At 36.3% G+C, this 72089-nt stretch overlaps 1 protein-coding gene and 1 long non-coding RNA gene across 2 annotated transcripts; one reads left to right on the top strand and one right to left on the bottom strand.

The window, feature by feature from the left end:
• Positions 1–14822: 14822 nt before the first annotated feature.
• Positions 14823–54713, top strand: LOC110804409 (CEN-like protein 4). Its single transcript, XM_056826338.1, has 4 exons — positions 14823–15148; positions 15330–15391; positions 53916–53956; positions 54422–54713. Exons 1-4 carry the CDS (start codon positions 14951–14953, stop codon positions 54640–54642), a joined length of 522 nt encoding a protein of 173 aa, XP_056682316.1. The 5' UTR covers positions 14823–14950; the 3' UTR covers positions 54643–54713.
• A 736-nt stretch (positions 54714–55449) lies between these two features.
• LOC130459374 (uncharacterized) lies at positions 55450–58454 on the bottom strand. The gene is made up of 2 exons (XR_008918741.1): positions 58241–58454; positions 55450–55831 (listed from the first exon to the last, which is right to left on the bottom strand). It is a non-coding gene; the product is annotated as an uncharacterized lncRNA (long non-coding RNA).
• Between the last annotated feature and the right edge of the window lie 13635 nt (positions 58455–72089).

Genomic DNA, 72089 nt, shown 5'->3' with positions numbered 1-72089 from the left:
TGATTAAAAACCACCATAAAAATTGTAAATTTATGATAAATTTTAAATTTTTATGACCTAGGCTTGAATCCATGATAATCGGAAATCAATTGAATAATAAATTTTCGATTTTTCGCCCTAAAATTATGAAATTAATATTATTTATTAATTTGTCATTAATTTTAAATATAAATTTTAAATTTTTATGCAATTCGTTCACATAACTTGCACGCACAAAGCAATGGACGCTTCGTGTTACCCTTAAGGGGTGTTGTATAGTGCGGGCATGCGACGACGAGCAAGGGAGCTCGTCGCCCGTGCGGCACGAATGCAATGAGCAGGGGCATGGTGCACGAGCACAAGGCAGCAGCCCTGCCTTGTGTCGTGGGCCAGGAGCTATGGATGAATGGGCATGGGCGAAGGCAAGGCATGGCAGTCGCGTGCGGGCAGCAAGCGAGCTGCGCCACAATGCGCACTGCCTCGCGCAAGCGCGCAGCATCGCGCGCAGCGAGCGCAAGCTCGCGTGCCACGAGCGCTGCGCCCAGCGTTGATCGCGCGCAATTGCTCGCGCACAGGGAGCGATGGCTCGCGTGCATCAAGTGCTGGAGCGCGCGCAGCAAGCGCTGGCGAGCGCGCGCAGCAAGCGCTGGCGAGCGCGCACAGCGAGCGATGGCTCGCGTGCGTCGAGCGCTGGCGCGCGCGCAGCGAGCACCACTTGTGCGATGGCTTGCGATGGGAAGATGCAGCAGCTATGCGACGAGCGCATGGGCTGCGCGCACATGGCTAGCGATGGCTGTGTGCGTGTGGCCCATGGGCGTGCGATGCGTAGGGTGTTTGCGTTGCGATTAGATCGTTTTGAATGTTTAATTTGAAATTTTCAGTTTACGTAATTTTAATTAATTTTAAAATTAATAATTTAAATTATTTTCTTGGATTTTAATTTTGAATATTGTAATTATAATAAATTTTATTTATTCTAATTATTTTACTAAAATTAAAATCATGAATTAATTTAAAATTCGACTGAAATCAAATTAAAATTTTTTGGATTCAATTATAAATTTATATGGGCTTTAAATTTTAATTAAATTTGTATGTTTCCGGTTAGACTTGAAATACATTTTTATGTTTAAAATTAGTAAAGCATATGAATTTATTGGTTTAAGTGGGAGCGCTTTTAGTCATAAACTCTTGATTAGGTCTACAAATCCTTAAGGTTAAAACAACTTGATTAGAATTAATAAGGACTGAATAATTGGTAGATTATTGGTGCCCTTGATTAATTGCTGCAAATGTTTACGTGATGCATAATGTGTTTTACTAACCAGCTATGTGGGCCATTCATGATAATGAATGGGTGAATGGTATATATTGTATATGTACTGTTTTGCAGGTTATGAAGTGACTAGTATGGCCCAAATAGGATAGAAAATATGGTCTGCGCACCATTAATTTGAATGTAATTGGTCTAAAGTACCAAAGTTATTTTTCAATTCAAATATGGTCTGCGTACCATCAACTAGTTGTAATTAGTTTTAATTATAGCTTATCCTATTTGAAGAAAATGGTGCCTCCCACGGAGATTTTCAAGACGGACTTTGAAGTCAAAGCTTCAAGATGAAGTCGGGCCATACTAGATCACATTTATCTTATGCATGTTTCAAGTTATTTATTGCTTTTAAATATGTCTTAAAATGCATGAGATCAAAAAGCTTGATTATGTTGCATGATTAAGGATTTTAGTTCACTTAAAATCTAACCAACATAGTAAGAGCCTTAAGTTCCAAACTTAAAAATTGAGTTAAAAGGTGCCATGCCAAAATATACACTTGCTTGGATATCCTTTACATCAATCTAGTAATAGTTTTCGCTCAGCGAGGTGTTACTTATTGGTCCTAAAGGGGCAAGGTACACAAATAATTGTGAGTACATGTTAGTTTTGGTGAAACTCAACGATATAAGTAAGGAGTCCTTTTATGTCGTGGCAAAATCGATAGGTTTACCTAATAAGTTCTTAGACGTACCTATCAACCAAGAATAGTTTCTAGACTATTAGCAAAAGGCTTTTGCTTACCTAAGATGTTTTAGGATTAAGTCGACAAACTGTGCTTAGTTCTTCAATGATTTTAGGATCTCGGAATCATTTTATTCACACCTGCCGGAACACATAATTCGAATAAAATGCTAATAACTTGTTTGAATTGCATGATTGCTTTAATTTCAAGTTATTATTCATGATAAATGTTTAGACTTTGCATGCTTCAATGTATGTTTTAATTATTGTTTATAATTAAATATCTTGCACTGCAATAAATCCTTTTAGAAAGGTAACAGTAAATTTCCTCGATTGGTAGTGAATCCAAGAACGATTCACGGAAATGAGAAAAAATGAGCAATTTAAAATGTACGTTTCTTTTAGCGACTTTTATGGTTGTTTTCGAACATCAAAGTCGAATGGCAAACCAATTGGTGCTTGTGAATTCAAAATACAATGTAGTTTTGAGATCATAAAGCATTGAGTTTAATACGCTCAGCTTTACCAATGGTTAACAACCTAATATCTTTGTCCATTTAATTCTCGAATGAGTCTAGTCCCTAGACATTCGAATAGATCGATGCTTAGAGAACTTTAGAAGCTTCTGGTAAGATCATCTAGTTGAAACAAAATATTCAACATAAATTAAAATGGTAAAGAACCTTGTTGGTGACATTGGACATGTCTAACAAAGTATAAAAGTCAACACTAAAGAATTCAATTCTTAAGACTATAAGAAAGGGTACAAGAAATAGGAAAACGAGGAACAAATGAAAGGAATTTACGATTCCGTTTCTACCTATAAATTTATGTTTAAAGAGAAGTCACCTAGCAATCAAACTTCCTTGGTATCATATACCGCTTGAGGTTCTTACTTCGGTAATAACTCAAACAATGGAAGCTAGGATACACTAATGACCTACAAGTGGGAAAAGAAGCATGGCAATGCTACATTAGTTGTAGGGTCATCTAATTTGTTTTAAGTCCTTTCAAAGGCTGGAACTAAATGGCTATTTTGTTCCATAATCAGCATACCTAAATTTCTGCTTCAAACACAGAAAGACTCACATTCAGAAGAACAAAAACAATGCTTGTTTGTTTGTTTATTTGAATGAAATGGTCATTTACGGAATGAGTCAATATGCTTGATTAAAACAAACAACTTTTTAAAGAACTTTACTAGGTTCAAATCAACCCCTTGATTTGAGTTCCACTAATCTTTGGCATTGTTGCTTAGACCATATCAACAAGTTAACATTCAAAAGCTCTATTTTAATGGACTTTTGAAAGTTGGTTGATTTCTAGATCAACTTAAGACAAGCTAGTCTTACTTGTTGAAAGTAACAAAAGATATGAACTATTGTTAGAACGCCTAGACGATAGAGTTCAAAGCTAAAGAAAGATTTTATGACTTTATTATTTCACATGGATTTGAGTAATATAGGTTTATTGACTCAAATGTGATATAAGTTGAATCTGTTTGGAGATTCAGAAGTATAAAATCCACTTGGCAAGAAATCATAAAGATCTAGGTTAGATCATGATTACTTGAGACCAAATATGATCATCAATGATTGTGTGTTGTAATTTCACAATCTAGGTCCATAAGATATGGCATATCTTAGTTGGAATAATCGGAGTCAATTAGTACTTGATTCGATTAATGATGAATCATAAAGACTTTTTCTAAAACAAAATGCTCAACTACCACCAAACTAAACCAAATTCGTCAAAGCTATTGAAAAGTAATTTCAGAATAACTTTTCATAAAATATATCTAGAGAGTTGCAAAACTCAGTGGGAGCTTAGTGTTTGTTATTCAACAAACTAAGGCCCAAGTATAGATATATGTTTCATTGTGATTTATTCAAATGAGACACAAGAGTATTGTTTCTACCACGAATTTTTGAGAACATAATGTTTGTTTGCTCGAAATAATGTCCTTTTGGAGATTCGTTTCCAAAATGACAAGTGGGAGAAAATAGACCTCGAAAGTCTTCGAGGCGAACAACAAACATAAACGGACATTCCGGAGGCTTTTCGAAGTGCTTCAGAAAATCCGAACTTATTCTGTAAGGACTTTACAAGTGGCTTTAAAGAATAGACATCTCTTAGAAGACTTTACAAGTGCTTCAAGGAGAACAGAATATTCAAAGGACTTTCAAGTGGCTATTGATATTCTATTGTTTGATGTTCTATACCCAAGTAGGCATAGAGTTCAAGTCAATGAAACTATGAGATTCTTCTATTAGATAGTGAAGAAACCTACAACTTGCAGTCAAACTATTAATGAGTTTGTGACCTGTAAGAAAGCTATGACGAAACCCAGATTCCCTAAAATGGTTAGAGGCCATATAAAGACTCAAATGTTTTAGATGGTTAGAGGCCATAAAACATACTCAATGCTTTGATGACAAAATTGAAATTTTGTTGATTTGCAAGAATAGGTTCACACCTATTGGTTGCAAGTTTGTTTTAAGGATAAAAAAACCATCAAACATGAAATTGTGTTCACACACAAAGCGAGATTAGTTGCTAAAGGTTACAAGCAAATTCATGGTGTGAATTGTGTTGAAACCTCATGCATAATCGTAATGCTCAAATCTATAATTCAAGCAATGATTGCATATTGGTACATATAGCAATTGGATGACAAAACGTATTCCTCAATCAAATGTTGGAATAAACTATGTACATGGTATATCATAGGAATTGTGGATCCAAATAAATGCTTGAAAGAAAAAGCTAGCTTATAAAATCTAAGTACAGATTTAAGCAAGCAATTGGGAATTGGAATTATATTTTAATGAAGCTAATAAGTATTTTAGTTTCATAAAATATACATGATTCTTATAGATATATAAGAAGTTTAGTGGGAGTACATAAAAACTTAATTGGTCCTATGTGTATCACACACATATCTCTCTATTGTAAAATAACATTCAAATGCTAATGACTTAGATTTGAGATTATTCATCAATGATGGACCATGGCGAAACTTAGTACATACTGGGTATTAAGATATATTTACAAAGATCTTATGATATTGTTTTGGATTAAGTAATGGCATTTACTAAATCAAACACGAAAGTCTCCATTGGAGATATTCGACCCATGTGAATAAATCTAAGTAAAGGATGTTTGAACTATGTATAAGCATTTACTAAGTTAAACATCAAAGAGTCTAAATGAGATTCTTAACCTATATTATATGTCAAAGAATTTAGCTGAATTTAGTATCTATTGAAACTAGATAAGCTAAAGTTACATGAATAGAATTCAATTGGGAATTATTCTGCAAAAGAATTTATCATGTATGATATAATATGAGGATCGCCAAAAACGTATCGTATGACTTTAGGCATGACGAACATATACCAATCTCTATTGATCTAAGTGAAGATCAACTAGATTGAATCAAGAACACTTATAGTACTTGAAAAGGTACATAGGAATAGTTCTTGATTCAAGGAAATAAAGATATGCTAAATATTGATGCTACACGCATAAACACTGGCAAAGGATCAAGCAAAACCCTTTGGAGTTAACCATTGATAAGGACGAGCTATAGAGCATCGTGTTTTGAAATGGCAACATGGATTGGAGACCATGAGTTGTTGCGTGGGATATTAAAATATTAATTTCTATGTTCTAAGATACAGCTGGAAAGTATTCCACATATCTGTGAACTGCTTGGATAGGTAAATCCAAACAAAGCATCACTAGCAACCTATACAGTTGAAGTAAAAGTAATTATTGCCTAAGAAGCAATAAAACAGGGTTGTTTAAAGTTCTTCACTGAACTTGGGTAGATCACCTATCTGCTGGCTTGATGGTTCTTCATTGAAAAATGCGTAGAACCACTCTTGAAGCAAGAAACACGTTTGCTAACTTGATGGTTCTTCATTGCAAAATGAGTAAAACCACCATCGAAGTAAGAAAGACTAGATCACATAATAAACAAACTTGAAAAGATCTTATCATCATATCTCGAAGAACATTCGATGAAAAGGATATTAAGATTAGCAAAGCATGATAACTAAACCTATGCAACAAGTGAGAAGCAACACTCACGTTGTAGCACTGGAAATCAAGCATAGCTTTGAATTCCATGAATTGTTTTAGAAGATGGGTTTGAGGCCCATGGTTATAAAACATTGGGGTTGAACATTTATCATATATGAAATGTATTTTCATATTCCATTTAATCTTGGTTTAGTATTAAATGATGAGTCCCTTCAAATTTGACGATATATTCAAGATAGACTGTCAGGACCAGTCCTGTGACTAAGAAATGTCTATCAAGTGAACTTGAATGTCAAAGGTTGAAAATGGTCCCTAGTCGGAGTTTTCTATAAAATTGGACGCATAGAAAACGTTAGACGATTAGAATGCAAGATGACTAGTAGTTCTGTTTCTTGAACTATGTGGACATGGCAATGTCATAATCATTTGCATAGATACTTACTTTGGGAAGACTAGTATCGGACGAGACCTATGAAACTTTACTGTAAGAGATGAAAATCTATCATAAGTAAATTTCATTAAAATTATTAGACACTAAATCCTCAATACCTGAGTGATTTGAGATTACTTGTTTGAGAACTGGTTGCTTTGACGTTGACCAACCGTCGCACCGTAAAAGGAGGCTATAAAGGCAACGCTCAGGTAATCACCTATCAAACGAAGTCTAATCTCAAGATCACAAGATTGGGATTGTCCTCCCATAAATCGGGATGAGATGCTTAAAAGTTGTACAAGGCCACTCGGAGAGCTAGAAACTGTGAAATGCATGGCCGTGCTCGGATGAATCATAGGCTATGATTATCTGTTTATTTGATCAGTTGAACTCTGAAACCGAGAAACACCTCTGGACATAATAAGGATGACAACTCTTACCTTATGTTCAAGAGCAAGCATCGAGCGACAAAGGAATTAGGAAATGCACACTTGTCCCTAAGGACAAGTGGGAGACTGAAGGAAATAATGCCCTTGGTCCAAGTATACATTCAATGTTAAGTCTAATAAATGCGGTTCAGTATTAATTAACAAGTTAATAATTCAGTGAGATCAAGTGAGCTGAATGCCTAGCTAGAGGCCGCTTCAGTTCAAGTGGAATTAATGATATTAATCCACAGCTTACTCTTGACTGAACCCGTAGGGTCACACAAATAGTACGTAAACGGATCAAGTATTTAATGGCATTAAATACTCCATCTATGGATATTCGGAATCGACGGATCTTGGTTTCAGTGGGAGCTGAGATCGTCACAGGCAAGAAATGAATACTCCGGAAACGATGATATTGCCGGAAACGGAAATATGGATCGTATCGGAAATATAAATATTATCCAAGTCGTAGATGTTGCCGGAAACGGAAACATGGTACGTATCGGAAAATATTATCGGATATGGAAATATTGCCAGAATCGGAAATATTGCCGGAAACGGAAATATTGTCAGAATCGGAAATATTATCGGAATCGGAAAATAATTCCGGAAACGGAAATATTAAATATTTGTTCGAAACGGAAATTAATTCCGGAATCGGAAATATTAAATATTGTTCGTATCGGAAATGAATTCCGGAATCGGGAATTTAATCGGAAGCGTATCGTACGAATTAGCATCGGACGAGGCCCGCTAGACGAAGGCCCAGCACGAAGCCAGGCTGTCGCCCAGCGAGCCAACGCACACCAGCGCACGCCAAAGCCTCGACCAGGCCCAGCGCAAGGCCAGGCCCAGCCAAGGCCTTGGGCGCGCGCGCGGAGCACAGCAGTGGGCCGAGCGCTGTGCGCCTAGCGTGGGCCGCAAGGATTGCGCGGGTGTACGGTGCTCGTGCATTACTTGTGCGGGAATCCTGAAGCAATCAGGATTCAAAGTGTGATTAAATCCTAAAACTATTAGATAATGATTATTTAATTAGAGTCCTAGTAGGGTTATAATTAAATAAATTAGTATCCTAATAGGATTCCAAAACCCTTTCCATAACTCTATAAATAAGTGCCTAGGGTCACATATTTTCAGAGATTATTCAAGTATTCAAAGTGAGTTTTTGAGAGAAAAATTCAGACACATTTCTTGACTATAAGTGCCGAAAATCTTTAGTACCTTAAGGGCGATTCTAGTTGGTCAATCTTAAGGCGGATCCGGACGTGCTGTGGACTATCTACGGAGGGACGACACTTGGAGTCCTAAAGACTTGTTCTTGTTCGGTTCGGGCGCAGCTAGGGAAGGCACGCAACAAAGAGTATGCATCTAAACTATGCTATATGATTATGTGTAAATAATATGTATTCCTGGCTAAATGGTTTTTCCGCATGATTTATGAATTGTCATATGTATCATAACCTAACAATAAGCCACCTTGCCAACAACACCTATGATTTGAAATGGACCATAATACTTCATTGAAATCTTCTGATTGGTTCTATGTTGAACCGACTGCTGCCTGTAAGATTGTAACTTCAGCCAGACCCAATCACCCACCATAAACACTGTGTCAGACCTGTGTTTATCTACTTGATGTTTCATTCTGGTTTGGGCTTTGTGAAGATGGGATTTGAGAAGAGTGAGCATTGCTTCTCTCCTCTGCAAACTCCTGTCAACCTCTGCATTATCTGAACCCCCAGGCAAGTATGGTAAATGTAAAGGGGGTGGTTGTCCATACACCACTTCATATGGGGTCAGTTGTGTTGCAGAATGGAAATGGGTGTTAAACCACCATTCAGCCAAAGGAAACCAAGCATGCCACTCTTTGGGATTCTCATTACACATGCATTTGAGATAAGTTTCCAGACACCTATTAACCACTTCAGTTTGGCCATCAGTTTCTGGATGGTAGGAAGAAGACAGCAGAAAAGATGTTCCATGTAAACTGAAAAGCCCTTTCCAGAATTGGCTTAAAAATATTGGATCTCTATCACTAACAATACTTCTAGGCCACCCATGTAATCTGAAAACATGATCTAAGTATGACTGAGCAACTTGGATAGCAGTAAATGGATGGGACAAAGTCATAAAATGACTATATTTGCTTAATCTATCAACCACCACAAAGATGACATCCTTACCAGCTGATTTAGGTAAGCCTGTGATGAAATCCATAGAAATATTCACCCACACAGCTTCTGGTATGGGTAATGACCCTTCTTAAAGTCATTTCCCTTCCTGAGTGACCACTCTCAGGTTCTGAATGTAACCAATTGATGACCTTTGTCTTCAAAGCATCATCAGGACCCAACACAATCTTGTTTTTTCTTCTCAGTAGGCCATCCACTAAAGTATAGTGACCAACTGAAGGTGTTTGTTGTAAAGTGGCAAGAACACTAATTAATCCATCATCAATGGTGTAACTTGCTTTAATCAGGTCTGTCAAATCTGAGCTAACCACAGAGATTGCCATACAAAGTAATGCTGATCCCTGTACTCTTGATAAAGCATCAGCTGCAACATTTTCTTTTCCACATTTATAGTGAATCTCATAGTCAAATCCCATTAGTTTTGAAAGCCAAAACTGTTGAAAAGGTGTAGAAATTTTCTGCTGCAATAACCATTTCAAACTTTTCTGATATGTCCTGATAACAAAGTGTGCACTCATTAAATACTGTTCCCACTTCTGAACTGCAAACACTATAGCCAAGAGCTCTTTTTCATATACAGAGAGTTTCTGCCACCTGGGACCCAAAGTTCTACTAATAAAGGCCAAAGGGTGACCTTCCTGCATTAACACAGCCCCAATTCCATTACAAGATGCATCAGTTTCAACTATGAATGTTTTAGTAAAGTCTGGTAAAGCTAATACAGGGCCTGAAATAAGCCCTTGTTTGAGCTTTTCAAATGCTTGTTGAGCATGATCAGACAAAGCAAATGCTCCCTTTTTCAGCAAATCAGTTAAGGGTTTGCAAATGAGTGAATAATGCATGACAAATTTTCTGTAATAACCTGCCAAACCCAAGAAACTTCTTAACTCTTTAAGTGAATGAGGAACTGGCCAACTTTCTACAGGTGATATTTTTCCAGGATCAGTTTCTATTCCCCTTGCTGATATGTAATGCCCAAGGTATTCTACCTTTTCCATAGCAAAGTTGCACTTGCTAGCTTTAGCAAACATGCTGTGTTGCCTCATGAGCTCAAACACTTGAGCCAGATGATGCCAGTGTTCTTCTCTAGTCTTGCTGTACACTAGGATGTCATCAAAAAAGACCAATACACATTTTCTTATCAATGGTTTGAATACACTATACATCCACCCTTGGAAGGATGCAGGTGCATTTGTCAGCCCAAATGGCATCACCAAGAACTCAAAATGACCTGCATGAGTCTTGAAAGCTGTTTTATACACATCTTTATCACTAACTCTCAATTGGTGATAGCCAGCCCTGAGATCCAGTTTGCTAAAAATGGTAGATCCTGCTAACTCATCTATTAATTCATCTATAATAGGAATAGGAAATTTGTTCTTCACAGTTCTGTTATTAAATTCTCTGTAATCCACACATAACCTCCAAGTACCATCCTTCTTTCCCACAAGTACCACTGGTGAAGCAAATGGACTGGCACTATTCTGAATGATGCCCCTTTCAAGCATTTCCTGCACCAGCTGTTCAATAATATCCCTTTGCTTCAGGGGATATCTATATGGTCTGATATTAACAGGTCTTGAATTAGGTTCTAATGGAATAGTGTGATCAAGAACACCCCTGTGAGGTGGAAGTTGCTCTGGATCTGCAAAGATATCTTTGTAAGTGTTCTGAAGTTCCAACAACTCCACTGGTACAGATTGTTTGAGTGTTTCTTCTGTTTCCAGTTTCATAAAGGCCATGTCTCTCACTTGTAATAAACACAACTGGACTGCACTGTCAAACAATTTAGTTGATGGAGTTCCCTCTACCAACTTAACCTTTTGGGGATGCACACCCTTTAATTCAAACTGTGTACCAGATTGAGTAAATTCCATCTTGAGTTCCTTGAAATCCCAACAAATAGGCCCCAAAGTTGCTAACCACTGGACTCCAAGGACCATGTCACACCCTCCCAAAGCAATCAACATCACATCTGCTTTGAAGGTTTGTCCCTGCATCTCCCATGTAAATTCTTTACACACATGCTGGCAGTTAAGGTGATTTCCATCAGCTACTGCAACATGCTGAACTGAAATGCTTTCTATTTTGCAACCCATCTAGTTAGCTAAATCCAAATCCAGGAAATTATGAGTGCTTCCAGAATCTACCAGTATATGAAAAAGCTTAGAGCCAACTAACCCCTTAACCCTCATTGTCTGAAATGTTTGATTACCAGAAAGAGCATCTAGAGAAAGAACAAGTTCATTAAAACCCTCATCTTCAGAATCATTTGTTTCCTCATCACTGTGAGAGTCCAATTTATCATCACTACTAGCAATTTCAACTGCAAACAGTTGGGGTTCTTTGAACTGACACTTATGATTCCTATCATAGTGTTGGTCACAATAATAACACAGCCCTTTAGCTATTTTCTCTGCCCTGACATCAGCTGGAATGTGTCTGAAATTCCTTGCAAACTTAGGTTGAAATTTAGTAGAAGGTAACTGAGGTTTGATGTTTGGTGTGGGAAGGAGAGCAGGCTTATTTACACTCACAGGAATGGCTTGTATAGCTTTAGTGTTTTGGGAAAAATTTGTGGGTTTATTGGTTTGAGAGTAATAGGTAGGCTTAATCTGTTTGTGTGAACATGCCAGATTTTGTTCTTCCTGTAATCTTGCAAAATCCACAGCTTCAGCAATGGAATTTGGCTTAAAGGCTTTTACAAATGGTTTTACTATTGGGTCTAAACCCCCAATAAAACTGTCTAGAATATACTCTTCAGACAAGGTATGATGAGTATTAAGAACATCAGATCTTAAATCTTCAAATTCATCAAGATATGAATCAATAGAGTCAGGTGGTTTGAGTTTATTAAACTGCTCCACAGAACTACTGCCTCTAGTATCCCTAAATCTAGCCATTAAATCCAAACAAAATTCCCCCCAATCTACATTTCTTCTTGAGGTTAGGTAACTTGTTACCCATTTTTCTGCCTTGTCTACCATATTTAATGAAGCTAAATCCACTTTTTGTTCATCAGGAATGTGACACAAATTAAAATATCTACTGCATTGCTTAATCCACATTCTTGTATTTTTGCCATCAAACTTAGGAAATGTAAGTTTAGGAGTATACCCTAATGTTTTGGAATGCTGGCCTTGAGATCCTCCCGGCTGCCTACTGTGACCATTTTTAGAAGTGCTATCCTTCATTTGATTCATCTGATTCCTCATTTCAAGTAGCAACTCCATGATTCCATCCATCTTCTTGGATTGATCTTGAATCTGAGTTGATTGATCATCAACCCTTTGAGCTTGTGCAATCAATCGTTCTTCCAATTGTCTAAGATGTTCATCCATGGTTTTCCTAGTTGCTGGCGCCAGATTGCTTTTGCTTGCAATTCAAATCACACAATTTCACTCGATTGTTTTTCAGATTAAAATTCCAGAATCGAGAAGAACTCTTGGAATCAATTTTGTTTGATGAGTTCAATATTGCTCTGATACCACTGATACAGGAAGGTTATCACCTTCACTGTTAACTAATCTCCAAGGTGAAGATCAGCTGATAGAATCGATTTTCAGAAGAGAAGGAGAAGAATACAGAACAGAAGAGAAGAAGATTAGAAGAAAGAAGAGAGAAAAGAAGACTTCAGAATTAGAAAACAGAATTAGAGAATTAGGAGGAAATTGTGATTTTATTATGTAATTGATTGAATCATACAATGAAGATGATGATCTATTTATACAACTGCTGACATTAAGAATTCAGCTTTAACTAACTACAATTAACTGCCACATCAGCAGAATCAGTTATAACAACTTTTAACCAAAGTTGGCGCCTAAAGTCAAACTTCCAAGAAGTTGACTTATTTAATCCTTATCAGAGAACAACGTGGAGGAACTGTTGCGAATAGAAGAGAAAGGTCTTGGAGGAAGGAGGGTAGCCAGTTAATCGTTGGTTTATGAAGAGAGAGAAAAGTGGGTTAATGGGTTATTACGTTTGTAATTGAATCATAAAATAGAGTAGGGTAATTTAGTCTTTTCTAAGCGAGACACGAAAAGTGTATTTACTCATTTAACCCTCCCCTCTTGGCTTATATAATAGAGATTAAAATATCTACCCAGCCCCACTTGCTTTATTTTTTTATTTCATTCAATTATTATTCTTAATACCCGTGCCCGACCAAGTGTATCTTTTAAATAAATACGGAGGTAGTATATATATACTCCCTCTGTCCCTTAATACTCGAACCGTTTTTACTTTTTGCACTATTCACATTATTTACTTTGACCCTATTTTATTTCTAGTATGTGAAAACAAATGTTAGTATATAATATTTTGGTGGCTTTATATTAATATATACTTTCAAAATATTAATATTTTTATAAGTTTTATAATATGTAGTTAAAGATATTGGTGGTCAAAGTTGTGCTTTGCCAAGCGTATCCAGTCAAAACGATGCGAGTATTAAGGGACGGAGGGAGTATTTGTTATTATTATCATTGCACCCTAATTCTCAAAAAAGATTTTTTTTTTTTCTTTTTTTAAAGTTGGGCCCTAAGATGGTTCCTCTTTTAACTATGCTTAGCTTTTAACTATGCTTAGCCAAGTCTTAGTCTCCACAATGTCCATTAGTAACCCAACTTGGCTGATCCGACAATGACATGATCAAACCCATTCACCATGCCAAATTGAACCTTTCAACCCGACTTGCCGTACCGACCCACCACGGGTCAAATCGAAATTGATGTGAAAGTTTGAATGGACACCACTAACAATATGAGTATGTATATTAATTACTCCCTCCATTTTTTTTAAATATTTGTAACACTTGAGTCCGGTCCTTTGATCTTGGCCATTTTTAAATATTTGCAACACTTCCTATGCATCAATTCTTTACATATTAATTTATTCTTTTACCACTAGTTCTTTTTTTGTTTCTCTTTCTTTTTTACCTTACTTGCCTTCAATTCTTTACTATTTTTCTTTCGGATAAACAATTAAAAAATGATCACTAACTCCACTTGCATATTAATTTATTCACTTTCATGTAATGCATATGCATGCAAATATTCGTAAAACTATGTGCAAATAAAAATATTTCGAGTATTATGTTACATACGGGTTTGTGTCGTGCCCGTCATCAAGAGAAAGTCCACTCAACAAATCAAACGGAGGTTGTACCTTAAATCCATACGGCACTAAAGGAGTAGCCCCATAACCTTATTAAGTGATTAACTATGTAATCTTTTATCAATGTGGGACACTTACATTGTTGTTTGGGAAGATTCTTCAACTCTCCCGCTCGCGTGTGAGGTCCTTTTTTAGTTCGATCACTTGTGATGTTTCATGGGTCAGAGCGCGTTTTTCGACACTCCCTCTCACACGTGACAATTAAGAGTATTAACGGTCTAAGGTTCAAGTCATGGGCTTGACTCGATACCATGTTAAATACGGTCCTGGCCCGCGCCCGTCATCAAGAGAAACAGTTCACTCAACAAGTCCAACGGAGTTTGCACCTTAAAACCATATGAAAATAAAGAAAGTAGTCTATTAGCTTTATTAAGTGATTAACTATCTCACTTTTATCAACGCAAGACACTTACATGCTTTGTTTGGGAAGACTTACTTCAAACATATCCGGAAAAGGAGGGAGTAGTATATACGCATACATGCATGCACATAAAGTATAAACATATTCTATTTGTAATTGGGGGAAATCTCTTGCATAATAGTATAAATATGTGGTAATGTTTGAGCATCATATTCATAGCAATATGCAAAATAAAAACACATACACTTGCATTGTTTATATAAGAATCTCGATCTAATAGTAGAAAGTAATTAAGAGATCGAGAAACATTAAATCATGGCAAGAATTATCGAACCTCTAATAGTAGGGCGAGTAATAGGTGATGTTATTGATGCATTCAACCCATCTGTACAAATGTGTATCGACTATAATAATAAGCAGGTTTTCAATGGCTCTGAGCTTTTTCCTTCTTCTGTCACCTCCAAACCTCGGGTCGAAATCAATGGCGAAGATATGCGAACCTTCTTCACCTTGGTAAGTTGAATAAATGCTTTCACAAAAACCGATCATAAACAAGACAAGTTCAATCATCAATTCTAAAATTTTATCCTTGTTAGTTGTCGTACCCGAAGGATACATGCAAATTAAAGGCAATGATGTTGACGTGATTTGTGTTACCTGCATTATTTGATGATTTATTTTTATTTGGTTGCAGGTGTTGACAGACCCAGATGTGCCTGGACCAAGTGACCCTTATTTGAGAGAGCACCTTCACTGGTATGCATTTGGTGTCCCCCAGGCCATAATACTTCAAATTTGAGCTTTTTTATTGCATGCATCATATTTTTGGATTTAGTTTTAATTGGAAAAATTATGATATCTACTGTAGTACTACCCTCGTTTTATAATGACTTTTACAGTTATTATTTGCACAAGGTTTAAGACAAATGAAATAAAATATGTAAAAAAATTGATAATTATAATAAAATATGGATAAAGTAAAAGAGAATATAGGAAGATGGGTGAGTTAGTGAGTGAGTGAGTTGAAGAAAAAAAAAAGAATAAAGTAAGATAAAGTGAGTCGAAAAATATAAATTTTAATTTATAGGGTAACGGGTAAGATGGTATTCCCTCTGTATTTTAAAAAGAGATACACTTTGACCGACACATAGTTTTAGGAGAGTGAGTTGAATTTATTATAATAAGATGAAAGTGGGATAATGGGTGAATCATTTATTATAGTAAAAGGATGATGTAAGTGTAAGGGACCACAAGAAAGAGAGAAATATTAATATAATTGGATGTGGGGACCAAAACATGTCAAAAAAAGAAAGTGTATCTCTTTTTAAAATACTACACCCTCTGTCCCTTAATACTCGCACCGTTTTGACTGGACACGCTTGCCAATGCACAACTTTGACCACCAATATTTTTAACTACATATTATAAAAACTTATAAAATATTAATATTTTGGAAATATGTATATTGAGATGAAGACAACAATGTATTATATATTAACATTTGTTTTCATATACTATAAATAAAATCGGGTCAAAGCGAATTATGTGAATAGTGAAAAAAGTCAAAACGGTGCGAGTATTAAGGGACGGAGGGACTACCGTTTAAGGAAAGTGTATCTCTTTTTAAAATACAGAGGGGGTATATTTTTATATCCCAATAATAATACAATATAAAGCAAAACGTAAAGAACATTTGGTAGTAGAATTTGAAATCTACGATTTTCTTTCGGTAGTACTTCTTAAAACGTAAAGAACGCTAACAAACGGATTACAATGGAGATAATACTCCCTCCGTCCCTTAATACTCGACCTGTTTTGACCGGACATGCTTGTCAATGTACAACTTTGACCACCAATTTTTTTAACTACATATTATAAAAACTTATAAAAATATTGATATTTGGAAAATATATATTAAGATGAAGCCAACAATATATTATATAACAACATTTGTTTTCATATACTAGAAATAAAATAGGGTCAAAGTTAATTATGTGAACGGTGCAAAAACTCAAACTGGGTCGAGTATTAAGGGACGGAGGGAGTATATTGTTCGAGGATTATCAAATCTCTTGAGGTGTATTAGTTTTAGGTTGTATTGTTTGACATTTAAAAGAGAAATAATTAATATAAATGATCATCATTTAGGTACTCTTTTTTTTTTGGCTAAATGAATAGAAAGAAACTAGTAAAGGAAAAAAAAAAAAAACTAAATACAATCTATCTATATAATATACTAAAAGAGAGGAAATCAATGTGGTGATGACAAATGTCACTCATTGATTCGCCTCTCTTTTAGATATAAAAATTATTAAACAAAAAAATTATTTGTTAACTTTCACTTTAAAAAGTATTTGATTCTATTTTCCTAAAAAAAAGATGTCACTCAATACATGGGGAATATTTTGTAAAATCTTTTCTATATTTTGTTAACAAATATAACCAATATTATTATATATCTTTTTATAGTCTATTATACGGAGTACGTAGTAGAATATTTATAAAAAACAAATTGCATTAATCAACCGATTTGTACTTACATAATATATTAGAATACATATAATTAGAAAATCAATACAATATAAATAAGAGTGTATAAAAAAAAAGTTATTATAGTACTCTATAATATTTTAACAACTAAATTCGATAATTATAGCCGCCAATGATTGTACTATTTTATATTTTAGACGTATTATATTTAGCAACTAAATTCGATAGTTATCACCGTCGTTGATATGATAGTAATATTTTACTACTTTAAAAGAAATTTATGTAACTTCCTTAAACAAGAGCAAAACTTGCGTAATCTAATCAATCTACTACATAATTCCTCAATTTTTTAGATGCAACTCTTTAATTTTTTACATTAGCTTTTATATTCACACATCGCTCTACTTTTTTCTTTTTTTTTTATGATTAATTATTCATATTATATGTTGAACATAGCTATGTATTCCGTAGCATTTTGTTGACTTTGTCTAAATATTTACATAATACTACCATTTTATCTATTAATCTATATACTATACTAAAAGAGACGAAATCAATGTGAAGCTGAAAAATGCATCTCTTTAATTTGCCTCTCTTATAGATATACAAAATTCCAAAAATAAAGTATTTGATTCTATAATTATTTTGTTAACTTTCACCTCATAAAAATATTTGATTCTATTTTCCTCAAAAAAAAAAAAAAAAATCATTTTACACATGGGAATTATTTTGTAAATTATATTTTCTATAATTTGGTAACAAATATGACCAATATAAGTTTATCTTTTTATAAAAAAAATTAATCCATTTTAGTAGTCTACTGATATTGGATAATTAGAATACAAATAAATTTGAAAGTCAATCAAGTATATGTGATTAAGAGATAATTTTTTTACTATAGTACTCTATAATATTTTAACAACTAAATTCGATAATTATAACCGCCATTGGTTGTACGATTTTATACGTAGTATATGTAGCAACTACATTCGATATTATCCATGTCATTGATAGTAATATTTTACTATTTTTTATATAAAAAAAACATGTAACTTCCTTAAACATATATTGCGTAATTTAATGTATCTACTACTATACTACTCTACTACTTAATTCCTCAAATTTTAGATAAAACTCTTTGATTTTTGTACTACCTATTATATTCACATATCGCTCTACTTTTTCTATTTTTTTTTTGTGATTATTAATACTATATGATGAACATAGTCATGTACGGATTACCCAGTAATATTTTTTTGGATTAGTATAAATACTTGCACAATGTTGTAATTTTTTAAAAATAATTTTACTTATTTGATAGTTTAAGATATTAACAGTTGTTACTTATTAACAACCGTGAAAATAAAATTGGTTAATCCAAAAACATGGAAAAGTAGTAAACAAGAAAACAAATGTGCAACTAACACATGGTCCTCTCTACTTAAGAAAGCTCCACCAAATATTTTAGGCTAAACAATTGAATTATATTTTGGTCAATTTTTAACACCATCTATATACATAGTACTATACCAAAGTAGAGGCATCGACGTGGAGCTGACAATATGATGTTCTCTGATGTGCCTCTCTTATAATATACTTCCTCCGTCTTTTAATACTCGCAACGTTTGTTAGTTTCACGCATGCCAATGCACAATTTTGATCATTTATATCTTAAATTCTTTTTATGCAAAACTTATAAAAAGTTGATATTTTGAAAATACACATTGAGACGAATCTAACAAGATCCCACATGACTATGTTTTATCTTATATAAAAAGCACTAAGAATAGTCAAAGTAGATTATATGAATAGTGGCAAAAGTCCAAACGTTGTGAGTATTAAAAGACGGAGGAAGTAAATAACTATCGTATGATAAAATAATTAATATACTTCATATTTATTTTACCTACATCGTACCTTCTAATTACTTATGGTAATAATAGATTATACTACGAAATACTTATTTACTTATGGCCAATAAATTTGTGGAGATGTTTAAGTATTAGATGATTACTCATATGCTTAAGAATGACTCATAATAATCGATTATACTACTAAGCACTTATTTACTTATTCTACCTACAAATGTTTATACTCCGTACTATAGTTTGTGGAGATGGCAAACTATATATGTATCTATATCTATATATTCTGTACTATACCAAAAGAAAGTCAAATTGATGTGGAGATGACAAATGTCTCTATATGATTTGTCTCTCTAGCTTATAACATAAATAATGACTAATTGTAAACTACTAGATGTAATATGAATTTTTGTTTAGAAAGTATGTCATATACTGGATGCGGATATGTATAACGTACGTTTACCTTTGTTCATTTATTATTTGTAATCAACTGAATCTTTGCATGCATTTTCTGATAATCGATATGGCGGAAAATCTTATAATAGTTGAACATGTACTATCAGTTATATTATTATAATACTATCATCTTTCTAAGAATTAGTGTCATATAATGAATACATATATGAATAACAAACTTAAACTCTTGATTTTTATATTTTACAAGGTTGTCTCAAACATTTTATATGCCCAATTTTAATTAACAAAATGAGACCCATATCCATATTTTTTTTATGACGGGCCCTAGCCTATACTTAATCTTAAATCTCAAAAATAAATTATGCCACATTCTCATTATCGTAATATTTTTTCCATATATTTAAAAGTTAGTTGAAAGAAAAAGTGGCTTATTTATCGAATATAGTGATGTCAATTGTCAATGTGGCATGTTTTTTGGGAGACCCCGTTCATCCGCCCCCAAGTGGATTATTTGTCGAAAGTGGTGACGGGTACGCAGATAAATTTTTAGATTGGACATGCACGCGTTGCTGATCCTTCATCTAATTGATTAAGAATATGTAAAAAAGTTACTACTAACTTACATATTATAATGTTTTATTTATTACTCAATTACTCTAATCAGACAAACGTATTGTCAAAAACTCTAGAATAAGTTTTAAAATTCAAAACTATCTTACCAAAAAAAAAAACTAAGTCTACGGGTGTGTTATTTTAGGCTGGGATACTGGATACACCAGAGGGGGAGTCATGAAGCAGGGATACATTTTACTTTGTACCTCTCGAGACGGGGATTGAGAGTGGTGGGTATCGTTCCTATCGTGGATGGAGGGGATAGAGATGAGAATTGTAGGCGGGTATAGTGTGCAGGCCTCGCCTCGCCTCAAATTCATCTCTAACTGAATACATTAAATGGTGTAATTAGTTGTTAAGTGGTCGGGTAATTAAGTTAATGGGGGACTGTGCGAGTATTAACTGGGTATTACTATCGAAGTGAAATAGTGGATGAGATCATTAATTTTATTCTTGACACAACATGTGAATAAGAAAGAAAATAAATTTATTTAATGTACTCTTATTTGTTTTAACTGTTTTAATTAATATGACACCGAATGGGAAATAACAAATTTATCCATCATTAAGTATAATTTTGAGGTTAGTTATAGCTCTATTTTGATGATAATTGTCTACCATATTTCATATAAATTTATGTTTAGATTATAAATCGTGCATCGCACGGGTATTATACTAGTATGGTTCTATAGAAAATGAGCCCGATCAAATTTCAGTCTACGCAGCTGCTCTTGCTTGGTTTTGTGCATGTTGAACTCGAGACCTGTCAACCTTGTAGACAACAACGTTTTTGGAAAGGACTTCCCCTGTTGCGAATATTATGAAGAACCAATTTGATTTTAATCTCTTCATTATCTTGATGTTGGAGACTGCTAACTAGGATGGTAGAGTCGGTTAAAATAGTATTGTCTCAATGTTAAAGTGACCATGAAATTCCATTTAAACAAGTTTGTGTCACTGCGCGAGCAGCAGTACTCGCTATTCCGTATGAGTTCCCTTTCTTCATAGCCTCTCTGAATTGTTCTTGTGAAAAAATTAACCAACTCATTCCCCTACGATGGGTCGATTAGTACTTTTCTCCCATTCGGCATCAATTAATTTGAAGACGTAACGAATTGAAGTGTTAAGTATCTTTTCTCTTCCTATATCTGCACTCTGGAAGCTTGGAGGAACAGAAGATTCACCTGCGGAATTTGCAGATGATTATTTACCTTTTACCTTGATAAAAACATTGTGTTGGTCTAAAACATCTTGTGCGAAGGAGACAACCATTTGTCATGTTGTTGTTTGATCCCTAGAAACCTTATTATTTTATAGCTACCCATGCAAAGAGTACATTTAGTGGTTATGAAATAGGGATATTGGTACCTTAACCTTCTGTGTGAGCTTAAAAAAACCCGGGCATAGTAAAGAACCCAATCTTAAACAAATATTTTCTCATTGTAATTTGAGAGGATACCTAATGACCCGCTCGTCCAAGCATGTTACGTTGCACTAGTATACACATATGGAAACATGTTGCATATCGTCCGTTTGTGCTTCACATCGACAAGTTTCACACATAATATTCACTTGATCGAACCCCTCTTGAACGTAAATTGACCTTCTCTCCTTCATGATTCTCCAAAGGTAAAGTTTCCATTTTGGAATGAGATCGAGTGACTAAAGGGTCTTATAGAAATCTATTCAAGGTCCAGGTTATCATAGTTTTCATGCAGTTGATGCATGTAAGCATAACCAGATTTGACTGTAAAGTTTTCAGTTTGATGATGAGGCCAAACTCAGATATTTGTTTGTTGAGAGTTAGGCAAATATGTCCATTGGCGGACCTAGTGTTGTGCATGGTGGTGCCCTACCATTATTTTTGGCAAAAATGAAATAAGTTATACATAGTAATATACATTATTCGTGCACCACTAACAAGAAAATATAGTGGTGGTTAAGTGGTTGGGTTATTACTTCCCGTGTATCCGTGCCTGAATCCCAACAGTTGCATTTTTTTCCTTTCTCCCTTTCTTTCTTTTTTATTTGCTTTATTATGTGTGATTTTTCAATGGTTTTACCCCTTTTATTTATTTATTTTCTTTCTCTCTTTCTTTTGCTTTGTTCTATGTGATTTTTTTAATGGTTTTACCCCTTTTATTTCATTTCTATTTGTCTTTTTATTTTTTATCTTTTTTTATGCTTTTGTTTTTCATCCCTCCCTCCTTTTCTTTTCCTAATTTCCTTTTCAGTACATTTATGTTACAACTATTTTTAATGACATTTTGTATTGTAAACTTAAGTTTGTGCCTCTGCGCGAGCTGCAGAACTCGCTATTCCGTATGAGTTCCCTTCCTTCATAACCTCTCTGAATTGTTCTTGTGAAGAAATTAACCAACCCATTCCCGTGCGATGGGTACTTTTCTCCCATTCGGCATTAATTTGAAGACGTAACGAAGTGTTAAGTACCTTTTCTCTTCCAATATCTGCACTCTGGAAGCCTGGAGGAACAGAAGATTCACATGCGGAATTTACAGATGATTCTTTACCTTTGACCTTGATAAAAACATTGTGTTGGTCTAAACTAAAACATCTTGTGTGAAGGAGACAACCATTTGTCATGTTATTGTTTGATCCCTAAAAACCTTCTTATTTTATAGCTACCCATGCAAAGAGCACATTTAGTTGCTATGAAATAGGGTTATTGGTACCCTAACCTTCTGTGTGAGCTTAAAAAAACCCGGACATAGTAAAGAACCCAATCTTAAAAAAATATGTTCTCATTGTAATTTGAGAGGATACCTAATGACCTGCTCGTCCAAGCATGCTGCACTAGTATACACATATGGAAATATGTTGCATATCGTCTGTTTGTGCTTCACAAGTTTCACACATAATATTCACTTGATCGAACCCCTCTTGAACGTAAATTGCCTTCTCTCCTTCATGATTCTCCAAAGGTAAAGTTTCCATTTTGGAAGGAGATCAAGTGACTTAAGGGTCTTATAGTAATCTACTCAAGGTCCAGGTTCATCATAGTTTTGATGCAGTTGATGTATTTAAGCATAACCAGATTTGACGGTAAAGTATTCAGTTTGATGATGAGGCCAAACTAAGAAATTTGTTTGTTGAGAGTTAGGCAAATATGTCCATTGGCGGACCTAGTGTTGTGCATGGTGGTGCCCTACCATTATTTTTGGCAAAAATGAAATAATTTATACATAGTAATATACATTATTCGTGCACGTACCACTAACAAGAAAATATATTGGTGGTTAAGTGGTTGGGTTATTACTTCCCGTGTATCCGTGTCTGAATCCCAGCAGTTGCATTTTTTCCTTTCTCCCTTTCTTTCTTTTTTATTTGCTTTTTTATGTGTGATTTTTCAATTGTTTTACCCCTTTTATTTAATTTTTTGCTTTCTCTTTCTTTGGCTTTGTTCTATGTGATTTTTCAACAATTTTACCCCTTTTTTATTTCATTTTTTATTTGTCTTTTTATTTTTATCTTTTTTTATGCTTTTGTTTTTCATCCCTCCCTCCTTTTCTTTTCCTAATTTCCTTTTCAGTACATTTATGTTACGTTACAACTATTTTTTAATGACATTTTGTATTGTAAACTTAAGTTTGTAATAATCATCTATTCTACTCTATACATTTCAGAATTCGACTAAGGTATTAAATTTTTTAAACCACGTATATTCCTTGATATGCCAATAATTACAATAATGAGGATGAAGTTATTTCAAATTTTTCGTATTAACCAAAAGTTAAGCAATTATTTACGGCTTTTGAAGTTTTATATTACGGTGGCCTACCATTTTTAGGTTTCGAGGTCCGCCATTGAATATGTCGATAGAATCCGACGTGCATCGTTAGATTCAAAACACTCCCATAGCTTCTGAGCATTCCAATTTCTTCCATAGTTCATAAGGAAGTTAGAAACCTTGCAGTCTTGATGCAGTTGCTGAAGGTAAGCATAACCAGATTTGACTGTAAAGTCCGCAGTTTGATGATGAGGCCAAAATAAGACATATGTTTATCAGTCAAGTAATTCTATCGACAGAATCTGCCGTGCATCGTTAGATTCAAAACATTCTCATACCTTCGCAACATTCCAATTTCTGCCATATATAGTTCAGATGGAAGTAAAGAAACAAAAATATCTATATATCATTGGGGTACTTATGATATAAAGAAACAAAAATTTCTTAAAATTAGTCAAAATAACCCTGCTGCTTGTCAACATATAATTAAACGATTTCTAAGTTGAAAGCTTGGGCTCGATTGAAGTTGCAACACTTTAGCCCGAGTTAAATCAAGTTTCAAGCTCTTTTAAGACAAAAACGTTTTGTCTACTTTAACTTAAAATTAAACTCTGCTTGATCGAGTGTTCAAATTGTACCAAGTACGTAGTACAGTAAATGTTAGGGTCCGATCCTCAGATCATAAGTTTATGCAATTCTTTACTGTTTCGAAAAGACGATTGTTTTGTGTTTCTTTACGGCTCTCTTAAGCCGGGCCTAACTTGACGCGGCTTATAAAATCTAGAGCTGAACTCCGGTAGCATGAAAGTCAACTTAATAGTGTCCTATCGGAACTGATCCCTATACCTATCTACTTGGTCTGAGTTAGAGGGCTAGATAATTTAAAAATAAGGAGAATAATGATAAAATCCTCACTCAAGGTGTCTTTAGTGAAGATTGGAACCCCAACCTTTTAGTTAAACGGCAACTTTTGTGTAAGACCGCCTTACCGAAAAGACCACTTTGATTGTTTAACTAATTGGTTGCATTGTTTAACTAATTGGTTTCAGTGCTTAACTAATTAGTTTCAGTACTTAACTAATTGATTACCGTGCATAACAAATTGGTTTTATTGTTTAACTAATTGGTTTTATTACTTAACTTATATGATACCAATGTGGTCTTTTATATAAGACCGTCTTATATAAAAATTTGTAAATGTCGAAGTATATACTTTGAAAAAAGGAAATTATGACAATAATCTCCTACAGGGTACTATGCAATGTTCAAATATATACTTAAAAATAAGGACATTATGTAATATGACAATAATCTCTATTATATAAGTGAATAGCTGAAGTTATTTTAGTAAATCCACTTGTGGTGTTCCCCTTAGATTACTAAAATACCCTACATACTTATAAAATAGAGAATATAATGGTAACCTATCCAATAGGAAAAACCCAAAAAAGCATTTTTATCAATCTAGCCCCTTAATTAATTCTTACCATTTTAATCAATCTGTTTATATGCGTTCGGCTCTATCTAACTTATCTGTTTCTTATATTTGCATGCATCGCATTTATATTATATTTTTACATGTTACGTTATTTCAGGTTTAAATGCAATAACTCAAATTTGTTTCTTATATTCGCACGTATCGCGTGCATATAAAACTAGTCTTCTATAGGCAGGGCCATCTATAGCGAGGTCTAATAGGACCTCCATCACAGGGCCCCAAATTTTTGGAGGCCCAAAAAAATTTAGTGTTAATTTATATAGTCCAATTATTGGTTATATAAGGTAGATCGTGCAAATAGAAGATACTTAATTGATTTGTGGATCAATGGTACAACCTTCTCCTAAAATATCATAGGTTGTGAGATCTACCATCAATATGTACATTTTTCTTTTATTTTTTAGTGTTAAAAAAACGGGGCCTTCAAATTTCAAGAGACGGCCTTGTCTATAGGTACTATACAATGTCGAATTATATACTTCTACATTCCATATTTGGCCACCAAATTATTATTTTTTTTTTCCGGGGAACCGAAAATTGTTTCAAAACAACACATTAACACTAGTAACAAATGACAGCTTGACACCAAATAAAGCCATTTATCAAATCAGGCATCTTCAAAGAGAATCCCATTACTTCCATAGGATAAAATTAATCAAACATTTAAGCACACCTGTTAGGGTATAATTAATTTTATTTTAAAAAAGGTAGGTCTTAATGACAATTTTCTAGTTCTCAATCACACTAAAATGATAACTAAGAGCCAAGCTGGGTCCTTATATCATTTAAATCGGATGATCTAAATGGTTCTCGTATTATTAATGACATTTTTGTAATTATGCAACTTTTAAGATGATTTTCATTTTCTTTACTTTTAAAATTTTACTTTTTTACCATTTTATTTACTCCCTCCGTCTCTTTTTGTTCTTTACGTTTTTCTTTTTAGGTGTCCTAGTTAAAATGTTTTGAAAAATTCTCTTTGATAGCAATCAACTCTTGCAAATTCTCAATGGTAGCCAAATATTTTCCAATTTCTCCCAAATAGCATTACTTTTTAAAATTTTCTCTATAATAGCATTTTTTGTGATTAGTAACCTAATAACAAAGAATTAGCACGTGATTAATAGAAAATTTACCTAATACGTGTGCTTTGTAATTCCTTTTATCCAGAATTGTTTTGTCACTACTTTTTTTGGACCAATCCCCAAATCAAGACATTAAAATATAAGAATGAGTCTACAGTAAATGGCGTGTACCGATATATACCACAGCTGCTATGTATCGCTATGTATTATAAATATAAATAATATTCTATAAAATTAGCAAATTAATTATGTAAAATATACTCTCCATCTCCCTGCCTCTCGCATATTTTTTGCTTTCTGATTGCATCTCCCTGATTCTCCCAACTACACTAAGCAAATCAAATTTATTTTTCATCCTATTAAAGCCAAAATTATTTGCTCAGATAATTGAACATTCAAATTCCCAAAAAATGATACTACAAAAATGCAGCAAATTTGGGATAAAGAAGCTCACTAAACAGATACTCGTATTTGATTCTTTTGTAGGCAGCCTTGATTAATGAAAACAATGTAATTAATTGGAATTTTTTTGGTGCAATATTTTTTTGTAACTGTGTTAAATTAGTTTAGTGGTGTTTCTGTCGGAGAAACTGTAAATATAATATCTTGGGAATTAGCTTGATCGATGACGTATTTGACCGTGATTTCCTTATAATTAACCAACCACCCGTGTTATCGTTTTTAGACAGTCCCTGAATATGTCCGAGGAACCTTCGTGATACTTAAAATTAGATAAGTGATTGTTAAGTGAGAAGAACTAGAGAGAGAGTAACTGATTTGTTTTTTTAGGTAATGATTAGATAAATTTTTTAAATGATTACAATAGAGTATTTATATGATTACACGGGGGCAATTATGTAATTATGTCTACTTTTAATGAACAGCTGTCCTCCTTGATTCAGGAGACATAAGGGCATTTTCGTCTTTTTATATCGAGTTGGGCTGACCATGTATATGGGCCCAAACAATTAGCCCCACGCTTAACATAGGAAATGACGTCTTCGGTATATCTTGTGTTGAGCGAATTTCATACGGAGCAGGATTTGTTTTCCTTCTTTGTTTATACCAACGTCAAGGGACCACCCCTCTCTTGGAGTCGAGGAGCACTCCTTGTGTTCGTCGAGGGATTTCCTCTTTTGGGCGGAGTGCTGTCGGGTGTGTTGCGTAGACTTTAACTTGATCGGCCTTCATCTAATAGCGGGGATTGCGTGCTGTAGAGGGATGTTCATTCCTCCTATGTCGAAGAACACGTTGTAGTCCTAAGTGTTGGTGAAGAGTTCACTTGGTCGAGGAACTTTATGGATTCGGTCGAGTAGCATTGATGACTTCATTCTACATGTCGATGGAGGGCCTCCTTGGTTGGGGAGTTTCGGGTGCTCGACCGAGGAGCTTACCGTTGTTGTAACGAGTAGCCAACCGACGAACTTCCTTCTGTCCGGTCGAGGAGCGTCGGACGTATGATGGCCCAAACCGCTTTATTTTTCTTCTAGATTCCGTTGTGTGGACGTCGAGGAGCTTCTTTTTCGTCCGTGTAGGAACTCTTAGTCGAGTGACTTCCCTTGTGTTATGTGATATTGACCGATCGAGGGACTCCCTTTGTCGAGGAGCTTCCCTTTGGGTTTGCGTGATGTTGGTTGGTCGAGGAAGCTTGTTTGTCGAGGGACCTCCTTTCATGCTTGTGCGATATTAGCTGGTCGAGGAAACTCTACTTCCTGTGGATTCGGTCTAGGGGCTTAACAATACGCCCCCCTCCCCCTTACGTGGATGAGGCTTTGCCTTGGTCGAGTAGATCTTCGGTCTTGGTCGAGGAACATACAGCTGCCCACTCGACGGTTGCCCGAATGTGGCGCGTCGTCCATGGTGTTGTCGGGGAATCTTTGTATGAGTCGATCGCCTTATATAGTTAAGCAGTACTACACTTCCCTTTGTTCGAGCAGGGGCACTTGGTCAAGGAGCCTCACATGTTGTTGTGGGTACTTCGCGCAATGCCTTGGTCGAGGAACAACCCCATGCGTTTAATCAGGTTCGGTCGAGGAACAACCCTATTTGTTTTTGGGTGTTGAGTCCCTTGGCGTAACAATGTGAGTGCATCCAGTTGCTAAGGTATTTCGTGCAGTGCCTTGGTCGGGAAACAACCCCATGCGTCGATGGGTAGTGAGTTCCTCGACATCCATGATGTGATAGCTTAGTTGAAGAGTAAGGTGCCTTGGACCTTAGTTAAAGAGCTCCTTGATGTGATAGCTAATGAATTGCCGATGGATTTCCCAGTCACTTGGTCGAGGAACGTCGCCCATTTTTTTGTTTATGGGCCGCGACTTTGAAGGGTATTTCCTTCGTGTCGAGGAATAGCTCTTGCGGGGGTAGAGGACCCTTCTTTCGTGTACTGCCCTTGTCTGGGCATGTAAATGTCGAGGAACCCATAGAGTAAATTGAAGGAAATAATGCCCTTGGTCCAAGTATGCATTCTATGTTAAGTCTAATAAATGCGGTTCAGTATTAATTAACAAGTTAATAATTCAGTGAGATCAAGTGAGCTGAATGCCTAGCTAGAGGCCGCTTCAGTTCAAGTGGAATTAATGATATTAATCCACAGCTTACTCTTGACTGAACCCGTAGGGTCACACAAATAGTACGTAAACGGATCAAGTATTTAATGGCATTAAATACTCCATCTATGAATATTCGGAACCGACGGATCTTGGTTTCAGTGGGAGCTAAGATCGTCACAGGCAAGGAATGAATACTCCGGAAACGATGATATTGCCGGAAACGGAAATATGGATCGTATCGGAAATATAAATATTATCCAAGTCGTAGATGTTGCCGGAAACGGAAACATGGTACGTGTCGGAAAATATTATCGGAAATGGAAATATTGCCAGAATCGGAAATATTGTCGGAAACGAAAATATTGTCAGAATCGGAAATATTACCGGAATCGGAAAATAATTCCGGAAACGGAAATATTAAATATTTGTTCGAAACGGAAATTAATTCCGGAATCGGAAATATTAAATATTGTTCGTATCGGAAATGAATTCCGGAATCGGAAAATTTAATCGGAAGCGCATCGTACGAATAAGCATCGGACGAGGCCTGCCGGACGAGGCCCAGCACGAAGCCAGGCCATCGCCCAGCAAGCCAAGCGCGCCGCACAAACAGCCATGCCAGGCCCAGCGCAAGGCCAGGCCCAGCAGGCTGCGCGCAGCGCGCAGCGCGCACAGCGCGCACAGCACGCACAGCGCGCAGCACGCACAGCGCGCACAGCACGCGCAGCGCGCAGCGCGCGCGGGCGCTGAGTGGGCTGCTGCTCGCGCGCACGCATGGGGCCATCGTGGCTGCCGTGCGTGTGTGTGCAAGTGTTTGTGTTCGTGCACGTTTCCTAAAACATGCAGAGTTCGATTAATGATTAAATTCCTAATTCTATTTGATAAATTAATTAAGTTAGAGTTCTTGTAGAATTCTAGGTTTAATTAATTTATATCTGAATAGGATTTCGATTCCCTTTCCATACCGCTATAAATATGAGGCTAGGGCTCACAATTTATAACACAAGTTTCAAAGTATTCAAAGTGAGTTTTTGAGAGAAAAATTCAGTCACACATTTGCCTATAAAGTGCCGAAAATAATAGTACCTTAAGGGCGATTCTAGTTGGTCAATCTTAAGGCGGATCCGGACGTGCTGTGGACTATCTACGGAGGGACGACACTTGGAGTCCTAAAGACTTGTTCTTGTTCGGTTCGGGCGCAGCTAGGGAAGGCACGCAACAAAGAGTATGCATCTAATCTATGCTAAATGATTATGTGTAAATAATATGTTTTCCTGGGTTTATGGTTTTTCCGCATGATTTATGAATTGTCATATGTATCATAACCTAACAGTGGTATCAGAGCCCCTTATTATTTTCATAATCTAAATTGCATGAACATGGTTAAATATTACAAATTTGCAAGAATTAAAAGGGGTGATTAATTTTCGTAATTGTTAATTAATTGCAAATTGCGTTTATTTAATTATACGTACGCAGTTTTTCGGCAGTTTCTTCGTTACTCATCCGAATTGAGTGATTTTTGTGTCAATTCCGCATGTAAAAGGCATTCTAAAATTTTGACAAAAATAATATTTTTCTGCCGAACCCAGAATTCTCAAATTCGAAGCCTAACTATGACTTTTCGAAGGTTTTAGTTTTTCGAATGCAAAATTTCGTAAATTTAAGATGTTAAATTAAATATTTGCGATTCCTGTTGATAAATCTTGAATTTTTGATTGACCTACTGCATATGTTTAACAAGTTTGAATGCCTAGTCTTGTTAATTATGCAATCTAATTTGTAATTATGATTAATTTGTTGAAAATTAGAATAATTTAGAATTAATTTGATTTTCATAATTAATTGTAATTTAATTAGAAACCTATGATTAAAAACCACCATAAAAATTGTAAATTTACGATAAATTTTAAATTTTTATGACCTAGACTTGAATCCATATCAATCGGAAATCAATTGGATAATAAATTTTCGATTTTTCGCCCTAAAATTATGAAATTAATATTATTTATTAATTTGTCATTAATTTTAAATATAAATTTTAAATTTTTTATGCGATTCGTTCATATAACTTGCACGCACAAAGCAATGGACGCTTCGTGTTACCCTTAAGGGGTGTTGCATAATGCGGGCATGCGACGACGAGCAAGGGAGCTCGTCGCCCATGCGGCACGAATGCAATGAGCAAGGGCGTAGTGCACGAGCACAAGGCAGCAGCCCTGCCTTGTGTCGTGTGCCACGACCAATGGACGAATGGGCATGGGCGTAGGGCGAGCCAAGGCAGTCGCGTGTGGGCAGCAAGCGAGCTGCGCCACAACGCGCGCTGCCTCGCACAAGAGCGCGCAGCCTCGCGCGCAGCGAGCGCAAGCTCGCGTGCCACGAGCGCTGCGCCTAGCATTGCTCGCGCGCACAGCGAGCGATGTCGCCCGCCCAGCGAGCGAAGTCGCGCGCCCAGCGAGCGATGGCTCGCGCGCACAGCGAGCGATGTTGCCCGCCCAGCGAGCGATGTCGCGCGCCCAGCGAGCGATGGCTCGCGCGCCCAGCGAGCGATGTCGCGCGCCCAGCGAGCGATGTCGCGCGCGCACTGCGAGCGATAGCTCGCGTGCGATGAGCGCTGGCGCGCGCAGCGAGCACCAATGCGTGCGGAGGCTTGCGATAGGGAAGCAGCAGCTATGCGACGAGCGCATGGGCTGCGCGCACATGGCCAGCAATGGCTGTGTGCGTGCGGCCCATGGGCGTGCAACGCGTAGGGTGTTTGCGTTAAGATTAGATCGTTTTGAATGTTTAATTTGAAAATTTCAGTTCACGTAATTTTAATTAATTTTAAAATTAATAATTTAAATTATTTTCTTGGATTTTAATTTTGAATATTATAATTATAATAAATGTAATTTATTCTAATTATTTTACTAAAATTAAAATCATGAATTAATTTAAATGCGACTGAAATTAAATTAAACTTTTTGGATTCAATTATAAATTTATATGAGCTTTAAATTTTAATTAAATTTGTATGTTTCCGGTTAGACTAGAAATACATTTTTATGTTTAAAATTGGTAAAGCATATGAATTTATTGGTTTAAGTGGGAGCGCTTTTTAGTCATAAACTCTTGATTAGGTCTACAAATCCTTAAGGTTAAAACAACTTGATTAGAATTAATAAGGACTGAATAATTGGTAGATTATTGGTGCCCTTGATTAATTGCTGCAAATGTTTACATGATGCATAATGTGTTTTACTAACCAGCTATGTGGGCCATTCATGATAATGAATGGGTGAATGGTATATATTGTATATGTACTGTTTTGCAGGTTATGAAGTGACTAGTATGGCCCAAATAGGATAGAAAATATGGTCTGCGTACCATTAATTTGAATGTAATTGGTCTAAAGTACCAAAGTTATTTTTCAATTCAAATATGGTCTGCGAACCATCAAATAGTTGTAATTAGTTATAGCTTATCCTATTTGAAGAAAATGGTGCCTCCCACGGAGATTTTCAAGACGGACTTTGAAGTCAAAGCTTCAAGATGAAGTCGGGCCATACTAGATCACAAATATCTTATGCATGTTTTAAGTTATTTATTGTTTTAAATATGTCTTGAAATGCATGAGATCAAAAGCTTGATTATGTTGCATGATTAAGGATTTTAGTTCACTTAAAATCTAACCAACATAGTAAGAGCCTTAAGTTCCAAACTTAAAAATTGAGTTAAAAGGTGCCATGCCAAAATATACACTTGCTTGGATATCCTTTACATCAATCTAGTAATAGTTTTCGCTCAGCGAGGTGTTACTTATTGGTCCTAAAGGGGCAAGGTACACAAATAATTGTGAGTACATGTTAGTTTTGGTGAAACTCAACGATATAAGTAAGGAAGTCCTTTTATGTCGTGGCAAATTCGATAGGTTTACCTAATAAGTTCTTAGACGTACCTATCAACCAAGAATAGTTTCTAGACTATTAGCAAAAGGCTTTTGCTTACCTAAGATGTTTTAGGATTAAGTCGACAAACTGTGCTTAGTTCTTCAATGATTTTAGGATCTTGGAATCATTTTATTCACACCTGCCGGAACACATAATTTGAATAAAATGCTTAATAAACATTGAATTATGCATGTATGCTAGAATTTAAGTTTATTAAGAGAAACTGTGAATGGTCATTTATTTGTTTATTCTTTTCAATTGTAGTTTTTAATATGGCAAACAACAATTCATTCAACATTCGATCAATTCTCGAAAAGGAGAAGTTGAACGGGAAAAACTTCCTTGACTGGCAAAGGAACTTGCAAATAGTTCTTATGCAGGAAGAAAAGGAGTATGTCCTAGATGAGGCGATGCCCGAAGCTGCAGGCGACGGGGTCACTCAGGCAGCCCTCAATCGTTGGATTGATGCCAACAAGGATGTGAAATGTCTAATGCTCGCCACCATGAGTGCGGATCTGCAGAAAACGTTCATCAACTCAGATGCTTTCACAATCATCAGTGAGTTGAAGAACATGTTCCAAGATCTGGCTCGAGTCGAAAGATTCGAGACTCATAGGCAAATTCTTGAGACCAAGCTTAAGAAAGGCGAGCCCGTAAGTCCACATGTTCTCAAAATGATTGGACTCATTGAGAATATGAGTCGGCTGGATCAGCAATTTTCTCAGGAAATGGCTATAGACACCATCCTCCATTCTCTTCATAGCGGGTATGATCAGTTCAAACTGAACTACAGTATGAATAGTCTGGACAAAACGCTCACTGAGCTTCACGGTATGCTGAAGACCGCTGAAAAGACGCTCAAAAGTGATAAGCAGGATGTGCTTATGGTGCGTGGGGGCAAGTTCAAGAAATCTGGAAAGAAGAGGAAAGCTAAGAAAGGTGGCAACAAAGCCAGCCCAACTAAGCAAACTGGCGCCAAATCTGCAAAGAGAAAGGTCAGTCAACCCATTTTTGAATCCGAATGCTTCTACTGCAAGAAGAAGGGGCATTGGAAGAGAGATTGCTTGAAGCTAAAGGAAGATCAGAAGAACGGAACAGTCGTTCCATCTTCAGGTATTTTCGTTATAGACTGTATACTTGCTAATTCAACTTCTTGGGTATTAGATACAGGTTGTGGCTCACACTTATGTTCCAATCCACAGGGACTAAGAAGAAGTAGAAAGTTAAGCAAGGGTGAAGTCGACCTACGAGTGGGAAATGGAGCACGGATTGCTGCATTAGCTGTAGGAACTTACTATTTGTCGTTGCCCTCCGGGCTAGTTTTGGAACTGGAAGAATGTTTCCATGTTCCAAGTCTTACTAAAAACATCATTTCAGTTTCTTGCTTAGATGCTAAGGGATTTTCCTTTATAATAAAAGACAATAGTTGTTCGTTTTATTTTAAAGAGATGTTTTATGGATCTGCTAGATTAGTCAATGGACTTTATTTATTAGATCACGACAAACAAGTATATAACATAAATACCAAAAAGGCCAAAAAGGATGATTCAGATCTCACCTATCTGTGGCATTGTCGATTAGGCCATATAAACTTGAAACGCTTAGAAAGACTTCAAAAGGAAGGAATTCTAGAACCATTTGACTTAGAGGATTATGGTAAATGCGAATCATGTTTACTTGGAAAAATGACGAAGCAACCTTTCTCTAAAGTTGGAGAAAGAGCAAATGAACTATTGGGTTTAATCCATACAGATGTATGTGGACCAATGAGTACAAATGCTAGAGGTGGTTTCAGCTACTTTATCACTTTCACTGATGACTTCAGTAGGTATGGTTATGTCTACCTAATGAAGCATAAGTCTGAATCCTTTGACAAATTCAAGGAATTTCAGAGTGAAGTAGAGAATCAATTAGGCAAGAAGATTAAGGCACTGCGGTCTGATAGAGGCGGTGAATATCTGAGCTATGAATTTGATGACCATCTGAAAGAATGTGGAATTCTATCAGAGTTGACTCCTCCTGGAACACCACAATGGAACGGTGTGTCGGAACGGAGGAACAGAACCTTGCTAGACATGGTCAGGTCAATGATGGGTCAGGCCGAACTTCCATTAGAATTTTGGGGACATGCACTAAATACAGCTGCACTCACTATAAATAGAGCTCCGTCTAAAGCTGTCAAAAAGACTCCATACGAATTATGGTTTGGAAAGCCTCCAAATGTGTCTTTTCTTAAGATTTGGGGATGTGAAGTATACGTCAAACGATTAATTTCAGACAAACTTCATCCAAAATCTGACAAATGTATCCTTGTGGGCTATCCAAAGGAAACAAAGGGGTATTACTTCTACAATACATCTGAGAACAAAGTGTTTGTTGCTCGAGATGGTGTCTTTTTGGAGAAAGATCACATTTCCAAAATGACAAGTGGGAGAAAAGTAGACCTCGAAGAAATTCGAGTCGAACAACAAACTCTAGAGAATGCTCAAGATGACATTCAGGATGAAACTCAGAGATCTTTAGAAGAATCTGGTGAGAATCATGGTCAATCTAGAAATGTTACCCCGCGTAGATCGCAAAGATATAGATCTCAACCGGAAAGATACTTAGGTATTTTGACGAACGAGAGCTATGACGTTCTATTACTTGAAAGTGATGAACCAGCGACTTACAAGCAAGCTATGACGAGCCCTAGCTCCAAGCAATGGCAAGAAGCCATGCAATCTGAATTAGACTCCATGTCTGAAAACCAAGTATGGGATTTGGTCGATTTGCCAGATGGCTACCAAGCCATTGGAAGCAAATGGGTTTTCAAACTGAAAAAGGACAAGGATGGGAAACTTGAAGTTTTCAAAGCTAGATTGGTTGCAAAAGGTTACAGGCAAGTCCACGGTGTGGATTACGATGAAACCTTTTCACCAGTTGCAATGCTAAAGTCTATTCGAATAATGTTAGCAATCGCTGCATATTACGATTACGAAATATGGCAGATGGATGTCAAAACTGCTTTCTTAAACGGCATTTTAACAGAAACTGTGTTTATGACACAGCCTGAAGGTTTTGAGGATCCAAAGAATGCTAAAAAGGTATGCAAGCTAAAGAAGTCAATCTACGGATTGAAGCAGGCATCCAGGAGCTGGAATATACGTTTTGATGAAGCAGTCAGTGACTTTGGTTTCATCAAGAACGCGGACGAATCTTGTGTATACAAGAAGGTCAGTGGGAGCAAAATTGCTTTCCTAGTATTATATGTCGACGACATATTGCTTATCGGAAATGACATTCCTATGATGAACTCTGTCAAGATTTGGCTTGGGAAATGTTTTTCGATGAAGGATCTAGGAGAAGCACAGTACATATTGGGCATCAAGATTTACAGAGATAGATCTAAAAAGATGATTGGACTTAGTCAAAGCACTTATATCAATAAGGTGCTTGATAGGTTCAAGATGGCGGACTCCAAGCGAGGCTACCTACCCATGTCTCATGGAATGAATCTAAGCAAGACTCAGTGCCCAAAAACACTTGATGAGCGTAGACGAATGAATGGGATTCCATATGCATCATTGATTGGTTCAATAATGTATGCTATGATATGTACACGCCCGGATGTTGCGTACGCACTCAGTGCTACGAGCAGATACCATTCAGACCCAGGAGAGGCGCATTGGACTGCTGCCAAGAACATTCTGAAGTACCTGAAAAGGCACAAAGATGACTTCCTGGTCTATGGTGGAGATGATGAATTAATTGTTAAAGGCTATACGGACGCAAGTTTCCAAACCGACAAAGATGATTTCAGATCACAGTCTGGGTTTGTCTTCTGCCTCAACGGAGGAGCAGTAAGCTGGAAAAGTGCTAAGCAAAGCACCATTGCGGATTCTACAACTGAAGCGAAGTACATTGCTGCACATGAAGCAGCAAAGGAAGCTATATGGCTAAGGAAGTTCATAGGTGAACTCGGTGTAGTCCCCTCCATTAAAGGACCAATAGCCCTGTATTGTGATAATAACGGAGCTATTGCACAGGCAAAAGAGCCTAGACACCACCAGAGAGTCAAGCATGTACTTCGTAGATTTCACCTTCTACGAGAGTTCGTTGAAAGAAAAGAAGTCGAGATAAGCAAAATTGGAACTGATGACAACATATCAGATCCATTAACTAAACCTCTGCCGCAAGCGAAGCACAACTCGCACACTGCAGCTATGGGAATCAAGCATATTGGAGAATGGCTTTGATGTCTCTGTTTAATGTTTTAAAGTTTTAGAGTTTAAATCTTTGTAAAACATTATTGGTTAATCATTCACAATAAATGAAAGGAATTCATTTTTCCATTTAATTTGTGGTTTATTAAATGATGAGTCCCTTCAATTTGACGATATATTCAAGATAGACTGTCAGGACCAGTCCTGTGACTAAGAAATGTCTATCAAGTGAACTTGAATGTCAAAGGTTGAAAATGGTCCCTAATCGGAGTTTTCTATAAAATTGGACGCATAGAAAACGTTAGACGATTAGAATGCAAGATGACTAGTAGTTCTGTTTCTTGAACTATGTGGACATGGCAATGTCATAATCATTTGCATAGATACTTACTTTGGGAAGACTAGTATCGGACAAGACCTATGAAACTTTACTGTAAGAGATGAAAGTCTGTCATAAGTAAATTTCATTAAATTATTAGACACTAAATCCTCAATACCTGAGTGATTTGAGATTACTTGTTTGAGAACTGGTTGCTTTGACGTTGACCAACCGTCGCACCGTAAAAGGAGGCTATAAAGGCAACGCTCAGGTAATCACCTATCAAACGAAGTCTAATCTCAAGATCGCAAGATTGGGATTGTCCTCCCATAAATCGGGATGAGATGCTTAAAAGTTGTACAAGGCCACTCGGAGAGCTAGAAACTGTGAAATGCATGGCCGTGCTCGGATGAATCATAGGCTATGATTATCTGTTTATTTGATCAGTTGAACTCTGAAACCGAGGAACACCTCTGGACATAATAAGGATGACAACTCTTACCTTATGTTCAAGAGCAAGCATCGAGCGACAAAGGAATTAGGAAATGCACACTTGTCCCTAAGGACAAGTGGGAGACTGAAGGAAATAATGCCCTTGGTCCAAGTATGCATTCTATGTTAAGTCTAATAAATGCGGTTCAGTATTAATTAACAAGTTAATAATTCAGTGAGATCAAGTGAGCTGAATGCCTAGCTAGAGGCCGCTTCAGTTCAAGTGGAATTAATGATATTAATCCACAGCTTACTCTTGACTGAACCCGTAGGGTCACACAAATAGTACGTAAACGGATCAAGTATTTAATGGCATTAAATACTCCATCTATGAATATTCGGAACCGACGGATCTTGGTTTCAGTGGGAGCTAAGATCGTCACAGGCAAGGAATGAATACTCCGGAAACGATGATATTGCCGGAAACGGAAATATGGATCGTATCGGAAATATAAATATTATCCAAGTCGTAGATGTTGCCGGAAACGGAAACATGGTACGTGTCGGAAAATATTATCGGAAATGGAAATATTGCCAGAATCGGAAATATTGCCGGAAACGGAAATATTGTCAGAATCGGAAATATTACCGGAATCGGAAAATAATTCCGGAAACGGAAATATTAAATATTTGTTCGAAACGGAAATTAATTCCGGAATCGGAAATATTAAATATTGTTCGTATCGGAAATGAATTCCGGAATCGGAAAATTTAATCGGAAGCGCATCGTACGAATAAGCATCGGACGAGGCCTGCCGGACGAGGCCCAGCACGAAGCCAGGCCATCGCCCAGCAAGCCAAGCGCGCCGCACAAACAGCCATGCCAGGCCCAGCGCAAGGCCAGGCCCAGCAGGCTGCGCGCAGCGCGCAGCGCGCACAGCGCGCACAGCACGCACAGCGCGCACAGCACGCGCAGCGCGCAGCGCGCGCGGGCGCTGAGTGGGCTGCTGCTCGCGCGCACGCATGGGGCCATCGTGGCTGCCGTGCGTGTGTGTGCAAGTGTTTGTGTTCGTGCACGTTTCCTAAAACATGCAGAGTTCGATTAATGATTAAATTCCTAATTCTATTTGATAAATTAATTAAGTTAGAGTTCTTGTAGGATTCTAGGTTTAATTAATTTGTATCTGAATAAGATTTCGATTCCCTTTCCATACCGCTATAAATATGAGGCTAGGGCTCACAATTTATAACACAAGTTTCAAAGTATTCAAAGTGAGTTTTTGAGAGAAAAATTCAGTCACACATTTGCCTATAAAGTGCCGAAAATAATAGTACCTTAAGGGCGATTCTAGTTGGTCAATCTTAAGGCGGATCCGGACGTGCTGTGGACTATCTACGGAGGGACGACACTTGGAGTCCTAAAGACTTGTTCTTGTTCGGTTCGGGCGCAGCTAGGGAAGGCACGCAACAAAGAGTATGCATCTAATCTATGCTAAATGATTATGTGTAAATAATATGTTTTCCTGGGTTTATGGTTTTTCCGCATGATTTATGAATTGTCATATGTATCATAACCTAACATAAATAACCTCATGTTTCGAGGAACTATCGCCCTTTGGTGCCAAGGTTTTGTGTTTATACTCGTCGAGGAACTCACTGCAGCCCCGTGTGTCGACGAAGGGTCTACCTTCAGCGTCGTAGTTGCCTTGGCCGAATTGGAGCGTTGTTGGGTGTTGAGTTCCCCGGCATAAAAATGTAAGTGCAACAAGTTGTTGAGGTACTTCCGCGCAAGGCCTCGGTTGAGGAACAACCCCAAGCGTAGAGGGATAGTGAGTTCCTCGACAACCACAACATGGATGCCAAGAGTCAAGTTCCTTGGATCTTGGTCGAGGAGCTCATTGGTGCAATGGCTAATGAGCTTCCGAGGAACTTAATGCGCCTCGGTCGAGGGTCTCCACAGTTTGGTCGGTCGAGGGACTTTCTACAGGGCCTCGGTCGAGGAGCAGCCCCAAGCGATGACTGATAGTGAGTCCTTCGACATAATAGATATGAATGCCAAGAGTAAAGTTTTTCGACACCCAATACAATCGGGTAGTAATGTTTGGTCGAGGAAGTAGTCATCTCTATAGTGAGGGATGATTATCCCTTGTTTTGGATTTTCAATTTTGACATCAGAGGATGTATAGTAAATCGTGTCGAGAGCCTACGAGTTGACAACCCCTCATATTAGCCGATGACATGTTCATACAATGTCCTTTTTGGTTGTCGAGGCGAGACAAGTTGTTTTTTGACATCTCGAATTTGCCGAGGGATTTAATGAGCTTCAAGAGCTAGATTCGACGTGTGTAGGATAATCCAACCTCAATAAGAGGAAGTCGCCTTGGTATGAAGGTCTTTTAATACTTTAAACGATATGCTTAAGTTCGCCTTGATAGAAGGTCTTTGAACACTTAATTTAGTTTTAAGTGTTTCCGTTTCCGATTTTTGGACTTTGAAAAGGGCTAATTAATCAGCCCTACGAGCCAGAGAAAGCGTTCGTAGGAGGGCGTCACTTTGTAACAATACTTCTTCTGCATCGAGTTGGGCTGACCATGTATATGGGCCCAAACAATTAGTCCCACTCTTGACGTAGGAGATGACGTCTTCGGTATGTCGTGTGTCGAGTGAATTTTCATACTTATCTCGAATTCTTTTTTTTTTCTTAATTTGTTTGCGTCGGTGTAGAGGAACCTCTCCTTTTTTTTCTCGCTGGGAAGTGTTGAATGTCGAGGAACTACCTCCCTTTGGGGCCATGGGACGATTCTTATGCTCGTCGAAGAACCTCCTTTTAGGGCAATGTCACACGTTTTGTGTGTAATTTAACTTGATCGACCTTTCTTTGAAGGCGGGGATCGTGAGTGGTAGTGGGAAATTTTTTCCTCCTTTGTCGAGGAACTTTCTTCTCTTGTATCATTTCTATGGCCTTGATATTTTGTGTTTTTTTTTTTTGTATAAGTGTCGATGAGCAGCCCGATGTGTCGATGAAGTGTCTACCCGCGACGTCGTTATTGCTTGGCCAGATTGAAGTGCTGACAACTTTAACGCCGAGGAACGATATTATCATATCCTTAAACCATACCCCTTTTTTTTACTTATCTTAGACCGAGAGACCTCTTTTATCTGTTGGACATTATAAATAATTGTTGCATGGACTCAGCTTGCTCGACTTCCACCAACATAAAGTTAATTCCCGTTAGTCGAGGAACTATAGGACGTTAATTCTCCCGTGTCGAGGTACACTCATTTCTTATTTTTCTTTCGAATCCTGCTACATCGAGCTTACCTTTGTTTGATTATTGTAGAGGAACCACCCCTTCTTTTGGAGTTGAGGAACAATTATTGAGTTCGCCGAGGAACCTTCTCTTTTGGTTGAGCGTTGTCGAGCTTATTACATGGAGTTTAACTTGATCGACTTTCACTTGATATATAATGGAGATTATATATGAGTTGTAGAGTGACACTCATTCCTCCCATGTCGAGGACCACCTTCTCACATGTCGACAAATGTCGCCCCTCCTCTCGCTTATGGGCCGCGTGAAATTGAAGGGTGTCTCCTTCACGCCGGGCAACCTCCTTTTGATTGACCGATAGCAAACGGTCGAGGGACCCCCTTTCGTCTGATCGGTAGTAAATGGTTGAGGAGATGGGCTTTGTCGAGGAGGTACCCTTAACCTTCCTATGAATTTGCCGAGGAAGTACCCTTTACCTTTCTATGAATTTTCCGAGGGAGTCTTGATCTTGTTCTTGGTCGACGAACTCTAATTTTAGGCCGAGGAAGGGTCTCTCCTTCATGTCGAGGAACTTTCTTTTTGGTTGAGCCGTAGAAAACTGTCAAGGAACCTCCCTTGATTTAGATATATATATTATCCGTCGAGGAACCTCCCTTGGTTTAGAGATGTATAATGATAGTCGAGGAACCTTCCATGGTTTTGATTTACGATTCACGAAAAAATACCCTCTATTGCAAGAGATGAACGCCGCCTTCCTTTCACTTATGGGTTGCGTAGCATTGAGGGGTCTCACCTTTATGTCGAGGAACCCTTTTTTTTTATAGAGTTGTAGAAAACGCTCGAGGGAGGTCCTTGGTTTAGAGATACTGTCGAGGAATCTTCCTGGGTTTTGATTTAAGGATCAAAAACCTCTAAGGTTAGTCGACGATGTGTTCATATAACACCCTTTTCATCTTCTAACATTTTGAATTTCACCAGGGGTTAATAAGCCCCCAAGGGTTTGATTCGATGTCAATGGATAATCCGACCTCAATCAAGAGGAATGTGCCTTGGGATGAAGGTCTTTAAATACTTTAAACAATATGCTTAAGTACGCCTTGATAGAAGGTCTTTGTATACTTAATTTATTGTTAAGTATTCCCTTTCTGATTTTTGGACTTCGAAGAGGGCTAATGAGCCTCATGAGCCAAGGATGACATGTACGAGAGAAATACAATCTTCTTTGTCGAAGAAGCACCTCGGGCCAATGGATAATCTGACCTCAATAAGAGGAAGGCGCCTTGGGATGAAGGTCTTTTAATACTTTAAACGATATGCTTAAGTACGCCTTGATAGAAGGTCTTTGAACACTTAATTTAGTTTTAAGTGTTTCCTTTTCGAGTTTTGGACTTCGAATAGGGATAATGAGCCCTACGAGCCAAGGAAGACCTGTACGAGAGGCTTACAATCTTCTTTGCCGAAGAAGCACCTCAGGCCTTCCTACGAGATTGTTGAGGAAGCGTGTGTATAACTCTTGTTTGAAGGATAATCTTTCAAGTAAGACCATGGTAAACCATGTAAGGCCATGTCACATCTTGTTCGAAGAAGGTAGATATGAGATGGCGTGGCATGCAAATCCGCCAGGTAAGGCCACGGTGGACCACGTCGTCATGTCGCCTAGAGTCGAGGATTAAATCATCAAGCTCTCGTGGGCCTTAAGATTTGATGGGCTTCAACGACGCCCCACTATTGGAGAGAATTCCCTGGCTTTTGCCCTAGTTTTATTTTTAATTATTGAGAAGTTCGGTCGATAACCTTAGCGTGCGCGGTGCTCAGCGCGTTCGACGCGGTGTCGTCTTCGCCTACGAACTTTTTTACTGGGTGGTTGAGGTCCTTGGTAGAAAAAATCTTTTTGGTCGTGACCTCATCTTTGGTAGCCGAAGTTTAATATTCAGTCGAGGAAGGAGAATGGCCTCGATCTAAGCTCTCTAGTTTGGTCAAGGAATGACGTGAGGGTTTGTCGCCTATCTAGATTTGTTCTTTTTCACTATCCGAGGCACGCTTCAAGAGACATGTCGTTGTATTTCTCTCTTAGCATATAATTTCTTGTAAGTAAGAGTTTCTTCTCGGGCTGAGTATCGTTGTACTGTGAATAAACGTGGTATTTGGTCCGAGTCGATTACTCCGCCTACCTCCCACGAGAAATTTGACTTGTCTCGAAAAATGAGAGTGGAGGGATTACAATAGTCAATGTTGTATCATAATGATTATATCCTTCGGCGGTCGCGATGCCATGCCCCTTCCAACTTTGTCAGATGAGTAAATTTCTGGAGGGGATCAGAGGAGGAGTATTTTCCTTATCAGTGGGAGGTTTCGATTGCCCTTTTTCCCGCACATAATAGTTACTTGGATATTTATTTGAACATTCTTCCATCAAGATGTCCTCTTACACTGTTGATGCTGCGATATAGCGACGGGAGATGTAGAGAGGTTGAGAGGTGAGATCAGCGAGCTTCAGGAGAAGAAGCATTTTATGGGGGTGAGTGAGCTGAGGAAGAAACTTCACTGGGCCGAGTTTGATTTGGATCGTGCTAAGAGGAGCACCGAAGACGATGGGGATGAGCTTCAATAAACCCAGGACAATGTGGCATGGCTAAGGAAGATGCAACGACTTACACGAGTCAACGTGATTCCGTGAACTGGGATTTGAAGAAGGTAGAGGCTGACTTGGAGGTCGTAGAGGTCCAGCTTCCACCGAGGATAAGGTTGGTGAGATCTTAGGATCCAAAACTCTTTTGAAGGAAAATCGTCGAGGAGTGGAAGAATTTAGAGGAGGTCGAGGCTCACACCGTTGAGATAGGCCTTGAGGCGATTGATGTTGTGCCTTCAGATACCTTGTGTCAATTTCAGTTTGTTGTGGATGAGTTTGTACCGGGCGTTGGTTGGGATAAAATCCCAAGGGAAGTATGATTATATCTTGGCCAAGGAGAAAGAGGAGCTAAGGGCTCGATGGGTTTCGCTGGCCAAGGCTAAGAATAGGGTGAGGCAGATTCTTACAACTCTGACTCTGCTAGTAGTTTTGCTCTGATTCGAGTGAGGGAGACAACAATGATGATGATGGTGTTGGGAGATATGTTGATGTCGTCGACCCCTAGGCATGTGTTTATGCCTTTCTTTTATGTTTCTTTGTATGATGTGATATTTGAACATCTAGACCTTTGTAGTAGAACATTGTCAAGAAATTAAAGCCATTTTACGATGTTTTGGCTCAAAATTTTCTTTTATTCCAATTCAGCTCGAAAGTTACAATGATGAAATTATCACCGGCGGCATTGCCCCTATTATGCCCCTACTTACATCATTGTTACTTAGATACGAACCAAGTACTTCAGACATAGAATTTCTTAAGATTGTTTGGCACTCTAAGGTCGAGGGAGGTACTTGCCTTTAGAGTCGATGAGATTCTAGGTGCCAGGTCGCATGACTTTCGCAAACTTGTAAGGGCCTTCCCAATTGGATACCATTTTTTCGAGGGTGCTTCGTCGGCCGGTTTCCTCGATTCTCCTCAGTACCCAATCTCCTTCATGCAATGGTCGAGGGAGAACCATTTCGTTGGAGTATCGTGAAATCTTATGTACAGTGTGTAGTGGGTCTTTGTCGAGTAGGATCTCCTCGTCTTCTTCGGCTGGTTTAGAGTGGGCTTAATTATTTTGGGTTCTCGCTAAGGAATACACCTACATCATCAGTCGATGGTTCTTTATCTTTCGATCGTTTCTTCTTCAGAGGAGGCTCTTCACTAGATATTGAGACTTTCTCATTCTTGAAGATGTTGGAGTAGCACTGTCGAGCAGATCGTTGATCTCCATAGAGCTTTCCGACTAACCCGTTGTCCGTTTCATATTGGAGAAGGAGTTGGTAGGTTGAAATAGCCGCCTTGATTTTGTTTAGAAGAGGTCGCCCCACTATTATGTTGTACGGTAAGGGTGTGTCGACGACTATGAAATCAATGGGGAGGCTTCTTCCTTTTCTCTTCTCTCCGATCCGGACGGGAAGTTTGATCATGCCGACGGGATATACTGATTGACCACCGAAACCTATGAGGGGCTGGTTAATGTCGATGAGGTCTCTTTTCTTGTAGCGTAGTCTTTCGAGACATTCAAGAGTCAAGATGTCATCCGAGCCTCCACTATCAATCAACACCCTTTTTAATGTTCGGTTGGCCACTTAATCTCGACGACTAGGGTATCATCATGCGGGGCGCAAACAGTTCGAGAGGGATCCAATTGAAACGTTATTGTTGGACACTTGAGATCTGATGAAGGTTCTCCGACATCGAGGATCTGATGAGTTAGTGCGTGCAAGTGTCTTTTTCTGGCGTTGCCGGTTAGGCCACCAGATGCGAGACCCCAACTATTACCCCAACATATCCCTCGGTATGATCACTATGGGCATCTGATCCCTTGTTATCCTCCTTCTTGCCAGAGGGTGAACCCTTCAAATATTTGTTCAACTTCCCTTCGTCGGCGAGTCTGTCCAAGGCCCTCTTCAATTCTCGACAGTCCTTGGTGGTGTATCCGCACTCTTTGTGGAACTCACACCAAAGACTCTTGTCTTTTTTGGATGCGGGGGTCCTGATCGGGGTTGGACTCGGCAGTAACGACTTTTCCTTGATGTCGAGGTATATTTCCCTCCTGTTACCGTTGTACCGTGGGTCATTTTCATGGTCAGTTTCTCTGCGTTTTTTCTCTTTTTCCCATCCAACGACTTTTTTTTCCTTTTAAGGTCAGTCTCGACTGACGGATTGCAAATCTCCGCGGATTGAATGTATCTCTGCGCCTGGACCATTGCTTGGGGGAGGGTGGATATTTGCTCGTTGGCCAAGACCCAACTGAAGGCTCCCCGCCTTTAGCCCCGTCACGAGTGTGGTGAAGGCAACAAAATCTTACAAGTTGGGTATGTTCAATGACTCGTCATTGAATCTCTTAATGTACTCTTTGAGGCTTTCATTTGGCTGTTGTTGGACGGACATGAGATGCATGCTGGTCTTTTTGTATACTTGTCCGGCGATGAACTATGATTTGAACAGAGCTTCGAGTACTGAGAATCTCGTGATGACACCGGCCGATAACCCAGAGAACCATGAGAGAGTCATCCCTTTGAGAGTGGTAGGGAAGAACCTACACCATGCCGCTTCATCTCCTGTTTGGGCGGTCATTCGAGCCTTGTAGGCATCCATGTGATCATTTGGGTCGGAGGTCCCGTCATATGGGTCGATAGAGGGAACCTTGACTTTGTTCGGGGTTGGCGCTTAATGATTTGTTTGCTAAAAGGACTTAGGAAGCTGAGATTGCCAAGTTGTGCCTCATCTCGAGGGGGGGTTGGTTCCCGTCTCCCAGTCCGAGGAGGTTCTCTCCCTGTTTGGGTGTGTCTATCCACCCTTCTTCCAGATGTTATTGAGTTTTCTTCTTGATCCCGTTCTCGAGAGGATCTGTGTCGAGATCTTAGAGGTTCCAATGGGGTGGGGAGCGTCGAAGATGATCAAGGGACCTTCTCGAATTCTCATGATGAGAGTGAGCAGAGACCCTCCCGGCATCTCCCTGTCTCCCTTCGTTTCTTCGAGAGTTGATGATTTCGCGGGCGTCGAGCTCACCTCTCCTGAGTCTTCGTCGGACAATCACATTTCGAGCATCGCTTCGGCCATGCCTCTAGGGTGGCGGGGGGAGGCTTCTCGATGTCTGGTGTCTCCCTGTGTGTCGAGGAGGATCCAATGGTGATTCATGGTCTCTTTCGGACCGAGGAGGACCTCTCGTAGAGAGTGTGCTTCTGGGGGGCTGAAGGCGTGATCTTGTGTCCCACTAGGCTAGGACCTCCTCCGATGACCATGGTTGCCCTCTGGGTCGAGATGGGCCTTCATTACCATCCCAGAGGTTCATCACGGCGGCCTTGAGGCTTCGCTCCAAAGTGTCGTTGAACTGTTCAGCCAGTCTCCTTAAGTCTTCCCGTGTGATAGGCAAAGGTCCCTCAACTTCTCCATGAGGTTGCGGGTCGCTTGCATGGATCGACTCGAGCACGTGATCGGTTCGAAAAGACAACACTGGACCTCGACGCAGCTGATCGTCGACATGTCTGGAGGCCGAGGACCTTCCTTGAGAGGGAGACTGGGTAGGTGAGGGATGACGAATAGGTGACGGTTGTCGAGCACGTCTGGTGTTCACCATGGCTTTTTGTTAAGCGTTCCCCACAGACGGCGCCAAACTGTTTCTGTCGGAGAAACTGTAAATATAATATCTTGGGAATTAGCTTGATCGATGACGTATTTGACCGTGATTTCCTTATAATTAACCAACCACCCGTGTTATCGTTTTTAGACAGTCCCTGAATATGTCCGAGGAACCTTCGTGATACTTAAAATTAGATAAGTGATTGTTAAGTGAGAAGAACTAGAGAGAGAGTAACTGATTTGTTTTTTTAGGTAATGATTAGATAAATTTTTTAAATGATTACAATAGAGTATTTATATGATTACACGGGGGCAATTATGTAATTATGTCTACTTTTAATGAACAGCTGTCCTCCTTGATTCAGGAGACATAAGGGCATTTTCGTCTTTTTATATCGAGTTGGGCTGACCATGTATATGGGCCCAAACAAGTGGCTTTAATAATTTCTTGACTATTTGATTCAATTTTGATAAATTATTATATTGTGTAGTAAAAAATGGATGAGATGAGATGACATTGATATATAATTTCCACTTAGTATGAATTAATTAGAGGTGAGGTGTTTTTAGGAAGAAAAATGAGAAATTTTTGGAAAAAATAAGTGAAAGAGCAAATTAGCGTTTGGAATCAATTATGCGAATTCCAAAAAAAAAAAAAATAACCAAATACGAAGTATAACAAAAAATGGATCAGACTTTATAAAAATGGATGTTTGAGAAAATATTGATCTTAAGATCTCAAACAAATTTTATAAAGTTTCGACCAACTTCGCCGACCTCTAAGATTTATGAAAAGGCTGCACAAATTAATTCTATAATTAATTGATATTATTAGTAGTATATTACGATACACGTCGTTTATTGAATTAGTGGTACAAAGCAGTACACGTCATTTACTATAGAATTTTCGAAAATATAATGGTTCAAAGGTAGAAAGTAGACAACAAGGAAACTTCATATGAAACACAATGTCTTTTTTGTTGTGCTGCTTGAAAAGTCTCCTGGTATTTGCACAACTCTGGCTATAACTCGGAGTGAAATCGGAAGAATTAATTCCTCCATCATGTGAAAACAGGGAAACTCTTAGTTATCCCGAGAATCTGAGTTCTGTTACCTGGAGAAATAATGCTCCCATGCTCCAAACTATTCTTTTGTAAAGTTCAAACTGTAGAACCTCCACCATGCTACCTTAGCTACGGAAGTGCGTGTTGTTCTTTCTTCTCTATTGTTAGAGCATACTTGCTGCCTTAGTTGTCTCGGACTCCTATAAATGACTGATGCAACTTTGCAATAACTCCCTCTGGCTCGGTAATTTAACAATGCTTTAATGATATTTGCTACCGAAGTTCTACTGTTTATTCTTGTTTCTTCTTTTTTTATTGTCTTCGGATATGGAACATTATGTATCCGTGAAAATCCTGGGTGTCTCTTCGTTGCTACAAACCGTGATGTTGTTACTCATCTCACAAATGCTCAAGAATGAGCAGGTTTACCTTTCTCTAATCACTTACTAATAATGCTATTATAGAGAAAATTTTAAAAAGTAATGCTATTTGGGAGAAATTGGAAAATATTTTGCTACCATTGAAAATTTAAAAGAGTTGATTGCTACCAAAGAGAATATCTCAAATGTTTTTTGCATTTTCTTTTATATTATCACATAAATACTTTAATATTTTATCAAAATTTGTGTCCAATGATTATTTTAAGTAATTAAATTCATTGGCCCATTGAATCTCTAACACTTTTCCATTAGGACATTAAATTTTTCTCATTTACCCAATATCAGAATTTTGATAAAAGAGAAATCATTATAAATAAATGTAATTTTCTTTGTTTAAAAAAAATGATGGAGGAATCTCAATGCACATTAATTATTCATTAAAACGCGTGCAAAATACCAAATGTAAGAACAAAAAGAGACGGAGGGAGTACTAGTTTTTCATTTACTTTTGATATTAAGTTAACATAAACTTATCCAAAACGATATTTTAATAAAAACGATTCCAATGTTAGTTGTCAATGCTGAAGCTTTATACTCCCTCCATTCCTTAATGTTCTTACCGATTGAAATCGAGGAGGGGATTAAGAAAAATGAAATCTTTGTATAATTGGGTGTAAGAGATTTTACTTTTTGAAATTAATGAAATAGAGAAGAAGTGTCAAAGAAATAAAGGAAATGTAAATATTTTATTAAAAAATCATTAAATAAGATGGATAAATGAATTAGGCAGTGTAAATGAATTAAATAAGATGGTGGGAAAATCAATGGGAATAATTACGTAGGTGATTGTAATTAGGGGTGTTCAAAAAAACCCGACCCGCTTAACCCGTCCCGCTAACCCGCTTCATATTAACCGGGTTTTTTTTCCAAAATTTATGAATTTCCCGGGACGGGTTCCCGACCCGCTACAATTTCAATGGATGTTTCATGTTTGTATACACTATACAGGGATTTATATTATTAAAGGTGCCAACTTTTAAGATTAAAATAACAAGTTAAAGAAACCGGGTACTCTGTTACCCGTCCCGTTATAATCGGGTACCCGTTAAGCCGGGTACCCGGTTTTGCGGGTCGGGTCACGGGGCAATATTTTGACTACCCGCAAGTGCGGGTACCCGCTATTTCGGGTACCCGCTAAGCCGGGTACCCGCTAATGAACACCCCTAATTGTAATAAAGGTGAGATATAGTAGGAAATTAAATTGTAGAATGAGGATATTTTAGGGAATTTTTTTTGCCAAAAAAGGAAAAGATTCACAATGGGAAGAACAAAAAGGAACGCTAATTCGGGAAAGGGGAAGAACATTTAGGAACAAAGAGAGTAATAAATAATGTTTTTTGTTCATGAAAAGTTAAAAAAATCAAGTATAAAAAGTTGCATATTTTGGTTATTTACTTTTGAGTCAATATGATTTACTTTAGTGTCTTTTTGCTTTAATTTTTAGGGGCGAAATTGGTTCTCACTCTCATCATGTAAGAGGTTCTCAATAAAATCATCAATTAATAACTATAGACTTAAAAATAAAAACAAGAATGATTATTGTCATATCCTGATGTTTCCTTAGTCTTTTTTTTTAGAAAAATATTTCAATTAAAGAATCTTTAAAGTCTCTGATTTCGTTTTTTTTTCTTTCCTTTTATATATAGACTATATAAGAAAAAGAAAATTAAGATTTGTACTCCCTCTGTCCCTTAATACTTGCACCGTTTTGACTTTTTGCACTATTCATATAATTCACTTTGACCTTATTTTATTTCTAGTATATGAAAACAAATGTTAGTATGTAATATATTGTTTGGTTCATCCTAATATATATTTTAAAAATATTATCATTTTTATAAGTTTTTATAATATGTAGTTAAAGATATTGGGGGTCAAAGTTGTGCATTGGCAAACGTATCCAGTCAAAACGGTGCGAGTATTAAGGGACGGAGGGAGTAATATTTACTTATCGATTTGTAAAAAAATATGCTAAGAGTGGATAAAAATCACAATTTTTATGATACACGTAGTAAATTACAAATCGTAATTAATAGCAAGATTAAAAATATTTTGATTTTCGTATTTTTTTAAAAAAAAATTTGATTTTCGTATTTTTTTAATTTTTTTTAATAATACTCTTAGCCTACAAAAGTTAAAAAATAAACAAATTGGATCAACAAAATATGTTATTATACGTCCATATACCCAAACAATAATTTATTTAGTTTTTTTCATTTTAATATATTTTATGTAACGCAAGTGGTAAATAAGTGGGTTAACAAAATTACCTACAAATCGAAAACCCGATTAGATATTTGATTTATAAAGTACAAGTCTTATATGCACGCAATGCGTGCGGGAGTATATATTATATATTACAAAATTAAATATTGTGTTACTACAATTAGGTTATTTTCTGTTCGACTTATTTCGTTTAAACTTATATTATCTGAGTTATATGAACTTAACTTAACTTATATGAATTTTTCTGAACTTATTTTATCTAGAAAAAAAAAACTCATCTTATCTGGAATTAATAAATATATTTGAGTGTGAAAATATTTGAAAAAAATATGTTTTTTTCTGAACTTATCGATACTTAATTAACTGAATTTATCTAGACTTATTTTGTCTGAAATAATTCAAAATAAGTCGAACATCACAGAGCCTTAATCAGCACAAACAATAGGAAAAAATAAATTATTCACAAAGTTCATCTAAAAAAATTAGACATTATACCATTCACCAAATATCTAAAATTGAAATAGTGAAACATATAAATAATGTATTTTAATTATTTATTTTAATATCTAAAATTCAAATACGTAGTAGTGAAACATGCCCTTCCATGACAAAACAATCTAAACTGCGGTACCAAAATAAACATATAAACAATGTGTTTCACTTTTTTTTTTTTTTTTTTTTTTTTTTTTTGCAATACACTTGCCAAATCATATACGTATGCAACAATTTATTTGCCAAACCACATACAATCCTTCGTCCAATTCATTTGCAGCACATAACTAACACTATATAAATGTTATGGATTATAATATTTAATTGGTTTAGGTAACATCCACAAAAATATCTATGATTCTGAAGGTTGAGAATAATTGAAGAGTGGAAACCTCTATGACATCCACCAAGCCATTAAGCCGGGGCACAAGGGTCCTGGTACTATCGTTTGCATTACCTGATTACTTCAATTTGTTGCATAAATGCAAACAATTTCACTTTTAATTTTAAAAATAATAAAAGTTAATTAAAATCAGACGACTATCTAATTAATCAGTTGAAGTACTTATTTCAGTTCAGTGTTAATATTACCAAATTACCACTTTTATCAAATATGGTAAGTGGAAATGATAATCTATAAAACCAAATCAGATATATTGATTTTCCCTCAAATTAAAAAAACTAGATATTAGTTTCGACCTGTGATCTTCCATTTCGACCTTCGATCGAAATGTGGTAGTATTAATTTTATCCTTCCATTTCTAACCTCGGCCTTGAGTAACTTAATCTTCGTTTTTGTCCAATGTAAAAATCTAAAACTACACATACTTCCTCTGTTTCAAAAAAAAAATTGCAACACTTTGACTAACACGTTTGCCAAGATTCAAATTTGACCTTAATTACATCTAATTATATTTTTTTTTATAAAATATTAAAACTTAATATTATGAAAGTATATAATGAACTCAATTCAATGACATTTAATTTGATAACATTAAATTTTAATACATTAGTAGAAATATATGTTCAAAGTTGGTGTATGATTAGTGATAAAACAAAAAATGCTTCAATTTTTTGAAATGGAGGAAATATTATTTTAACCGCATTATTATTATACTTCCTACGTTCCAGAAATATCGCACCATTTATTTTTTACACTATTCACACTCCGACTTTGGTCATTTGTTGTGATTCGTACGTAAGAAAATTTTATTCATGTGAGGTCATCTTAGATTTGTTTTCTAAATATTATTTTTTTTACAACTTTTACTTGCACACGATTTGAGATATTAAGAGTCAAAGTAATGGTTAGAGAAGTAAAAGTCAACCACGGTGCAATATTTCCGGATCGGATGAGGTATTTTTTTTGTTGTACTTACATCTTTAGTGTATATTTAATACGATGTACAATGCTTTTTAGTAATTTGTATTGAACATTAATCTTTTACCTAGCTAGTAAAACGTATGCATTTTTCCTACATCTTTAGTTATACTCGTATTATTTGCTACTACTAATCTTGAAAGTGAATACAATACATATTTTAGTGTATAATTTGATGCATTGTAGTACTATGTATTTACTCCTAATCTTGAAAAGTGAATACTACATGTATTATTTGCAAATTTTACCGAACAATTATTGTCACTAAATAATGTACATTGCTTTGACTTTTTTTCCAATCATATTGCCCCCCTTGGGAAAATGTTTAATTAAAAAATTTACATTAAACTTTCCCTAAATCTTAGCATTAATTATACAAAAAATTTACATGTCCCCGATTTAATTAGGTGTAAAAGCAAAAAATTACACTTATTCTTAATAAAAGGTACCAAATAAAATTAAATGATATTCCTTAACTTATTAAAATTATAAAGTTACCTCATGAAGATTACAAAGTTACTTTAATAAAATTACAAAGTTACCTTTAAATTAAAAAACATATCTCAAGATTGGGAATGAAATTGGAGTAACCAACAATCCAAAATAAGTTTAATTTCGCAACACAGAGGATACATATACCAGATCAGATTATATAACAGAACCGAAAATTTAGAGTAACCAACAATCTTAACAAGATATGGTTTTCAGATTATATACCAGATCCAAAAATTTGGATAGCGGGTATAAGTATGGATACATAAATCATTAAATTCTAAAAGAAACGGGTACCTGATAAGTTCTTTTTTCCTTCTTTTTTCACAACTTTATTTTGGTTGAAATACTAAACTCCTAAAATGGTACTAATTAATCACTTTATATTTTGAATAAAATAATAATTTTCTCTTATTTTCCCAACAACTCATGATAAAACTTGATTTGATTTTATTTTATTAAAAATGTATATTGAATAAATTATTTAGAACAACAAAGTTTATGTAGTTTCATCTATGCATTACACGAGACTATCTAACTCCTAAATATAATTGGACTAATTTTGCAGGATAGTGTCGGACATACCAGGCACAACGAACTCAACATTTGGTACGTTCGTAATGTGTGTGATACTTTTTTAAAAGAAATGGTATTTGTTTTAAAAGGAATGGTACTTGTTTTAAAGGAAATTGTACTTTTAAAAAAAATATATGGTACTTGTTTTAAAAGAAACGATACTCGATTTTTAAAAAATATGGTACTTTCTCTCTCTACTATCGTCCCATTCTCTCTTAAATTTTTTCACATTTTCCCTCTACTTTTTTTTTTCTTTCTCTTATTTTTTTGTTCTGATTTTTGTGTTTTGTCATTTAGTGTTTTGTCCTTTCATTTTGTCTTTTTCCCTATTTTATCCTGTTGTAGATGATACATGTGTTGCTACACATATCAGATATGCGCCTCTGCTACCCGTAATTTGTTTCGTAAATTTCAATATGTACATCTAAAGCACGTACTTTTATTTTTTATAGTAACACACATAGCGAAGTCGTGTTTTACAAATAAAATAAAATGTAGGATCGGAGTTGGTTAGGTACGAGATACCAAGGCCAAACATTGGAATACACAGGTTTATATTCATCTTATTCAAGCAGAAACGTCGGCAAACAGTAGTGAGTCTACCTTCATCAAGGGATTACTTCAACACTCGGCAATTTGCAGCAGAAAATGATCTTGGTCTCCCTGTTGCTACTGCCTATTTCAATTGCCAAAGAGAAACTGCTGCTAGAAGACGTTAATTACCTACCTATTCATCTTTTAAATTAAACTCTTAATTATTTTTACAGTTTACTTGCATTTATCTCGTATGAGTTTTATTTGTTCGTGCTTATATGCACTGTGTGAGACTGTTATATTTGTATTTGAGAGACCTTCAATGTGACAATGTGAAATAATTTGTGTGATTTTTTCTTTATTTGTATTTGCTTGTGTACGACCAAAATATTAATATTATAAGATGGGTTTTGTATTTCATCCAAGGGATGACTTAGGAAGCGAAAATTGTGGTGGGCCCCAACGCAATTTCAGCCACAGAAAATTGATGTGCACGCGGGTCCCACTGTTTTATTTTGTGCAATTTCCATAAAGGATTCAATTCCACTTGCATGGACCCGGTCCACCATAAGATTACCATGGACCAGGGTAATTAGGTAATTTTAACAGTGAGTAATTATAGGAACTGTAGGTTCTGTAAATTAACTATATCTCCAGAAGAATAACTATGAACATAATAATGATAAGAATAACTATTCTATCCAAAGAGTAACTATATCATATAGAAAAGTAATTTTAACTGTAAAACAATTACTACTATATATTCATTCTTGCAGACAAAAAGTGTAAATTATAGAAACTATAGGTTCTGTAAAGTAACTATATTTTCAGAATAGTAACTATGAAATAAATAATAATAATATAGTAATTTCGATAAGAACAATTATTCTATCCAAAGATTAACTATATTATATAGAAAAATAACTTTAGCTGTAAAACAATTACTATATTATAAAAATAAACAATATGATATAGATGGTTTAGAGATCATATAGTAATTTTTTCTATTATATATCACATAATTACTGAAATATAAAAGAGTAACTATATCAAAAGTAACAGTAATTATAACTCTTGAACAATAATAAAGAAAACATTAACTACTTGGTTAGTTGTTTTAGCTACGACATTCTAATTCTTTGCATCTATTAAATAAACCATGTTAAACTCCAATGTTTTTTGAACTAAAAAATACTAATCGACACGTCCACGTGGACCACGTCTCTTTTTTCCACCAACACATCATGTCCTTCCTCTACCATGTTATTGGTTTCCATTGTTGTCAGGATTTTCTTCTTCTCCTCCTGCTTTTGTTTTCCTTGCAGAATTTATTCTTTGCACGATTTCAATTCTAGGTGCATCATCTTTGTATTTCTGAATCAATAATATTTAAACTAAGTTAATAATTTAACATTTAAATATGAAAAAATAACATAGTAACTATGTAAAACGTGTAGTTTCTATTATGCATCATATAGTAACTCTTACAATTAACGATGGTAAAATACTTGCAGAATTGCATATATAGTTATTGTTATTGTTATAGTCATATAGTTACTGTCAAAATAATATAGTCACTTTTATTAATAATAACATGGAGTACAAAGAAAGATCATAAAAAGAACATAATGATAAGATAATAACTATTAAAAATATATAGTTACTATTATACATGATATAGTAACTCTTAATATTAATGATAGTCATATACGAGCAAGGTTGTAGATATAGTTATTGTTATGATCATATAGTTGTTGTGATCATAACATAGTAACTCTTATTACTAATAACATAGAAGACAACAAAGAACATGAAAAGAACATTATAATATACATAAAAAAACTATACCAAACATATAGTTACTATAATACAAGATATAATACCTATAAATATTATTGATGGTCATTTAGTCACAGAGTTGCAAACATAGTTGATGTGATAATAATATAGTAACTCTATCCATAATACAGTAACTATATCATTAAAAATATAGAATAACATAAAAACATGCACATAACATAATAAACTAACATAGTACCTATTTCAAAAATATAGTAACTGTATAAAACGTACAATAACTATTAAAGAAAATAAACATATGGTAACAAGTCATGATAAAATAAACATAATATCTATTTCAAACATATAGTAACTATATAAATAATATAGTAACTATTTAAATAATATAGTAACTATTGAAGAAAATAAACATATGGTAACACATCATGATAAAATAAACATAGTACCTATTTCAAACATATAGTAACTAATATAATAATATAGTAACTATTGTACACATATAGTAACCATTATAATCACACAACAACTAGCTTAACATATAGTGACTATTATTATAATATAGTAACTATTGTACAAATATAGTAACCATTATAATCATATAGTCACTATCTAAGAAGCAGACAAAAATATACTCGAAATAACATATTACATAATGTAACCGTATAGTAACTATTATTTATCAAAAAGTCACTATAAACTGTTCTTAACATAGTAACTATCTTAAACACATAGTTATTGTTTTAAATTTATAATAACTTTCTAAAAAATATAGTAACTATTTTAAACACATAGTTACTGTTTTAAAGTTATAGTAACTTTTTAAAAAATATAGTTACTCTAAAAACGACTACTAACATAAACACAATGAATATTCCAATGACTATTAAAAACATTATTTCGCAACATAAATTAAAGGTAACTATATCATTTATATACTAACTATATGAAACACTAACCCTAATTTCACCCAAACAATAAACACTATTTCTACCTCTTGTGCTTTGCTGCATCAATTCTTAAAGTTCACAGCCTTTGTCTTTTTTTTCTAAATTTAAGGCATTATTTCTTGTTATACAAATGATATCGTAAAGTATTTTTGAAGATTCGTCACTAGATAGTGCAACTTTAGGACCTGGAATAACATGTGATTGATACTTCGTATTATTTTCTTATACAAATATCAAATATATAGTAACTATATAAACCATATAGTAACTATATAAAACATATAGTGACTATTATTAAAATATAGTAACTATTGAACACATATAGTAACCATTATAATCATATAGTCACTATCTAAGAAGCGGACAAATACATACTCTGAATAACATAGTACATAATGTAATCGTATAGTAACTATTATATATCAAAAAGTCACTATAAACTGTTCATAACATAATAACTATCTAAAACACATAGTTACTGTTTTAAACTTATAATAACTTTCTAAAAAATATAGTGACTATATTAAACACATAGTTACTGTTTTAAAGTTATAGTAACTTTAAAAAAAAGTATAGTTACTCTAAAAACTACTACTAACATAAACACAACGAACATTCCAGTGACTAAAAACACTAATTCGCAACATAAGTTAAAGGTGACTATATCATTTATATACTAACTATGTGAAACACTAACCCTAATTTCAACAAAACAACAAACATTTCGAATCACTCAACAAAATAATAACTATTGTACACATATAGTAACTGTTGTACACATATAGTAACCATTAAAATAATATAGTAACTATTGTACACATATAGTAACCATTAAAATTACATAGTACCTCTTTAAACCATATAGTTACTGTATTACTCATATAGTTACTATTTAAAACCGTGAAGTCACTGATCGAATTCGCGAAGTGAAAACGATACTTCGGTAAAACACAAACATTAATTTCTTCAAAACAACAAATATTTTCAATTTTAAATAAAAATAGACTTAAAATATATTCTTTAAAAAACAACAAACCGAGATGCGATCTCTAAAAATTCTTGCGAAGATTTGTAGGCGAGCGCAAATTCTTCGATTCGATTTCGGCAATGACGAACCTCCTTCTTGATCTATTACTTCCTCCAATTTTTCCTCATCAAATAGATCCAATCATAAGAATTATAAGATAATTACGAAAAAAATCGAACAAAACCTAGAAATTTGGGCTAAATTTTGAAAAGCATAGAGAGAAAATGAAGAGAGAGAAAATCAAAGAGAATGAACAGAATGTAGATCTGAAATTTTGAAAAATAAAAAAGTTTAAAACGTATATAAAGTGGGCTAGACACAAATCGCATTAAAACTCTTCAAAACACATAGTAACTCTTTAAAACACATAGTTACTGTAATACGCATATAGTTACTATTTAAAATTACAAAATAACTGTCACGTGACAGTTACATATGTTACCCATAAAAATTACTCTGTTGCCCTGGTCCACGCTAAGTTAGTATGGACCAGGTTTATATTAGTGTAAATATAAAGGATTTCGGTATTTTCAAAATTCATTTCATTAATATTTGTAATAATTTAGAAAATAATATTTATTTTCTATTAAATACCAAAAATTTAGGAAATTGATTTTCTGAATATATGAATAAGTAAAATATGTGGTAACTTTTTTAAGGAGGGGTAAATTCTTATGGGCTTAGGCACCACCAGTAACCATCTTCAACCCCGGTTATCACCTGTCTTCAGCACAAATGGTAATCGATCGACATCTCCGGCAATCTTCCTCGGGTATCTCTTACTCTCTTGCCAGTGACATATATTGGGAACCAACTGCATTTCTCCGAAATCCTTTCGACATAGTACATCAATCTTGATTTAATGACTGACTGAACTTCGAGATTTCAATGGCGATGATGGAATTTCGGTTCATTAGGTCGTTTGATTTGATACATGGTTCGTATTCTTGGATTGATGATGATGATGGAAATCAACAACTCATTTGCTTTTCTTTCTCATGTGGATTTCCTCATTTTCTCCCCAAATCGATTATTTAGGTCGATTACCTATAAGTTCTACAACCTGACACATTTCTACAAATACTTTGTTGGGATTGTTTGAATTTCGTTGGTTCCTTGTTGAAATGTTTAGCTGATTACTTCATATTTTGGGTCTTTCCTACAAAGTCCTGCTCAGTTTGTTCTAGAAAAGGTATTGATTATTTGGGTTCTGATGCGTGCTTGCAGCAATGTGGTGGTTAGTTCTATTGCAATTAGGGTTCTATTAATGATGTTATCTGCTGTACATTTAGTTAATAAGCTCCTTTTATTCTGGTTCATTACTGGTGCAATCTGGTGTTCTTTTGGAAGCTTTTGCAATTTTCTGGCTGCCTATTTAATGTTTATAATGTTAAGATTGGATTTTTTTAATTAAAATTCTAGTATGGTTTGGTTGAGTTTCTTGTGGGATTATCATATTTACCACAAGTATTCTGCGAGTTGGGCATACGTTATGTTCATTTTTCTGGGTTTGGTGCATTCTCTAGACATTAGTGGGTTCTTGCAGTTTGTTCTCAGAAGGCTTGATGGTGTTATCTTTTGTTCGTTTGTTAGCTTCTGTAATTCAGGTTCAAGTACTGCAGCAATCTGGTGTTCTTTTAGAAGTTTTTCTGGCTGCCCGTTGATGATATAAATATTGGATTGTTGTTACTAAAATTCTTGTTTGGTTGAATTTCTTGAGGGATTATTTTCCACAAGTCCTCTAACAATTGGGCGTACAGTGTGTTCATTTTTCTGGGTTTCGTCATTCCGTGCCTTCTCTACACATTAGTTGGTTATGGTAGTTTGTTCTTAAAAGACTTGAATGTTTTTTTTCGATGCAAGCTTGGAACGATTTAAATAGACGGTTAATAGGATTACAACACAGTTCAAGGAGGTCTATCCTCCAATAATACATCCGAAACAAACCCCGGGGGTGCTCAAAATACTCAAGATTAAAACTAGCTATTACATCCGTCCAACAGATCTTGGCCAATCTATCTGCTAATTTGTTGGTACTCCTTGGATCATATTCAATTTTATAACCATTCATCTCCTATAAGAGGACCCTGCTATATTGGGCAATAGTAAAATTAGCATCAACAACCTCCCCATTTGACAACCTGTTGAAGGCTTGCATTGAATCTGAATTGATGATGATTTTCAACCATCCTTTATCTTTAATAACCTGCAAACCCACGAGAAAAGCCAGAAGCTCCCCCATCAAAACAGATTGTAATCTACATTTTTTATGAAAGCTCAAAATCCAATCTCCCAAAGCATTTCTGAAAATTCCAGCCACACTAGCCTGTTCACCTGTTGCTTTGAAAGAAGTATCACAATTAAGTTTGAGAAAGTTAGGCGGAGGGGGATCCACTGTGGAGAGGTAACCATTGAAGGGGGGTTGGAGAAGGTAAGGTTTCTGGAAGTGTGAAACTCCCAAGCAAAAGCTTGCACTACGGGAAAGTACGGCATGTTTCGACGCTTTTAGGCCATATATCGACGCATTAGCGACGAAATTTAGTATATCGACGCTTTATAAAATTGTCGAAATATTCATGGTCGATATCTTTGATCGCTTTAAAGCGTCGCTATTTACACGAATTGTGACGCTTTTTGTAGTTGTCGTTTGCTATATATCGATGCTTCATGTGGTCGAAATATTTCGACGCTCTATTATGTCGCTATTTACTCCACTTTCGGGCAACACAAATGCAACTTTCGACCCTTCACTCCGTCATTTCTTGTGTTTACAATTTCGTTCCACCATATCTAGACTCTTCTAAAGGTCACAATTTGATACTATATTTTTACCGCCAAACAAATTTAGACCCTTCAAAGCGTCACAATTTCAAATCATTGTTCTTCATTCCGGTCTTTGCATAATAACATGTATACTTATTAATCTTATACCATTATTGCATTTATCTCCAAAAAATATATATTAAATCAAATATAATGAACAACAAAACTTTATCATAAAACAACATATATGTAAACAAAGATTATATTGTACTAATCTCTTTATCTATATGTTAAGCACAAATTACAAACAAATTTAAATTTTAAAGGACTACATTATCTTAAAACATTTCCTAATTTATACTTGGAGATATACTTTACAACATTTGATAATAAATACATCATTCATGCATTAATTTGCATCGTAACCGGAGACAAACCCAAATCAACCAACGAGTCTAAATCCTTCGCAAAGTCAAGTTGATACCAATATATCAGCTTCGGTAACCAATATATCAGCTTCTGTATTAACAGCTTGTTATTCTTCGATACTCCAACTGCTGCCTGCAGATACTCTCTCTTTGCTACTTCCAACTCGCTTCCAACTTGAGACGTCGGGCACACTCTCACCTGTGTTTAAAAGTAGACAGAACCACAATGAGGAAACAAGAGCTTTACTCAAATCCAACATAGAGCTATACGGAAGGAGTATAATTTTCTTTGTTGGGCGCTAAAACTTTATGAAAATGGGATTGAACAATGGTCAGTCTAAGCATCCTGGAATAGTTATTTCAGACAGTATAATTTTCATCAAACCATTCCTAAATAGGTTGGACAACTCACAACAGGAAATGACCAACTTCCACAAAATAACGCAAATGTAACAAATGGTTCTACGCACTGCAAACCAAACATCTCGCTCGTTTTCAGGTCCCCGCACTTAGAAGCTTTTCTGCGAACCTATCAAGAAGATAAGGTGCAACTAGGTTAGTAGATGTGACATCCTTAAATGCTTGATTTACTAACACCCAATTAATCAACATTTTGAAGTTAAAAACAAAGATAATGCTGGTTAACTGTTTTAAATAGTAGAAGTGCTCGATTGCGATCGCAATCATTCTCTGGCCTTCAACCGTAATAGTTTCCTGTTGAAAACAATTTTACATTTAAACGCAATTGCTTTGAAAGAACTCCATACTATACCATTTTCTAGAATATGTTAAAGGTTATTGTCAGTATATCTTTCCCACTAGAGATTTTTGAGTTAGTTTAAAGTTAATGTATGAAACTACGAATAATTGAATTGAATATCTAGAAACTATACCACTTGTGTTGAGTGGAAAAACACGTTATACATAGCACAATAACACATCATCGGGAAATCTCACCTCGCGCATTAGTAAGACAATCTTTTCTGGACTCTCGGCATTCCGTGCTCCAGAAACCCCTGAAAGTGAGACAACCTTAGCATAAAGCACAACTCTATAGTTAAAGTTTCAGGATAGTCTCAGCATTGACACCTTACATTATAAGAGGCTCTGTGCAGAAATCCTTGTAAACACTGATATATCTGTGCTTGATTCTTGCAGGAGCTCTGTAAAGATCCTTAAACTCTTTATCTTTCTGTTGGTGAGAGATAAATGATAAGGAATAAGTGAACTGAAATAAAAAAAAACCATATTACCTTAGCTTGTAAAAACAAAACAGCCAAACAAATTAATTGAAATAATAATACAGATTAAATCAGCTAGAATAACTCCTAAAAGAAGGTAAACAAGCATACAATCAACTCTATTCAACATGCGTTAGACCCAATTGCAAAAATAAGAGGCAATTATGGGAAAGAATAACAAGAAACGCACCCGGCAATTCTGCCAAACCTTTTTTTGGCATTTCTGTCAAACTTGATAAAATTGGCGAGCTCATCAGACAATCCTCTAGAAAAACTAGGTCGGGTAGGCACCCTACCTTTACTGCCTTCATAAATCAAAGGGAAATATCTGCAATAACTTCAGCTGATGCTGAACCAGTAAGGGTTATATTTGGCAGCATACTCCGGGCCAACAATATCAAAATAATACTTCTTTGAAGAACTCATAAAAACCGATTTGCAGGCACCCTCGGCATTGTAAACCAAAAGCGACTGCTACTTCAAAACCACTATCTCAATCAAGCATATCATGTTATTCAACCTTCCACGACGATATATTGTTGCAGAGAACTTTGTGTTATTCCATGAACCATTTTAATTATTAGCAGATTTGAGGAATTTTTTGAGAAATTCTTATCTCATTTCCTGATGTATCAGATCAGCAAATTTCACATAGCTAATACCATGATAAGTAATCATATGTTAACCTCAATTACTTGAGACTTTTCACATTATCCCACTATTGTTACAGGTTATAGAAAATACCCAAATTCAGGGTAAAGAGTGGCTTAGCGAGGGTGGAGTTAATATGGACAAAGGCCAAGGCAGTGTCGGTGAGACAGAGACAGAGGAAACCTCATAAGGTTATTACAGCACCGCAAAGTAGCCGTTAGCCCCTGGGGTCTGCTCCTGCACAAATGGATCAAAAGGTGCCAGTACGAGGAGTGACCCATACTCAGCCATGGTAGAATCAGAAGGGGTAGTCGGAGTTAATTGTCTATTCACACCCTATATTAAGTATTCAGGTACTAATCCTTTATTTCCCGGTATAAGATATTTCATGCTTTTGATGTTGAACTTTTACTGTTTTTCGGGAAACATACATTAACAAAGTTGTAAAAACTAATTACTGAATAAGACAAAACAGGAGATGAATAACCCAATATTTATTTGTAACCAAGGCCCAATCAATTAAGAGATAAAACTTACCATGGCCTTATCAATTAAGAGACAAAACAGGAGATGAATAACCCAATCCTTATGGAGTTGACACTAAAACTTCTGAATATCTTTATCCCCAAACTTAAGAAAATATAACCTTGCTTTAAAATAGTTGTCACTCTTAAGTTTTAAAGAAAGCTAATTGTCACGCAGCAGTCACCTCCAACCAAGCCACCTGTGAAAATGACTTGTGTTAGGTACAAGAATTGGGACACTATGGAGACTTCACACTAAATGTGTCAGCAACAGAATATGTCTTGGGCAATAGTTGGGAATTACACACAAGAGAGGAAGATTCCTAACCCAAAATGTTTTTGGTAACAGACGAACCTTAACCCTAAAGTAACTGAAGTACAATACTAGATACTTTTAAAGTAATGCAGAGGTTCTAGGCACATGTAACTAGTGGCCAACAACAGTCTAGTGGAGGTGAACTACCAGCACATAGGAATAGGTAATTGGCATAGACAAGCATCGGTCTAGAAGCAGTTTTAACTTCTAACCTTCAACTTCAACTATAGATAGGTGATTATTTGGTGGAATTACACAACCAACCAATGTAACAATCGCAAATGCATTATACAACAATAACAAAGCATTCTCCTAATAGATGACACATTAAGTGATTCAATAAAGCAAGTTCTAACAGGATTCAACCATTGTTATTATGGACCCTGATTAGCAGAATATATGCTACTGTTGGCTAAAATCCAGGTCCTTCAATTCAATATTACTCTATGCTATCTAAACGGAGTTAACATGTTGCTGCAACAGTAAACAAAAGGATTCGAAGGAGAAAAAAACAGCAACATAAGATCTATAACATGGCATTTCTAGATATAAATATGTTGTGTTTTTAAACCCGTGTCTAAAACATAAACTCCAATATATATAGTCCATGCAACCAGACGTACATACCAAACACAACCAGCCAAACATTTTAAGTTTCCTCAATGTAAAACACATATTAAGAAATGAGAGGGGAGACTTGGCTGGTTTTGTCAATGCTCCTTCAAGGATGTATCTGCTCCTTTTTTATCATCTTATGCTTGATGTTGTTGTTAAACACTTATAGTAGCTTCAACACTGAATTAATCTAGCTAGAGATAGTGGCTGAGGATGTGTACATATGCGTGCATGCAACTGATAGCTTCCCTGACAGAAAAATACAAAACTGAATTACTCAGAAGGCCCAAAACTGTTTAGTGAAGCCAGGCCAAGGGCAAGCCAAAGAAGGGATCACAGAGGAAACATGTGGTCAATATACACTATAATAATATACTTAGCAAGTTAGCAGAGAAATAGGGAGGGAAGTTAGTCCAAGTGATAGGTTATGGTTTTGTAATTTGAAACAAGATACGTTTTTTCTAACTTTAGTTAGAAGCTGTATATCAAGAACACACACAAAATAGTAGCAGCTCTCTGATTAGATATGAAAATCCCAGACTGTTTTATCATGTGAATAAATTAAATAGAAGCAGATTTATGAACCCCAAAAAAAGTGGTTGAAACCAAACCATAGGAGTGGTCGAAGATAACAAGTTACAGAAAAAGAATGTGAATGACCCATATCGGACTCTAACCTCTACCCATTTCCTACTAGACCCATAGTGTCCGCCTATTATTAAACCCTACCGAGACCCCACCCACCACCATCCCTTGGTGATTTAAGGGTAGTTGTTTGCAAATTATCAATTTTGTGAATTTTACGTTAATACTACACACCTAAATGAAACAGAGGGGTGAAAAGCAGTAAAAAACCACCGATGTCCTGGATTTGTCACGTGGTAATATAATCAGCTGTTCAAAATGAAATATACTGTTCTGGATTATTCCCCGGATAAATCTCACCATGTCAATTTCCATGATATGAATTATGAAATCAATGCACCGTTTTAGACATCCAAATCAACAGTAAAATTCGAAGAAACCGAAGAAACTACATTTACAAAGTATTAAACTACAACAGTTATCTACTTGGATTAGTACAGAAATAAATCATGGCCTGTGCATGTGATTATGTGATTGCATGAGTGGTGTATTTGAATGATGTGCAGGTTACACTTGAAGTTATAGGAGAGACTCAAATTGTTAATCTTTTAGAAAAACTTAAGTCAGGGATTTTACACAAACTACGGATTGAGCAGCCTGAGAATTCCCTACATGATTAATTAGCAACTAAGATATATCCTAAATCTGTCATATCGCCTTTTTTTAGAAAGCTTAAACTTTGCAAGTGATTCTTGTTAAACTTCTGCCAAATTTTCCTTTTGGTTATTCATTTGGCATATGGCAATTGTTTTATTTCCAAATATTTTATTGATGTTTAGTCAATGTGCGTAGTGATATGGAATGGTCAATCTCAAGTGTTATCTTACAAACAATTTCTTGTAAAATTACATAATCACATTTCTCAGCTTTTCACAAATCATAGTGATGAAAGTAAGGTGAAATAACAATAAGTGAATGTGTCTTCTGAATTTAATTGAAAACAATTGCTTGGCATATCCACATATACAGAACAACAATGGTGGGATAGTATAGTTGCATAAATAATAACTAAATAAATGAATGAAATTACCTAGTCAGTTTATCTGGTTATCAAATTTGTTTCTCTAAATTTTACTTTAGAAGAAAATCAGTTCACCTTATCAAAATTCGAGCCTTAAAGCAATTTTGCTGAAATGAGAAGAAAATAATGCGTATAAAAGGCAAGTTGGAAGTTGCCAGGTTGGTAGATTATCTTCCCCAATTCAACTTGGATGATATTATCATATGAAATATAAAATAATAAACTTTCGGATTTGATAAAAATTACCAAATCTCATCTTTAGTGCAGGTGAAGAAACTAAAATACTGAATTTGCAATAGACTTTGCTCCTAAACTAAGCCCCGGCCATTTAAGTAGACAGTTAAATGGAATAGTGCGAATACATTTTAAAATCTAGAAGTTATGCAATTCAGCCTTACCAAGACCAACATAAATGACATTCACTAATATTGAGCTTGACAACTTGAATTTCCACACAACCCAACCCCGTGACATAATTCTGCTAAAATAGAAATACATGCTTCCTCAAAAAAAGATTACCATCAACACTCAAAGGTAGTACTTCTACTCAAAAAAAAACGCCAACCAGCCCTCTGATTTCTCATTGAATATTACAATTTTTTCCAACCAAACCTCCGATTGTTCATTGAAGAATTAGATTTGCACGGAAAATTAATTAAATGAGAACATGAAAATTAAACAAACACAATAACAACGGAGGCTAACAATTAACTAATAGACATTAAAATAATTTGCTGAATTATCTAGAAAAAATTATAAATCTGTAGAAAATAAATTAATTCTCCAGCACCAAAACTAAATTGAATGAATAAGGGAAAACCTGACAGAATTGATCGGCATCGATTTTAAGCAACGTACTCGAACAATCCAAAGAACGGTGCATCCAAAACCCTTTGCAACAAAACAAATTTCTCCTGCGATTTTAATTTGTTTGGAAAGTCGAATTGGAAAAACTATCAATTTCGATTTCCGATTTATTGAGATATTTGTTTGAGGGATGAGAGAAATGTGGCCTCAAGGATTTCTAAATAACCGAAGAAAGATAAATCAACTTGGATGACTAGTAGCAGCAACTTTCACGAGCAATTAGTTTTTGAGTAGTTGAGGGTGTCGTGGTAGGTGGGAGTTTAAAAGCGGGATTTCTGAAAATTTTAGGCGGTGTGAAAAATTGGAAGAGCGGGCTATGGATTGACCTATGCGCGACACGTGTTTATTCTGTAACATATAGACGCTTTAAAGCGCTGATATTTATTTCGCCTGCTTAGAGAGTCGCAATTTGTGAAATAAAATAATCCACCCCACGATCTCCCATCGACTCTTAACCGAAGCGTCGAAGTGATTGCGTCTTTATTTGCATCACTTGCAATGTTGGGCTTCCATAATACACTTCTCCAAAGGGATTTGTATTTGATTGAAGATGAAAGAATTTATCCTTTTCCATAATGACCAAAGAATGGAAGGGAAGAGAGTTTTCCAAGGTAGAAGAATTTGAGTTTGGGAGGAAGGGGGTTTATGAGAAAGGTTAGAGAGCATGTTTTCTTGAACGGGAGGGGTGAAAAAAGGAGTAGAAACTCCAAAGTGCTCCCACTAATCTTGAAGGGAGGTTTATTTGGTGTTCGTTTGTAAGCTTCTGTAATTCAGGTAAAAGTACAGCTGCTATCTGGTTTTCTTTTAGAAGTTTTTCTGGCAGCCTGTTTATGATGTTAATATTGGATTGTTGTTACTAAAATTCTTGTTCGGTTGAATTTCTCGTGGGATTATTTACCACAAGTCTTCTCCGAGTTCATCATACATTGTGTTCATTTTTCTGGGTTTGGTGCATTCTCTACACATTAGTGGGTAATGATGTGCTTAGTCCCCTGAGTTGCGTAAAAAAATTTCCTGGTACAATTTGGCCATTCTTCTCTGCCAATTGTATTTCTGTATAGTCATCGATTTGGAAGTGCTATGGCCTGTTTCTACTCTCGTCTATCTCTGCTAATTCGGTTAAATATTCTACTGGCATTTGTTGTGCATTGAGTTGATTCCCTATTGACGTAAGTTCATCCCGGTTCTCTTTTTCTATTTAATGTAAAGGGTTCAGCCAAGAGTGATTGTTTGCTTCCACATATCTCTTTCATCTCCGCATAATAAAACCTCATTCTTGTTCTCCATTTCTAGAAAATAGGTGCTAATGAGTTCTAAAAATCTATATTTTTTTGCTATATGCACTTCATTGGCTTTCAATTATCTTTCAAAAGAAGCTATGGCTCTACAAACTGCAGGGTCAATTATTCTGTGGCCGTTGGGGTCCATTTTATGATCTTTTTAGATCAAGGTTGAGGGGGGTGTTAATGTTGAGAACAGTATATAGGTGAATACTTCTCAAAATCTGGGGGGCATTCTGTTAGGTTATGATACATATGACATTACATAGATCATGCGGAAACAACCATTAACCCAGGACAACATATTATTTACACATAATCATATAGCATAATTTAGATGCATACTCTTTGTTGCGTGCCCTCCCTAGCTGCGCCCGAACCGAACAAGAACAAGTCTTTTAGGACTCCAAGTGTCGTCCCTCCGTAGATAGTCCACAGCACGTCCGGATCCGCCTTAAGATTGACCAACTAGAATCGCCCTTAAGGTACTAGAAAATTTCGGCACTTTTGAGCAAGATGTGTGTTTGATTTTCTCTCAAAAAACTCACTTTTGAATACTTTGAAACTTGTGTATAAATTATGACCCCTAGGCCTTTATTTATAGAGTTATGGAAAAGGAATCGTAATCCTAGTAGGATGCGAATTAATTGGAATTAGAATCCTACATGAATTCTATTTAATTAATTTATCCAATTAGGAATAGACATTTAATCATACACTGACTCTTGCAGATTCAGGAATCACGCATGAGCACAAACTCACACACACACGGCAGCCACAAGGGCTGCCCATGCGCGTGCGAGCAGCAGCCCGCGCAGCACGGCCCACGCAGCCGTGGCCCTTGGCGCGCGCTGGGCCTGCCTTGCGGTAGGCCTGGGCGCTGCCTTGGCTGGGCTAGTGGCGCGCATGCTTGCTGGGCGATGGCCCCGGCTTCGTGCTGGGCCTTCGTCCGGCAAGCCTCGTCCGATGCTAATTCGTACGATACGCTTCCGATTAAATTTCCATTTCCGGAATCTATTTCCGATACGAACAATATTTAATATTTCCGATTCCGGAATTAATTTCCGTTTCGAACAAATATTTAATATTTCCGTTTCCGGAATTATTTTCCGATTCCGGCAATATTTCCGATTCTGACAATATTTCCGTTTCCGGCAATATTTCCGATTCTGGTAATATTTCCATTTCCAATAATATTTTCCGATACGTACCATGTTTCCGTTTCCGGCAACATCTACGACTTGGATAATATTCATATTTCCGATACGATCCATATTTCCGTTTCCGGCAATATCATCGTTTCCGGAGTATTCATTTCTTGCCCGTGACGATCTTAGCTCCCACTGAAACCAACATCCGTCGGTTCCGAATATTCATAGATGGAGTATTTAATGCCATTAAATACTTGATCCGTTTACGTACTATTTGTGTGACCCTACGGGTTCAGTCAAGAGTAAGCTGTGGATTAATATCATTAATTCCACTTGAACTGAAGCGGCCTCTAGCTAGGCATTCAGCTCACTTGATCTCACTGAATTATTAACTTGTTAATTAATACTGAACCGCATTTATTAGACTTAACATAGAATGCATACTTGGACCAAGGGCATTATTTCCTTCAGTCTCCCACTTGTCCTTAGGGACAAGTGTGCATTTCCTAATTCCTTTGTCGCTCGATGCTTGCTTTTGAACATAAGGTAAGAGTTGTCATCCTTATTATGTCCAGAGGTGTTCCTCGGTTTCAGAGTTCAACTGATCAAATAAACAGATAATCATAGCCTATGATTCATCCGAGCACGGCCATGCATTTCACAGTTTCTAGCTCTCCGAGTGGCCTTGTACAACTTTTAAGCATCTCATCCCGATTTATGGGAGGACAATCCCAATCTTGCGATCTTGAGATTAGACTTCGTTTGATAGGTGATTACCTGAGCGTTGCCTTTATAGCCTCCTTTTACGGTGCGACGGTTGGTCAACGTCAAAGCAACCAGTTCTCAAACAAGTAATCTCAAATCACTCAGGTATTGAGGATTTAGTGTCTAATAATTTAATGAAATTTACTTATGACAGACTTTCATCTCTTACAGTAAAGTTTCATAGGTCTTGTCCGATACTAGTCTTCCCAAAGTAAGTATCTGTGCAAATGATTATGACATTGCCATGTCCACATAGTTCAAGAAACAGAACTACTAGTCATCTTGCACTCTAATCGTCTAACGTTTTCTATGCGTCCAATTTTATAGAAAACTCCAATTAGGGACCATTTTCAACCTTTGACATTCAAGTTCACTTGATAGACATTTCTTAGTCACAGGACTGGTCCTGACAGTCTATCTTGAATATATCGTCAAGTTGAAGGGACTCATCATTTAATAAACCACAAATTAAATGGAAAAATGAATTCCTTTCATTTATTGTGAATGATTAACCAATAATGTTTTACAAAGATTTAAACTCTAAAACTTTAAAACATTAAACAGAGACATCAAAGCCATTCTCCAATATGCTTGATTCCCATAGCTGCAGTGTGCGAGTTGTGCTTCGCTTGCGGCAGAGGTTTAGTTAATGGATCTGATATGTTGTCATCAGTTCCAATTTTGCTTATCTCGACTTCCTTTCTTTCAACGAACTCTCGTAGAAGGTGGAATCTACGAAGTACATGCTTGACTCTCTGGTGGTGTCTAGGCTCTTTTGCCTGTGCAATAGCTCCGTTATTATCACAATACAGGGCTATTGGTCCTTTAATGGAGGGGACTACACCAAGTTCTCCTATGAACTTCCTTAGCCATATAGCTTCCTTTGCTGCTTCATGTGCAGCAATGTACTCCGCTTCAGTTGTAGAATCCGCAATGGTGCTTTGCTTAGCACTTTTCCAGCTTACTGCTCCTCCGTTGAGGCAGAAGACAAACCCAGACTGTGATCTGAAATCATCTTTGTCGGTTTGGAAACTTGCGTCCGTATAGCCTTTAACAATTAATTCATCATCTCCACCATAGACCAGGAAGTCATCTTTGTGCCTTTTCAGGTACTTCAGAATGTTCTTGGCAGCAGTCCAATGCCCCTCTCCTGGGTCTGACTGGTATCTGCTCGTAGCACTGAGTGCGTACGCAACATCCGGGCGTGTACATATCATAGCATACATTATTGAACCAATCAATGATGCATATGGAATCCCATTCATTCGTCTACGCTCATCAAGTGTTTTTGGGCACTGAGTCTTGCTTAGAGTCATTCCATGAGACATGGGTAGGTAGCCTCGCTTGGAGTCCGCCATCTTGAACCTATCAAGCACCTTATTGATATAAGTGCTTTGACTAAGTCCAATCATCTTTTTAGATCTATCTCTGTAAATCTTGATGCCCAATATGTACTGTGCTTCTCCTAGATCCTTCATCGAAAAACATTTCCCAAGCCAAATCTTGACAGAGTTCAACATAGGAATGTCATTTCCGATAAGCAATATGTCGTCGACATATAATACTAGGAAAGCAATTTTGCTCCCACTGA

The sequence above is a fragment of the Spinacia oleracea genome, chromosome 4 (assembly GCF_020520425.1).
Source record: "Spinacia oleracea cultivar Varoflay chromosome 4, BTI_SOV_V1, whole genome shotgun sequence".
In the NCBI taxonomy this organism is placed as follows: Eukaryota; Viridiplantae; Streptophyta; class Magnoliopsida; order Caryophyllales; family Amaranthaceae; genus Spinacia; species Spinacia oleracea.
This window is presented reverse-complemented; position numbering and strand designations above follow the sequence as displayed.

Coding starts and splice junctions, on each gene's coding strand:
- LOC110804409 (XM_056826338.1), top strand. CDS start 14,951: ATGGCAAGAATTATCGAACCTCTAATAGTAGGGCGAGTAATAGGTGAT. Junction 15,392..53,915: donor TTGAGAGAGCACCTTCACTG/GTATGCATTTGG, acceptor CTAATTTTGCAG/GATAGTGTCGGACATACCAG. Junction 53,957..54,421: donor CACAACGAACTCAACATTTG/GTACGTTCGTAA, acceptor AATAAAATGTAG/GATCGGAGTTGGTTAGGTAC.